Genomic DNA, 59329 nt, shown 5'->3' with positions numbered 1-59329 from the left:
TCTTTTGGTTCCACGAATATTATTTGGCCAATCACATTTTAGAAAATATTTTCCTAAAATTATTGAATCTTATATAATCTTAGAAACATATCAAAACAAATACACCAGTAAAACGATTTCATAAATATTACCATTAAACGATTTAGAATAATGAAGTAAAATAAAATGTGCACTGTTCATCATGATTTTATCGTAAAATTAAATCAATCGTGTGAATAAAAAAAATAATCCAATGTCCATTTACAGTATTTGTAATAAAATCACCTAATTACAGCGCCAAACTACGAATAAAAGAAAATACTTGCAGTTGGTATTAAATACCTAAAAAAATGTGGGGATATACCTGATTCAAAGAACAAATTTAATTCACTGATTAAAAGAAAATACCTGATATATGAATGGCCCGAATGAATCAAGAGAAAGGTTTGATAATCCTGTACAAATAAAAATAATATAAAATTATTAGGATTATGATTTCCAGAGAAAAAAAAAACGGTGTCAGCAACAACAAAAAAAAATCACGAATATGATTTCCAGAGAAAACAGAAAAATCGTTATTAGCTGCAAAAGAAAAAAAATGTGGATATCAAAATAATAGAAAAGAAAGAATGTTTGATTTAATTCAAAAGAAAAAAATATTTTCTATCAAAAATTTCAAATAAATGTGGATATCAAAATAATAGGAAAGAAAATAAATGTATATGATATCAAAATTATTAGGATATATGCATATATTAGGATATATCTCCTTATATATGTTAGGAGATATTTAATATTTCCTAATAGAAATAAATATGGATATCAAAATTCTATGATATGGATATTATTTCCATATCATAAGTTCTTTTTTTGGAGCCTAATGCTCTCTATATAAGGCCCTTGCGCATATGCCAAATTGCCACTGTTTTTTTCTTCGGTTTTAAAAAACAAGTTGATTTTTTTGGATCGTTCTCGCAGGCATTATTTTCTTCTTCCTCATTTTTTATATCCAGGCTACATCACGGTGAGAAACTCATCTCTTTTGATCCGCTATGTATAATACCGTGTTTTTTCAATGTTCAATAATAGTGATCATGTATATGTATCAAATATATGTATCACATATACAGTGATCGTATATATGTATCTAACGGAATTTGAAGATCCTTTATATTCCACGAAGTGGAAACCACTTTTGTAGCTAATAACTATTTAAAACGATTTTTTTCCTCTTTTTTTAGCAATATTGATTTTCATTTTTGGGTTCTCTGATTATCTTTTTTGTTTGCTTTGCATGTTCCTCCAGTGTGTTAGTTGGTGCGGATGGCTACGGAAATGGACGTCATGATGATTGGGACCGGTTTTTTTATAGCTTCCTGGTATGATAATATCAAATACAAGATGTGGCGATGGTAATACTCATACAAGGTGTATAATAACGATATCCCATTTTTTGATCTTTTCGGGCTTTTTCGTAGAGGTTTTGTTGGAATTTAGGGTTTAGTGAATAACTTTTAGAATATGATTTGTGGTAGTGTAATTTTTTTTTTCGGGTATCTGTAAGATTCTTCTGTGATTTGTAGGAGCTGGAGCGCAATACATAATTATGGTTATAAAATCATTTTTGTTTCTTTTTTTGCTTATGGTTTTCTTTTGCTTATGGTTATACTTTATTACATGCCTAACTAATGGTTTCTCTTTTGTTTTCCAGGTCTCAAGATATTTTCCCTTCCATATGGATGAACCATCGTTACCAACAAGTAAGAGTTTAAGCAAGTTTTTCTATGTTCAGTGTGATCGTTTGGTTCGTTTGGTGTTTGTGATTTTTTGGTATGTCCCAACAGATTCACAAGTCGGGTCAAGGGAATTCTGCATGGTAATATTGGCGATGGAGAGTTTTTATTTTTCTAACTATAACTGGAATATCTCTTTATGCGTCATATTAACATGATTTTGTTTTCCCTATGTATAACATGATGAACAGTTAAAGCAAGACGAGAAAAACAAATACATTACAAAAATTGCTCGCAGTCCTTGCTATATATCGTGACTAGCTCTACTGAGCATATAGCCAAGGACAAAATGATAGCTTTAATTAGGAAGCAATTTTTTTTTGTTTATGGGCTTGCGAATTTTAAAATCTTTGTCGAATCTTGGTTAGTATTCACTGCGTAAAAATATATGATTGGTAGTCCGGTTACTGCGTACCTACTCTAACTATAATTGAAGTGTTTCAAATGTATGTAAGAGGGGTTCTTGGTCTACATATAGTATATATCAAAGCTTTGCAGGAAAGCAGTTATCCAGTTTCAAGACCAATGAGACCACCCTGTGTAGATGAATATTATGCATTTCATCTCATATAATATTTCGTTTCATATCTAGAGATGAGGAAAGTTAAACATCTTAATCCAACTTTTACTTTGTCTTTTTTAAGGGTGTATCATTTGTGATTTGTTTCCCAATTATTACATGCATTCACATTACGATGCAAATGTTCACGAGGAAAGTTCACTCAGTTGTTTACGAAGTTCAGTATCTTAGTTATCCTACTTCGTTGTCTCATTTATGACATTCGCATCATAACATTTTGTCGATGATAATGAACTATTGGATTGTAATCGGATTGTCCCGACTGATATATAAGTCTTGCTATAGTATACATCCATGCTCTACTACGGGTCGTGAAATGTGTTGAATTCGTTATCTGGAATGATGATTCCTATCTTCCACTTAGGAATAAACATTTGAAGTAATTTCCACGGGCGTCGGTCCATTTTAAAGTTTAGAACTTAAAGACTTTTTCCGGTAAGTTTGAAAGATCCTTGAACAAACGGAGTGCAACATATCTTGAGGTCCTCCCCATTGTTAAGTACTGTACAACCTCATTTTCATTCGGTCTACTGTAGAACCGAATGAGGTGGCTACCAAAACTATTTTCTTTTACCTATACTCCGGATTCGGATCCTCTATTATGAAATTCTTATATTCCTTTATTCCACCCAATCCCTGACAGAGGCGTGTCTCCTATCATAACTACCAAGTTTACTAAACAATTGCTTCATTTTCTTTTCTTTCTTTTTTTGGATGTGTGAAAAAAATCAACATCAGACAGCAAGACTGTGGGTAGGACTAGGAAGTATGTTGATTGGTAAGGAACGAGTATTCTATATTCTATGGCTGAAGAGATAATTAAGGAAAGAATATTTATTTCCTAATTTTTCTCTCACAAAATCAGGTAAAATTGGTCAAATAATCAGGTTAACTGTGGTAGTTATAATAGGAGACACGTGGTTATCAGTGATCGGATGGAATAGAGGAACAAATAAATTTAGTAGCAGACGATCGGAGACCTATATTCTTGTTATTTTTGTTTCTTCTATTATCGCCTAAACTATCTATCCTCATATATTGGAATTGGAGCTTTAGAGCTTCTCCAATTGATTTTCCTAAATACAAGGGGAATAAAAATCCTTTCTCCAACCCATCTATCTATTAACTTCTTTCCCTAACTGGGTGTCTTCTTGTTTAAGATTTTATATGATTTGGTATTATCAGAAAATTTAATAATCTCCATTATCCTGTGCACGTCTGTTTATACACCCACAAAGTCACTATCTTTTCTGAACTCCTATTTTGTGACAGTGATCACACCAGCACCACGGATTATTTTCCGAACTCCAATTCTGTGGCAGTGATCACCAAGAACGATTTGTTTTTCCCATGGATGTATATTATGTAACCAAATGTGTGCTACAACATGAATCTACGATTGTATGGGGATCATATCATTCTTTGATATTTGTGTTAACTATGTTCGTGGAAACATTCAGAGATACTAGCTTGACTTGCGGATATGAAAAAGGCCATCACTCACCAATATATGATAAAATAATCAAAAAATTGGTGTTATTCATCAATTTGATTATTTTTTCCCCTTAGGACTTGATTTTGTTACCTGCTAATGTATAATATGAACAATTTTCAAAGCTTGATCAACAACCGTATCACTTTGCTTTTCATTTTTCCTTTGTCCAGAAATTAAATAGTTACGTGTCAAAGTTACAGATTTCGCTCTATCAATGGAGAGAAAAAAAAAAGAGAAGGAAGATACAATGGGAAGAAGAAAACAAATTATGGAAACAATGAATACTAGATTTGGTATAATTTTAATTCTGATTAGGATGGATAGACATCCTCTTCCTCAACCTCTTGAGGAAGAGGATGTCTATATAAAAACATGCCATGTCATCTATGTATTAGTTAAAGAGGTTAGGGTTGGAGACATATTTTAGGGAAAATAAAAATGTATCCTACGTGGATGAAGACTTTTTTACTCACACACATTCTATTGGAGAAGCTCTTAGAGTCGTCAATCTATATTGGTGGGTTCACATCATTGCAATTCACCATATAAGATATATTCAATCTTGTACTTTTATACAAAAGTATAGGATATGCAAATCACCAATGGGAGGGATCTTTTATACAAAGTATGGAATACAATTTACCAATTGGAGGGATTTATACCGCAACCTCGGTGTTCTCTCACAACTTTTTGGGACCCGCCACAAATAAAATACAAAATTTCTACTAACATTCAATGGTTCCAAACTTCTCTATATACGATTTGATTAGGGTAAGTTCATTTTATAAAATATCTTGATATTTTTCCAAATAACGAATTTCTAAATATTTTCTCGAAAAAATTTATGGGTATAAATAAACATAGTAATCTTCCTGAGTTTTTTATTTTTGGCAAATACAACATTACTTCAAAATTACTCGGTATAATTTCCTATTCGATTACAAAACTACTCATTTATCTCGATTCTGCATCTCTATATATAAAACATGCAATCAAAACTAAAAGTCTCATTGGTGTCGTCGGTTTTCTCTTCCAACATGATTTTTTTAGTGCACGTTTTGTTTTTGCATGCTTACATTAATCTTTTTTTTTATCCGTGGCTGTGTGATTTTGTAGATCACTTAGAAGACGTGCATAAAGCCCACGCTGCTACTTTCCATCGATAATATTTTTTGTTGATTCTAAATTTTCATGCCGAGGAAAGAGTCTTAGGATTTTTTCATGTGATAAGATAATATCAGTTTTTTTTGGGGCTTGATCCATGGTTGTTAGTTTTGAAGATATCATAGAAAGTGCATTTGGTTGATGTTGTTTCCCTCTTTGAAGACATGTCAGGTGATTTCTTTCTCTTGGTTCAAAATCTTGAGAATAATATTTTGTTGTGCAGATATGATGGATCAAAACGAGTTAGAACAACTATTGGTATCATATGTCAGTTCTCTATATCCCGAGAAACAACAAGTAATCTTCCTTTTCTCCTGGACCTCTACACAACCCTAATATCTAAGCATATTTATTTATTTGCAGTTCTAATCATTTTTTCTGCTTTCTTTTAGGCATGTCCATGGTTTTTCCTACACGTTGGTTTTGTATCTTTTGCTCTGGCTATCACTGTATGTATGAAATCTACTGCTTATGGTTCAACGTCAGTTTACATGATTCTTCAATAGGACAATAATGGCTTGGTCTAGGAATGTTTTTGAAGCCAGTCGTATGTCAATATTTTATCATAATCTTCAAGGAAAATCTTTAGAAAGTGTAAGTTGGCTTGGTGATAGTTTTGGAAGAGTTGGAGTATTCGGGTACGATTTTGCATTTTGTTGACTCCCATTACAAAAATTCTAAGCATAGAACAGTTTAGACAACAACAAAACAACTCTTTCAAGTAACTTCTGATTATGAGACCAAAAATTGACCCCTTATGTGAGGAGGTTGTTTTAGTTTTGTTTGAGAAAACTACTCATCTAAATAACATAGGTAAAATTATCTTGAACCAAAAACAGGTCCATTTAATTTTTATTATCTCATTTATGTTCGTGTATTACTGGAAAAATAGATATGGTGCGTGGTGTGAATGAAAGCACAATCATTTTCATCTTTTACTCGGTTTAATTTAAACTTGCATATCCACATCTTATAAGTATGCATCAGTTGATTGTTGTCCCACGGGTTACATGTTGACATCTCTGGCTTACACCATTCATTAGTTTAATATACAAAAACCATTTTATTAGCTTGATATATCATTGTCATGCATGCTTAAGCTTATTTTAGTCGATAAGAAAATCGATAAGAAAATCCATTGTCTGTGTCTTGAATATTCTAAGCATAAGCAATAAATTAGCAGCCATTCATATAATATAGGTGGCGTATTATCATCTCTTCTACAACAAATGAAAAGTTCAAGTTACGGTAACATTTATAAAGGTTGCTAACTTTGTTCAGAACTTTTATCGTCTAATAGCTTGTGCTTTTGCAGTGCTGAGGAGAAATCCGAAGTGGTTGATGAACACCGACAAAAAAGAGGAGTATGAGAAATCTTATCAACTTATGTCAAGTATATCTTTTAGCCCACCTTCTTGGATGGCGATAAATGGATGAGTTGACAAATTTTATCATACTTTTTATCTTTTTTTTTTTTGCCATCTTTATCTATGTGATGTTCTTTATCTATGTGTTGCTCTTGATTTTAATCCTACAGGGATAAGTCCAAGGTAGTGATGTTTTACAACTACACTCTTGATTAGTAGTTTTAAATGATATGCTCATGTGCGTATTTCTAAAATATTTACCAAATACATTTTGATAAGTGGAATTATCTACTGAGTCTGATATTAAATGTATTGAATTTCGAGTTTCGGATGATTTTATGCTTGGTTTTGTGTTTATTATATTGATGAGTTGTTTCCATTTAATAAGAATGAATTTATTGCAAGACTATGAAGAACAAAAATTTCATAATAATCCATGTCGATGCTTTTATTTCGATAAAGAAATATAGCAAGACACTATAAATTGGATTCTCATGCAATGGTGTGATATTGGCTCTTTCATCTAGAATTGTTTTCCCCACTTTTTGAAAGAGCCAATATTACACGGATTTGTTGGATATTTTTTGGATATTTTGTTGGATATTTTGTTGGATATTTCCATGCAATGATGTGATTTGGTACTCTTCTTTTAAAAATAAAAATAAAATCCTAACTCAAAGTATGAGTACAAGTTGTACAATACTGCCCATATTAATTAGGTTAGGTACACACTTCTTGGGGAAGATATAAACCTTCATTTAAGCATGTAGCAGTTCGCTTAACTCATGGATCACTACCAAAGGGACTGCACGGGCAGAGGGCCTCATACTCGGAGAGCTCATGCTACTATTCTCGATCTACACTACAAAAAGATCCCCTTATCGGAAACAATTAATTTTTGTTTGAATTTAGTCGTATATGATTTTATTGCATAGGAATTTTCAAATAGGAGAGGTCTTGCTCATTTTCAGTGACAGATCAGTCAGAAACTAAGAATGAGCAGTGCTAAAAAAACATAAATATATGAATTTTGACTAAAATAAAATACAAAATGGTTTAACTACGAAATATAAGTTAAATATAAAGGTTTTTGGATTTTTTAATGATTTTAGGGGTTAGAGCTAGGATTAGTCAACCGTTGTTTCCGCACCTATAGGTCACTCCAGAATGCCACTAACAAGGAGAGATTCATCCTATAATTCTAACATACACATGCATATATATGTATGCGCTCTATATATAATCACCTATTTGAATCCAGTATATACGAAGTATTGGATTACACTACTTAAGTGGCTCACAATTATGTCAAGGTAAGCTAGTTGCACCTGTGCAAAAGTATTGCACATGCATGGCCTGAATTTAGTAGCATAAGCAAATTCATCGAGGAAGTAGATTATATACAGAACTTTTCATTTCCTCTTTCACTCTAAACCTGTGGTGTAGTGCCTCCCTTGGAACATGTATTTGTTTTATCTTTTTTTGGTTCGTTTTGATTTTCTGCACACCAACTTAGATAGTTTGTTGATTTCGTAGCAAGAATATCATGCATATCATGCTTAATGATATGTCACTGATTTTTATAATGTTTTCGTAACAAGAACATCCAATATTCGATAAGCAAGAAATAGACATGTGCATCGCACGGGTGAGAAACTAGTATGGTTAACAATAATTTTGTTCAACAACATGATCTTACACGTGTTTGCGTTTATGTATGTAATGATGAAATTGTGTTGAGCAAGCATTCCTTAGATGTATTCATGAAATCTTTGTCTCTCAGAACCGAAATGCTTATGAAAGGGATCTTAATTCCATAAAATATAAGATGAAATCAATTAAAATAGAGGTGAGAATTCGTGTTAATTCTTAACGTTATATATCGACAATGTAGAAGCGGTGTTGCTAGAAGCGGTGTTGTACACAAAGATTTGCTAAGTTCTACAATAGAATTAAGATTTTCCGCTTGCACTAGTCCAGGAGGCTATAAATAACGATTAAGGTCTATTATAAGACATGATTTGTCACAGATTTCATCGGTTATTCGAACCGTTATCTGTATATGACGAATAAAATGTGATATTTATAAATGAAAAAATAGAAAACGTTATTAAGTATGACGAATAAAATGTGTGACTCTCTCTCTAGAGCGCTAAAAAAGGCGATTTCCGGCAGAGAGCTCAAACAGTCCCGCCACCCCTAACTTCTCATATCTAATCAGTTATGGACAGTACTTGTCTCAAATATTTATATAATCAACCTTAGACCTAAGATTAATCTTCACCTCCATCTATAAACCATAAATCAACAGTCATGGTTCACGCTGATCTAATCGGCTAATCTCGATTCACCGGCCCGACGTATTCAATTAATGATTGCTGCTTCTTCTTCTTTTGTGAGACCCAACCTTTACTTTGGTTTTTCATCATTTTGTTTGTTTTTGTTGGTAATCATTAGATCCATGTCAGCTTTGGTTTCCTTCGACTATCATATTTTGACCTAATTTACAACCGCAATAAACACCCCAGTCTGATCTTCAGGTAATTTTCATGCTCTATACAGAAATCTTTTGAATCTAGCTTGCTATCTCTTTACTCCAGGAATTCTTGTTTGAATGATATCTCTCGCTTTCATAAATCAAAAAATTAGGTTGTCCAAGTCCTTTAAACCTTGATCTGTAAAACCCCTTTGCAATCAACCTTCCATTGAGTTGCTTTCGTTGAAGTTTGTTTCCTTGCTTGTTTCTACATATGAATCTTTTGATTCTTCTTAGCCTAGGAAGAACAACATGTTTTTTATTAGTAAAGAGCTTGTTCTGTTTTGAAGGCTTTTTTATAACCACCAGTTAGCTTGCTTTCAGTTTTGTTTTGTTTTGTTTTGTTGGTGGTGTCATGTTCCTGTTTTTTGTAATGCCTCTTTCCAGTGCCTTGTGTGTCCCTGGTAAGTATTGCAGTATTTGCAATGTTTTTTGTTGATCTATCAGAAGTTTTTGTTTGGTTTGATTGCTAGTATTCATCTTTATTTCCATCTGTAGTTTTTGTTTTGTTTGATTGTTAGGATTTGTCTTTATTTTCCATCTGCAATTTTTGTTTGGTTTGATTGTTAGAATTCGTCTTTACTTTCCATCTGCAGTTTCAATTGCTAGGATTCATCTTTTTCTTGTGATCTAGTGTTAGGTCCTCTTAGGAGTTTTCACTTTTGTGGTTAAGTCCTTTAATCTTAAGATTCTTGTATTATTAAGATTCGTGTATTGTGCTTTGACATGAGCAATCAAAGTAAATAGCTTAGTAGATTTGCATTCTTTTGCACATTCAATTGTCTGCATCAAATTTGTGGTACCCAGCCAAGTTCTCTTGTACCCAAATTCAGCTGGTCCGACAGTATTTCTACAGTTTCATATTTCACCATTTTTTCATAATTTTCTAACTACCAGCCGTGGTGCTTCAGTGGTGCAGCCAAAACCAAACCATAATCATTACCTTCACACCTTGGTCCTATACTAGATCTTCAGCATCCTCTTCTGTCTTGACCAGGGTGATAGAGTTACCACAGCTAGCAACAAAAACTTCGTCTCCTCAGGTTGAAACCCATGGGTTCTAAAATCACAAGAATTTCACATGTTTAAGTTAACCCTTATCACAACAACAAGAAATATATTAATTGAGATACAGATGGGCCATTGAACTCGACACCGTTAATTCTCAAGCTCTTCAGTTTACTGCTTTTTACCTATGAAGTGAATTTCTATTCCTTTTCTAGTTTTCATTTTCGTAGTTTAAACTAGTGAAGTCTGTAATTCCTATTGTATCTTTATTTCAGTCTTTAGTAACATTTGTATTTGTAGTTCCTATTGTACCTTTATGTTAGTTTTTAGTAGCATTTGTAATAGCAGTAGTAGCACTTTTAGAACTAATCCTTCAAGGTCAGAGAATGGGATACACTACGAGATTCAATCAAAGCTAGAGACTCAAATTCAAGTGATGGACCAAGCCGAGAAACAAAGAAGCATTTTGAAATCAATCAGGAAGATCACTTGATGTGATTTTCAATTGAGTTATAGTAAAAAGTTCGTTGAGACTTGTGAAAGCAAAAGATTTTAGATTTAATGAAATTTAAAAACAAACAAAACTTAATCCAAGATTATTAGGAATAACCAAGACACTGATTCCACTATCATACATGAATAAATTATGGCAAATAATCCAAAACTCTAATTATCTTTTAAATCTCTTATTTTTTAATTCACAAATAATCAAACATATTCTCAAATATTAATTGTATTCCCCAAGCATAGACTATCAATTGATTAAACAAAGTATAATTTATCAAATTGAATCACAAGTAATTAAGAAAATTATGTAAACATTTAAAACTCTGCAAAAGCAGTGATTGAGTGAATTATAATTAAAAATTAGAGAAAATGAAATAGTTACCCATTATTCATACGTAAATAGCTTCCTCATTGCCTTGGTTGTGGGAGAATTAGCTCATCATCATGTTGGAAACACACTCAAAATTCATTTTTATTGCTCAAAGGGTGTTTACAAAGATGAAATGGAGAAAAACTATTAAACCGGGTTTTGTAACAGTTATATTTGTTACAAACTGAAAAGAACGATATAACAGTACTGTCGCTGATTCTGCATCTCTCGACCCACGCCTGTGTGTCGTTTCCACTGTTGAGAAACGACTGCTGTTGCGCGCCTTATGTTCTTGGTGTTCTTCACAGCAGCAGAAATGGTGATTCTTCTACAACTCGACTTTCACAACTCTGTAATCTCCCAAACTCTCCATCCCCTTCTATGATATCCCAACACATATTTATAACCCAGCAACAGCAAAATCTCACGTAATAACTTCATATAGTTCTCCATTATTCTTCACGGCCAGTTTAGGAAATAACTCAGATTTTTGATCTCTACACGCGTTCTGAAGCTTCCAAATTGCCATATTTAACTCTTTCAATCTCCAAATAGTTGTTAGGGTCTTCCAAACACGTGCAAACTCCTCCGCTGCTCGCGCAAATCTCGTGATTATCTCAACTTCACATGTACTCCCCTGGTTTCTTCCCAACGATTATCCAGCCCAAGTAAACTCATTTGAACACCCATACCAGCATTGTTTGGGAATATCACGTTCATCCCAATCGAAATCAGCTGTTGAATCACACTATAACCCCTCCAAATCACGAAATGAAAATCTGTTAGTGGTGTGAAAATTTTCCCGCCATTTTTCTTAATTCAAACGAAGAAGGAGGTTAGCCCTTATCCAATATCTCGGGTGCCAAATAACCAGTGGGTGTTATAGACAAATGGGTTACACATAGCCGTGGGTGCTCCTCAGCAAAAGTGGGGGTCCGTATAGCAAATGTCCTCCGGGGGTGCTCCAAGTGATTTTTCGAGCCGAATTTTCCAACAATGTTTATTTCCAAAAAACACCTACAAACACACAAAACACCATAATAAGTACGAAAACGAGTACTAACAATATGAAACATTGAGGACAAATTAGACACAAAAATGTGTCTATCAAATACCCCGAAACCTATTATTTGCTAGTCCTCGAGCAAAACTAATAAAAATAAAAGCCTAACTCACTAGGTGGCCCTAGTGACCGAGATATAGTCTTGGGAGGGTTTACCAGAGGTGTACCCACAAAACCATGACTTCTAATTGGTCACAAATATCCAAAGAGCTATGAGGACATACAAATTCTCAACCTATCTCCAAGTAACTAGAATGCCAGAGAAATTAAAGGTGCCAGCTCTAAAGCTGAACAAAGAATAGGGGAGACACATCCGCAAGACTGCTAGATAAAGAGACATCCCCTACACAGCTAGATAAACATTGTAAGATGTGTCCGCTTTATAGCTGGATAATATTAGGAGAGAGATAAAAATGAGAGGGACATCTGCTACACAGCTGGACAAATTACGTGTGATGAGTTGAACCAGTGCTAGAAAGATCTTGTGCCAGATGGAAAGCGGACTAACAAACCAACCACTATGCATTTCTCCTCGACTCTCTCATAGTGCTCAGTAGAAACAACGTCTTCTTCGGTCTTCAACATTTGATGATAAACTCTCGAACTTCGTAGAACCTTGACAATTAATTCTTTTCTTCGATTTCTTGCTTGAAACTTCCATATAGATTTCTACTTCCCTATGGCCTTATTAAACAAAATTTAAATGTACTTTTTTTTTTGGAAACAAAAATAACAAGACAACAATTTACATGGCCATTAGAGAAGGACTTTAGAACTTGGATCTTCACAACTTGTAATGTCTTGGTATCATGAACTTCAACAACGTATATCTTTTGATTTTCTTTGCTCTTGTAACTCAATCTTCAACTTTGATTTTTTGAATTATTCTTTTCTATTGTTGCTTCTAAACCTTAAACGTCTTCAACTTTCTTCATAGATTCTTATGTCGCTCCGCTTGTTGATGATGATAAGTTTCTACAGAGAGAGAGTCGTAATCCAGTAACTAAGACTACATTGTGAGGTTGCTTTGTCTTTCTGGCATTTCCTTCTGACCTACTTGCCTTTCCATCATGGATGGTTAGGTCCATCACGGTTACCTTCTAAAAGGAAGAAGTTCTCTCCTGAATGTCAAAGATCTCAATATCTTTTTCTCTAATGTCTCAGAAGAATGTTATCCCTAGCAATTCCAATTTCCATCTTTTCGGTGACAAACCATATGTAAACTTAGCTAACCGGATACTATGTGACGCTAGAAGTTTCAAAAATGCAACTAAAAAGTTCTTCCCCACCCCCAAACTTAAATCTAACATTGTCCTCAATGTTTCTAGTGAAATAGCAGTACCAAAAGTAAATAACACGAGGAGAAGTTGAAAAGATAGTACCTGGGTGAAGAGAGAAATCAAAAACTAATATACAACATACAATCGCCTCGATGGTCAATCAAGGGTAAACATGGTCCTCCAGAGGGACCTCCTCAACATCACCTGTAGGAAAGGGCTCTAAAAAGGGTTTCAATCTCTGATCGTTAACCTTCGAAGAACTACTACCATCCGATGTCTCAATCTTAACAACTCCATGAGGAAAGACAGTGCGAACAATAAAAGGACCCGTCCACCGAGAACGTAACTTCCCAGGGAAAAGATTCAAGCGGGTATCATACAGAAGAACTTTTTGACCTGGAGAAAATGGCTTTCTTAAAATATTCTTATCATGCACAAGTTTCATTTTGTTCTTATACTCCTTAGTACTATCGTATGCATCTCTACGAATTTCTTCCAACTCATTGAGCTGGAGTTTCCTATGGGATCCTGCCTTGTCTAGTGAAAAATTTAGCTGTTTAACATCCCAATATGCTCTATGTTCTAACTCAACAGGTAAGTGACATGCCTTTCCATACACAAGTCGATAAGGTGACATTCCAATGGGGGTCTTAAACGCGGTACGGTAAGCCCATAAGGCATCAGTAAGCCTAGACGACCAGTCTTTCCGATTAGGATTAACTATTTTCTCTAATATACGCTTTATATCCCTATTGTAAACCTCTACCTGACTACTAGTCTGTGGATGATATGGGGTAGCTACCTTATGTGTAATACCATATTTCTTCATTAAAAGCCTAAAAGGTCCATTACAAAAGTGCGACCGTCCATCACTAATTATAGCTCGCGGTGTACCAAAACGTGTAAGTATATTATCTTTCAAGAACTCAATCACAACCCTATGGTCATTAGTCTTACACGCAACCGCCTCAATCCACTTAGAGACATAGTCTACATCGACAAGGATGTATAAGTTACCAAAAGAATTAGGAAACAGACCCATAAAGTCAACACCCCACACATCAAAGACCTCAACAACTAAAATAGGGTTCAAGGGCATCATGTTCCTACGGGAAATGGTTCCTAACTTCTGGCAACACTCACAAGTAACACAGTGACTATGGGAGTCTTTAAACAACGAAGGCCAATAGAATCCACACTGCAATATCTTAGCAGCAGTCTTTTTAGCACTAAAGTGACCCCCACAAGCATGATCATGACAAAAGGAAATAATACTGGACTGGTCACTCTTAGGTATACATATCCTAATAATCTGGTCTGGAAAATACTTAAACAAATAAGGATCATCCCAAAAGAAGTGCTTCACCTCGGCTAAAAACCTAGAACGATCTTGTTTACCCCAATGTTGGGGCATTCGACCAGTAACAAGATAGTTCACTATATTTGCATACCAAGGTAATTGGGTAACAAAGAACAGTTGTTCATCAGGAAAGCTATCCCTTATAGGAAGGGAATCATCAGGGGAATCAACAACTAGCCTAGACAAGTGGTCTGCTACTACATTTTCAGCACCCTTTTTGTCTCTAATGTCTGGAGAAAACTCTTGCAACAAAAGGATCCACCTAATCAATCTAGGTTTCGTATCCTTCTTAGACAGAAGATGTTTCAAAGAATCATGATCATTATATATTACGATCCTAGAACCTAAGAGATAAGGTTTAAACTTGTCTAAGGCAAACATAATGGCTAATAGTTCCTTCTCCATAGTGGTATAGTTCAACTGGGAATCATTCAGAGTTTTGCTAGCATAATAAATCACATGAGGTAACTTATTTTCTCGCTGACCTAGCACAACACCAATAGCATAATCTGAAGCATCACACATGACCTCAAAGGGTAGGTTCCAGTTGGGTGCCTGGACTATGGGGGCGGTAGTGAGTAAATTCTTAAGCTTCTCAAAAGCCTCTAAACAAGCATCATCAAAGACAAACTTAACGTCTTTTGCAAGCAAATTACAAAGAGGTCTAGAAATCAAGCTAAAATCCTTAATGAATCGACGATAAAAACCTGCATGCCCTAAGAATGACCTAATATCTCTTACGGTTTTTGGGACCTGTAAAGTTTTAATAAGGTCAACTTTGGCTCTATCTACCTCTATACCCTTCGAATATACGATAAGCCCTAGAACAATTCCTGAAGGAACCATGAAGTGACTTCTCCCAATTAAGCACTAAATTCTTTTCCTTACACCTAGTCAAAACTAATGACAAATGATGCAAGCACTCATCGAAAGACGAACCAAACACTGAAAAATCATCCATAAAGACCTCTAAGAACCGTTCTACCATGTCAGAAAATATGCTCAACGTACAACATTGAAAGGTCGCAGGGGAATTAAAAACCCCGAAAGGCGTGTGTCTATAAGCAAAGGTACCAAAGGGACAGGTAAAAATGGTTTTCTCTTGGTCTTCTGGGGCAATAACAACCTGATTATAACTGCAATATCCATCTAAAAAGCAATAATGGCTACGTCCAGCTGATCCCTCTAGCATTTGGTCGATGAAGGGAAGGGGAACGTGGTCCTTCCTAGTGACCTTGTTCAATTTTCTATAGTCAATATAGACATGCCAACCCTTGGTCATACGGGTTGGGATTAACTCATTGTTATCATTCTGGACTACAGTAATACCGGATTTCTTGGGAACAACCTGAACGGGGCTGACCCCCTTACTGTCTGAAATGGGGTAGATAATGCCTGCATCTAACAGCTTAAGAACCTTGGTTCGAACTACTTATTTCATATTAGGGTTCAGTCGACGTTGCATCTCCCTAGAAGGTTTGGTGTCACTATCTAAATAGATCTGATGCATACAAACAGTGGGACTTATACCCTTAATGTCTGCTATGGTCCACCCTAAAGATTCCTTGTTGTTTTGAAGGACGGTTACTAGCCTACTTCCTGATCACTATCCAAGTCGGATGCTATAATCACAGGTAAAGTTTCAGATGGACCTAAAAACACATACTTTAAGGTATCTGGTAATGGTTTAAGGTCCAACTTAGGAGGCTCTTCTAAAGAAGGAACTAGGGTAGACTTAGAAACTGGTAGTGGTTCGAACTTAGGTTTCCATCCATTACTAGTGTCTAACAAAGGAGTTGAATCTAACAGAGCATTTACCTCATTAATCACATTATCGTCATCAAAATCAATCCCAAAGTGATCTAGACATTTTTCTAATGGATCTTCTAACGAAGTGTTTGGTAATGACTCCTCGACTAATGTTCCTATCGTGTTCACCTCTTCTATGTTCGAGTCATCTAGTTCAGAGGGTATCTTACTAATATTAAAAATGTTCAGCTCAATAGTCATATTACCAAAAGACAAATTCATAATACCGTTTCAACAGTTGATGATCGCATTGGATGTAGCTAAAAAAGGGCGACCTAAAATCACTGGTATCTGGTTCTCTGGGTCAGGGATAGGTTAAGTAACTAGGATAACAAAATCCACAGGATATATAAACTTGTCGACCTCTATAAGAACATCCTCGATCACACCACGAGGAATTTTAACAGACCCATCAGCTAACTGAAGTGTCATCTGGGTAGGTTTCATCTCACCAAGTCCTAGCTTAAGGTACACATGGTATGGAAGTAAGTTCACACTGGATCCTAAATCAAGCAAAGCTTTCTCGACACGGTATTAACCTATTGTACAAGAAATAGTAGGGGACCCTGGGTCTTTATACTTAGGAGTAGTAGTATTCTGAATAATAGAACTCACATGACTAGCTAGGAAGGCTTTCTTCTGGACACTAAGTTTTCGCTTTCGCGTACACATATCCTTAAGAAACTTGGCATAAGCGGGAATCTGCTTAATCGCATCTAATAATGGAAGGTTGATGGTTACCTGCTTAAAAACCTCCAATATATCATTAAAGTTGGACTCCCTCTTAGTTGGAACTAGCATCTGTGGGAATGGGGCTCTAGGAACAAAGTCGGGCTCAATATGACCCTCATTGGTCTCTTTAGAGACTCTATCAGTCTCCTCAGTTTCTGGTTCAGAAGGGTGAACTACAACATGTTCACTATCAGGCATGGAAACCTTGTTGTCTATCACTCTACTACTCCTAAGGGTTTTAATAGCATTTACATGTTCGGATGGTCTTTCACCTATTTCATTAATTCCTTTAGGGTTGGGTTGAGTTTGACTAGGAAACTTACCTCTTTATCTTAAAGACTCATTTATCTGACTAACCTGGGTTTTCAACTCGGAAATAGCCTGACCTATTCTCTTATTTTCCTCTAAACCTTGAGCGACAGATTGCTGAAACTGCACAGTGTTACGAGTTAACAAAGCAAGAGACTATTCTAAACTCATAATCTTCTTATCCGAAGGGTTCTGAAACTGTGACGGAGCTGAAGGATTCTTAGTATAGCCAAAACCTGGGAGAACTTGAGAGTTACTAGACTGACCTTGATTCTGGCCCTTAGACCAAGAAAGGTTGGGATGGTTTCTCCAGCCAGGGTTATAGGTTTCTGAATATGGGTCAAACTTCTGACGGTTATCGAATCTATTGTTGTTATAAAGAGCATTGGCTTGCTCCTCAACAGTATGGCCTTCCCAAGAAGGCTATATTCTACCATTATTACCACTAGAATGACCTAATTCTAAGGCTTCTAACCTTTTGGCTATGGCTGCTATTTTAGCATCTGACTCATAAGATCATTCTGCCATATTGACATTTCCTCTACTTAGAAGAATTGTTTTCTGGGGTTCCCTACTATTCTCCCATTGTTGGGTCTTATCGGAGATTTCATTCAAAAATGTCATCGCCTCATCAACAGTTTTATTCTCAAACCCACCTGTGCATAAGGACTCAACCATGGTTGTTGTTGAATAATCTAAACCTTCGTAGAGGATCTGAACTAACCTAACCATCTCTAAACCATGATGAGGACATTGAGATATTAAGTCATTGAACCTTTTTAAATACCTATATAAAGATTCTCCCTCTTGTTGAGCAAATGTACAGATTTGTGTCCTAATAGACGATGTTTTGTGCCTTGGGAAAAACTTCTTATAAAGGCAGATGTAAGTTGGTCATAGGTTTCAATTGACTCAGAAGCCAAACTATACAGCCAAGATTTGGCTTTATCTTTTAAGGAAAAGGGGACTAGCCTAAGTTTCAAAGCATCATCACTAAGATTTTTAATTTTCAGAGTACTACAAACTTCCTCAAATTCCCTAACATGAAAATAGGGGTTCTCATTCTCTTTTCCTAAAAAGATTGGGAGCATCTGTAAAGTCCCAGGTTTGAGTTCATAATTTGCCTCAGTTTCATCTAACTTGATACAAGACGGACGAGAGGTCCTAGTTGGGTTTAATAAAGATTTCAAAGTTGCCATTTCTGGCACTACCAAAGGACTAGGAGTACTTTCTTCACTAATTTTCAAGTTTTCAAAGCTGAAATTTCCAAAGACAGGGCTCTCAAAAAAAGAGTCTTCGATCTCCCCGCCTTCACAAGAAGAACTACTAGGTTTATCACTAATCAAACGACCTAGAGTGTTCTTTTTCCAAGCTCGCTCTTTAATAACCTTGGGCATACACTAGAAAAACAAAAGAAAAAGAAAGAAATCCTAAAAGGAAGGGAAGTTCTATGCAAACACAAACAAGGCTGACTCCACCACAACAAACTTACTGATTTCTAGCAAACAAAAAGTATGATGGCTCCACTTAGATTGTTTCTAGACCAGCTTCTAATCCTTCGAAAAGGAACTCGTTACAATTTAAGCAAACCCCTCTGGAATCAATCCGAGTTTAAGCAAGTTGAATCGAGACGAGGGAAGCTCAGTGGAGCTTTGATACCCAAGGCCTCACTGGCGTTACAAGGCGGCGTATTCAACTCGTAGAAACCATCATGAACTTTGAAGCATGCTTAAAAGAGTAACCAATATTTTTCGAATGACTTTCCTATTAAGCTCGTTACCCTATAGGTCTCGTTCTAGTCAAATTATAGGCTTAGGTTCGCATTTGGTTTCGTTTTCCTATGGCGGGCAAGAAGGGAACGGTGATGAAATCTGAACCTTTATCTTGTATGGCCAGTCCTTTCCCTTTACTAGGAAATTAAAGCAGCCGTTTTCAAATCCTCAGCATATATGCAAACGAAGGAATACAGTAACTCGCTGACAGGGGATTCGCGAGTGTTTCGACAAACTTACCTCCCGTACCAGACGGGGATGAACCGCTGAAGTCGACTCGGGCCACGAATCCTATGTCGTGTACGAACCCGAGGGGCCGAGACGATATCGTAATCGCCGTCCTTCTCTGCAAACAATTGATATTTAAACTACCCTTCCGTAGAGTTAAAAAAAAAAGTCCCAAAGTCCATAGCCCAAAGTCTAAAAATAAAGTGCAAAAGAAAAAGATAATCTAAAAAAAAAATCTAAAAAATTTCTCTCTCTCTCTCTTTTTTTTTAATTGATTTTTATTCTTCTTTTCTTTCGCTCCTTTCGCTTTGCTTTTACTCCAAATCTTTAAGTATTCACCAAAAACTTTGGCAAATTTTTCTTTCGCTCCAAAATCTGTAAGGAAAAGACAAAAACCCAAAAACGTAAAGAAGAACAAATAAAATAAAAATGAAAAACAAATAAAAACCTAAAAAAAATAATCTAAAAACTCTAGCCTAAAGAGAAGTCCGCGTCGGCGGCGCCAAAAATGGATGTGATTTTCAATTGAGTTGTAGTAAAAAGTTCGTTGAGACTTGTGAAAGCAAAAGATTTTAGATTTAATGAAATTTAAAAACAAACAAAACTTAATTCAAGATTATTAGGAATAACCAAGATACTGATTCCACTATCACACATGAATAAGTTATGGAAAATAATCCAAAACTCTAATTATCTTTTAAGTCTCTTATTTCTTTATTCACAAATAATCAAACATATTTTCAAATATTAATTGTATTCCCCAAGTATAGACTATCAATTGATTAAACAAAGTATAATCTATCAAATTGAATCACAAGTAATGAAGAAAATTATGTAAACATTTAAAAACTCTGCAAAAGCAGTGCTTGAGTGAATTATAATTAAAAATTAGAGAAAATGAAATAGTTACCCATTATTCATGCGTGAATAGCTTCCTCATTGCCTTGGTTGTGGGAGAATTAGCTCATCATCATGTTGGAAACACACTCAAAATTCATTTTTATTGCTCAAAGGGTGTATACAAAGATGAAATGGAGAAAAACTATTAAACCGGATTTTGTAACAGTTATATTTGTTACAAACTGAAAAGAACGATAGAACAGTAATGTCGCTGATTCTGCAGCTCTCGACCCACGCATGTGTGTCGTTTCTACTGTTGAGAAACGACTGTTGTTGCGCGCCTTATGTTCTTGGTGTTCTTTACAGCAGTAGAAATGGTGATTCTTCTACAACTCGACTTTCACACTCTGTAATCTCCCAAACTCTCCATCCCCTTCTATGATATCCCAACACCCATTTATAACCCATCAACAGCAAAATCTCACGTAATAACTTCATATAATTCTTCATTATTCTTCACGGCCAGTTTAGGAAATAACTCAGATTTTTTTATCTCTACACGCGTTCTGAAGCTTCCAAATTGCCATATTTAACTCCTTCACACTCCAAATAGTTGTTAGGGTCTTCCAAACACGTGCAAACTCCTCTGCTGCTCGCGCAAATCCTGTGATCATCTCAACTGCACACATACTCCCCTGTTTTCTTCCCAACGATTATCCAGCCCATGTAAACTCATTTGAACACCCATACCAACATTGTTTGGGAATATCACGTTCATCCCAATCGAAATCAGCTGTTGAATCACACTATAACCCCTCCAAATCACGAACTGAAAATCTGTTAGTGGTGTGAAAATTTTCCCGCCATTTTTCTTAATTCAAACGAAGAAGGAGGTTATCCCTTATCCGACATCTTGGGTGCCAAATAACCAGTGGGTGCTATAGACAAATGGGATACACATAGCCGTGGGTGCTCCTTAGCAAAAGTGGGGGTCCGTATAGCAAATGTCCTCCGGGGTGTTCCGAGTGATTTTTCGAGCCGAATTTTTCCAACAATATTTATTTCCAAAAAATACCTACAAACACACAAAACACCCTAATAAGTTCGAAAACGAGTACTAACAATACGAAACATTGAGGACAAATTAGACACAAAAATGTGTCTATCATCACTGCAGCATCAAGATATGAAGGCCTGGCTAGCAACTTCAATCAATTGCATCGAACAACTCTACCACCAACTAAGTTTTTGTGGACACTTCCGACTCCACCAAACATTCAACTTTTCTTGTGGAATGCATTGACCGAAGGCCTTTCGACCTTAGACTCCAATATTTGCCCCCGATGTAACTATGATCCGAAGACTGCTATCCTGCTCCAAACCATGTTACTGTTGACTTTTGGCTTACTATTCAAGTTGTATTTGATGAATCTTAGGATATTACATACCCCTCATGTAACAGTCTTTTAGTATTTTAATGAATTGCATGCTTCAAAACAAATGCGTGACTTAGAGTCACGTACAAAATTTATTATTAAGTATCACGATTCAAGGGAGATTGCCTGGAGGAATTAGGTTTTTTTTTATCAATCCATTTATTCTGGTTTCTTCTTTCTATCGTTATTTCCTGCCTATCCCCGCATTTCTCTTTTGGGATGCATTGATTGTTTTTCATATTAAAAAAATTTGTTTCTAAAGGACGACTATTTTTATCGTGATTAAGGTTTAGCCATGCCAAGCACGAGATCCACTCAGAGTCCTAGAGTTTCATCGCAGTTAGACACCTACTTCCAATGCCCTTTCAGAGGGTTTGATGGTTGTAAGAACGGTGTTGGGGGAGAGGTTTGGAGAGAACATCCTTGCTTCGCCATCTTAGTGATAAATATTTTCTTAATGGGAGAGAAAATGAACGTTGCAGTCAGTGGTTAGCCACAAAACACGAAGTTTGCAAAGCTTAGGAAGATACCCTCTCGCAACTTCAAATGTGGCTATGCACAGAGTGTATAGTTTTTCATGCATGGAGTCGATCATGCATATCACAGGATGGAGATATCATACTAGGACCTTTTAATGGTACAAATGTTGACTTCTTGGTTCATGGTGTTATTTGCCCTCCTCAAATCTGTGTTACTATTGTTGTGGACAATGCTGTAGTATTGCAGTCGACAATGCTGAGATTTTTCCTTATCCCAATCTTGAATTGCTTAACAAAGTGTTTTAGAATCAACTTCCAACCATCAAAACATCCCCCTAATGTGTAAACTGCAGTTGTCTAGGGTTCTAAAAATTTTACTTGACAGGGTGATAGCTGAACCTGGTGATGTTGCTGCCTGGATTCAACTTCTGTTGCTGCCAGTGAATATTTTGCACTTGTACATCCCCAAAAGTAGTTTTGAGAAAAAATCTGGCATCCGCAAGAAACTACAGATTCAATTCATTAACCAATCCATTGATCAATGGTTTGAACCTGATGGTTTCTATAGATTAATACAAAAAGTGCTCACTGAATACTCCCGTCTTGACATCAAGATAACGCAACCAGGAATCACTCAATCTGAGGGTTTGTAGGAAAAAGATCCGCAATGGGACTTCATATTTTATCCCCAATTATGATAATCAAGACCAAGAAGACCTCCTATATGTTGTTGATACAAATTTTTTTCCTTGTCAACAGTGCAACGAGTGAATAAAATCCATTTATGTGATGTATGTATACTATGTATGTATGGGAATCTATTTATGTAAGCAAAGAAAAATGCCAAGGTGGAAAGGGAAATTTAAGTTATCGCTCATTCAAGGGATTATCTGAAAAATAGGAACTCCAGAAAGGCGCCACAATCAATCGAGAACTCGCCAAATTTACCGGGGATGGTGTCCTCAACGGTAAGGGGTATATCCTTGCATCTGGTTCCAATCAAAAGGAATGGTATTCAAGGAAGGATAACTACGTAACCTTGCGGAAGTGAAACTTTATCTTGAAGACCCAAATGTTTTAGGAGAATTTATCACCATCGGGAAATTTTGTACTGCATAAAACATCACATCCGAAGAAGATGGAAAAATCCATCGATTATGCGTTCAACTTGTAAAGTATACAGTGATTTTTTATTTTTTATTTTGGTAATGAATTAAATAACAAATTATGATGTCTTTGTGTAATTACAAAAACAAATAACAACGTACCAAACATATTCTCTTCCAAAAACATTCGCCGAAAGTGTAAAAATTCAAAATAATAACTCATGTAATACTTAAAGAAATTTAAACAAAGCTTTTGGATGGTAGCCTAGAAACAAGCTGGGCTCGAACTCCTATCTGAATAGCAACGCCTACTTTATGAAAAATAAAACTACCAAAACCACTACTAGCATCATTACTGACTAGACAGTTTTTCAGACGCTTGAAAAAACACAAAGTGTTGTCACCAAGATCCCCTAAAGTAGAGAAGTCTAAAACACCCAAACCATAGCCCAAAGAAGTACACTTGTCCAAATATTTAGTGCGTTTTCTTTAAACTGCATTAGAAATAGGCTTTTCTGGGACAAATGAGCGAACACCATCACCAGTGAAGGGCGAGACCCGAGTGACATCCATACAAACATCCTGACCATTTCCCAGTTGAGAACAAGAATATATTCAGGCCTCAAGTCTTTGTCATCATCTGACTGAATACCAAGAGATACTTCCTTACGCGCAGGTACACCATCCTTGTAACAAATGTCAACTACAACGTCACGAACAAGACCGTGCCGAAACTTTCACCCAACATCTTTAACACAATGAAGCGCATGGTCTCCGAAAATGTCTATAGATCGGTTACAACTTGAGCATAAACCATCCTCAACAAACAAAGGGATACCAAATCTATAGCAGAGTACAACTCTGAACTGTCTAGGGCCGAGGCACTGATTGAGCCGATAAATAATCTTGAGCATGCTTGACACGGTTACACTGGCACAAAATGGAATCTCTTACAGATATATTAAATTGGTCTGAGATTTGCTTCTTGACTGCATCAAAATAAATGACTGCCAGGGAATGCATGGAAGGGGGGAAGTATCATCGACACAATAAGAAGGAGATAATCCATATACCTGGATAAAGATCTGAAGAGCCAGCGGATAGACAGAGCCTTCGTTGTTAATTGTATATGTGATTTTTTTTTAATCGGCAATTATAATTTTTTTATAAAAAATAGCTTATCAGAAATAAGCTTAAAAGCTACAACCCAAAGGCCGGAAGAAATTATTTAAAAAAGACACCAAATATAGACTCCAGGAGAATGCAAATAACCCAAATAGCTACACAGCTTAGTTCCATGAAACAAAGTTTCGGTACATCTCCCTAAAGAAAACCCCAATCGGCTATCCAAAAGTCATATCCATCCCTCATCCCATTAGAAGGCAACCATAATATCCTATCAATCTCTATCATACCCTATTTTCAGAAAAATCACACCACCACTTTGAAGATTGACCGCCGTCGCCGCCACCATGTACTCCATCACCAAGAACACAGGAACTGTTTTGGCCTGATAAAAGTCTCATCTTCTTCCATTTGCAGATGTTATCCCACCCACTCAAAACTTCCCATCACTAGCCACCGTTGACTATATGATTGTCTTCAAATGGATCTGTAACAATAGGAAGCCATAGTATAGGTGAGATCTTTATTTGTTAGGTTCTTAGAGAAATTCAGTTGTATGAATTGGTGAGCCTAATTAGTAATTAGAAGGAAGAACTCACACTGTCTCTTAGAAAATGTAATGAAAGAAATAGTCAATCACTTTAACTGGTTTTTAATTCATTCTCAAATATGAAATCTTACATGCCTAGCCAACCTTAGTGGTTTTAAGATAGTCTACTCTTATTCTAGATTTTTTTTTTTACTTAGCATATACGAGAGGAGAGAAACGACCAAATTTACTTACAGTATCATTAATGGTCCACTATTTTTTATAATAAATATTCTGTTAATTTGCCATCTTAAATGTCACTTTAAAACTAATAATAAAAAAATAAAAAAATATTGATAATGATATAAATATATTGTTATTAACTAATACTTAGATTGACTAACAATTATATAAGTGGATTGTAGTGGTGTTTATGGTGGTGTTAAGGCAAATGCATTATGGAGTATTAGAAGTGGTGGTGGAAGTTGTTTAAGTTACAACAGTAGTGGTGGATGATGTTGTGATGGTAGAAAACATTGGTAAACAGTGGTGGGCAGTATCAATTCTTTATTCGGTAAAAGTATATACGCCGAGTCAAATCATTCGCATCGTCTTACGTATTTCTTATTAAATGGTTAAATGTAATTTTATTAAATGATGATGGATAAAATAGCATATTATTATTAGGTTAAGCTGTCAACCATTTGACTTAGTAGCTAAATCATGGTTTCACTATTTTTATGCAACGAAATTTAAAAAATCAATGTCATAGAATGTTTGGGAGCATTTTGAAAATGGAGACACATCCTATGTGAGTAAAATGGGTTACCATCCGAAATGGTGTAACGTTTTATAATACAATGGCTTAAATAACTGAATCAATTAATTAGTTTTTTTAATTAATTAGAATTTAGTGTTGGCGAGTTTTGAACTCAGGTCATGGTATCATCGCCCAACGACTTTACCATTGTATTACAGTGACACCAGCAAATGAATTCCATATAGAAGAAAGATTGGGCGGTCCTCCTACATAATTGTTCATTGAGAGGGCTTAACGCCTTCAGGACGTCGACGATACTCGTTGTTCCCTAACTATGTAGAGAGACCGTGTATAGATTCAGGCGGCTCTCCTACATAATTGTTTGTTGAGAGGGATAAATGCCTTCAGGACGTTAACAACGCTGCACGATTGTTCCCTGACTATGCACCTTTTCAGAACGAGTATGATGCTTCAACTATCTCATATCTCGATTCTACAATAGATTAATTCTACTGTGACATTCACCACTGAATTCCTAGAAAATAATCTATTATATGTCATTACTCTGTTCCATGAATCCCCTGCTGACTCCATGGATTTGATAACCAATTCTTTAACTTTTATTTGTGTTATTGAAATAGTAAGAACATACATAGCGATATGTACTGTTGAGTACACTCTGAGTTTTATTCTTTTTATAGACTACTATTAAAAGGAGCAAAATTAACAACGATGTGAACATTGTTAATAACTACACGACTATTCTCGGGAAGAATGAGTTCGGGTAATGTAATTTTGTTATAACATACATAGTTCAATGTTTTGGTTTTGCACGAATACTAAAATAAGGAAGAAGCAAAATGTCAGTGCCATTTCAAATGATCGATAATATATCTTTGTAAGCTATAAAATATATCAAATAACGTTTTTTTGAAGAGTATGTGAAAGTTAATTCTAGTATAATTCCATGCGTAGCTTGAGGATACAATTCGACCAAGAAGAGGAACTATTTGGGAGAATGTTAAAGTGTGAATCACACTATAAAGGGATCATCTATGACTACATGAGAAAATATTCGTGAAATGAGGAGTAGAAATATCTATAGGTTTTTTCTTGATTACATGAGAAAAGATTTGTGCAATTAAGGGTAGAAATATCTATAAGTTTTTCCTTCACTTTTGTAGTGATAAAAAAGTAAACTCCGCAATTGATAAATATTAACATCAAAAAAGGCATAACCAAATAGAAGTCATAAAGACACGGGTTAAACGCTAGTAATAAGATAAAACAGAACTGACTAACTATAATATTATACAATTAATTAAATGTTCTGAAACATGGATTCATGGGTCTATTTTATCTTCATTAATTGGTTAAAACTTATGTCGTTCCAAACCCTTTTTTTAAATTTTTTATAATTTTGAAATTTTTGGAGCTCATCTTTTATATATACTCGTATCTCCCAATCATTATATGCCTTTATTTTGTTAGTAGAAGTATCATTGGAATCACGATACATCATAACTTCAGAAAAAACTCGCTCAACTGCTTTGAAATATGTTGGAATTTTTTATGACTCTAATTTGTTTTCATCTCTGCATTGCGCGTTGGTTACTTTAAAATAAATTTATGCAATGGGGTATTTTAGATTGAACAGTGAAGTGATTAGTTATATTCAATCTTCTGAAACCTTAGATGTGATCGTGGAGTTGGCATTTGTTCCAACTAAGACTTGCACCATTGGGATCAAAATGTGCGAACACACCACCAATGAGTCAATAAACCCAAAACTATTTATTTTCCCCCCACACTTATTAATGCAAACTACACTTCAAACCCGATGATCAATTCACTATTCCCGTTGCAAAGACGAAGACAAATAAAGCAAAAAAAAAACTCGTGAAAGTACTTAGCGGGACTTGATAAGTAAAAAATATTATGATAATGAATTTAAGGTGATTGTTATTATCATTGGCATGATGAATTTTCCAGTGAATAAGCAAATAGTTGGGAGAGTACACTTCCCAGGTAAAGCTAAGGATAAAATAAGTGAGAGACAACATGTTTATCATTAGGACCATGTCATAACAAACAAACTTTTCTCACATATTTTTAATTGTCTGATCTAGATAGTTTCTTGTTCTATTTATTTTTTATAACTTAATCCAGAATTATTCGACAAAAAAATATACGAAAAAATTGACACATGTTATTTTTAGTTATAAATTTGAGAATCTGGACATGATAAGTACTTAATATTCATGGATTCAAGCACCCAGTTATATTTACACTTGAAGAACTATATTTTTCAAGGATTTCCTTATTCGAGAAGACTTGGGGGCTAAGTATTGAAGGCTATATAAGAAGACATCTAAGGCTCAAGCAAAATATTTTTACACCAAGTACGTATCTTTACATTTAAATCCAATCAACGAGAAAAAAAGTGTAACGTGTTAAACAAATTGAAGTGTTTGATAGGTCAGGTTTCTTGAAGGTTTACGGTTGATTATTTGTTAACAAACACGAGGGAATCCTTCTAGTAGTCTAATCTTCAAAAAGCTTATGAAAGTCTCCATCTAACGACTCCATAATGTGTCATTCACTAAAATAATTTACTTTGGTTGTGCTGTCAGTTTATCTGGCTACTAAGGAAAATAACAGAAGCACAACAAACATAATAGATAAGAGAAGCTAACAAAACTATAAGCAATGATGTCTAATGTTTTGTGTTCTTCTTTGGGTAACTTAACAAATATAGGTTTTTCAGAGTTCCAAGTGTTGTACTCAGGCCGAGATTATCGAAGTGAAGGGGCTTTAGGTTCTAAATTGAAGGAAATAACAATGAGATCAAGTATAGAATTGCTTTTTCAACAACACAATTCTACTAAAGTTCGCGAGTTCAAACTTTCTTCGATCATTTATATGTCACTTCAATAGGAAATAATGACAATGAAGAACAAATAAGATGGCCCGAACAAAGAGGATTCCGTCCTATCACCTTGAGATTTCACACTTCTGAATCTTTTTTGGTGCTAATTATCTATTGTTGTCAGATTATGCTTCTTTTCGTAATCTTATTTCGATTATTAACGCAATGTTCATTCTCCCTTTGTTGCTGATAATTCAGAGGCTTCAATATTAATCAGCTGACACTATCATTGTTGATACCATGATCCGCCGCCATCCTTATCATGTATATTAACCCGAATAATGAATTTGAAACGATTACTCAATTATTATTAGAGCAGTTGATGTTTGCACCTAAAGTGATGGCGGGGCTGTGAACTATAAATTGAACAATGTAGTTTTATCCCGACAATATGATGTAACCAGTTTCATTTGTGTTTATGGATTATACTCGACTTCCATTGCTTTTACAACTTATGCCATTTTTTTTTTTTAGATTTTTCTTTTATTCACGACTGTCGTTGAATTCTGATGAATTAGAAACAAAAAATCATGAAAACATAAGAAAACCAACATATGAGGAAACATAAAGGACTAAATCATAAATTAGGTACCGCATAAACCCCCATTTGCAGTTCGAATACAAGTTTCAAAAGTTTTAGATGTCACAACCAAAGGAAAAAAATCATGGAATGCAGATAAACAAACTTTCAGGCTCAGGTAGTGATTCACAATTCTAGCAGAAGAACCATGGAAAAGGTACTAAATGAAAATCATTACTCAAAACATAAACTGGGAATCTAAACCATAAATATACTTGTGTAATCCATAGAACTCTGTAAACTTACTTAAACTTGCAGAGAGCAATACTACTCAGAAAAGACTTCTCTGCTCAAAATATAAATTGTCTAACTGGTAATATAAGTCGCAATTTCATCACACTGATGAAGAAGGAGGAACAACACCCTTGTTGTCAGACTTTTCCCCCCTTTTTTGAATCTTCTGTATGGCCGGGGCTTGCCACCAAAAACATCAAGAAAGGATCTCACTTTTGCAAGATCCACTTGGGAAGCTTTGTTGTCTTCCTGGTACTTAGTTTTTTTTAATATCGGTAAAGAATTTGGTGTTTGCGAGTTTCAAACTCAGGTCATGGTATCATAACACAGCGACTTTACCATTGTACTACAATGACACCAGAAAATGAATTAACTTTTTTTTTTGTGTTATTGAAATAGTAAGAACATACAGTGCGATATGTACTATTGAGTACATTCTGAGTTTTAGACTACTATTAAAAGGAACAAAATTAACAAGGATATGGATACTATTAATAACTACACGACTATTCTCGGGACGAATGAGTTTGGGTGATGTAACTTTGTTATAACATACATAGTTCAATGTTTTTGTTTTGCATGATTACTAAAATAAAGAAGATGCAGAATGGCAGTGCCATTTAAAATGATCGATAAGATATATTTGTAAGCTATAAAACATATCAAATAATTTTTTTTTGAAGAGTATGCGAAAGCTAATTATGGTATAAATCTATGCGTGGTTTGAGGATACAATTCGGCCAGGAAGAGGAATTATCTGGGAGCATGTCAAAGTGTGAAACATACTATAAAGGGATCATTTATGACTACATGAGAAAAGATTCGTGAAATGAAGGGTAGAAATATCCATAGATTTTTTCTTCGCTTTTGTAACGATAAAAAGGTAAACTCCACAATTGATAAATACTAATATCAAAAACGGCATAACCAAATAAAAGTCATAAACTTTTGTAATGATAAAAAGGTAAACTCCACAATTGATAAATATTAACATTAAAAGGGCATAACCAAATAAAAGTCATAAAGACACGGGTTAATCGCTAGTAATAAGATTAAACATAACTGATTAACTATAATATTATTCAAAAATTAATTAAATGTTCCAAAACATCAATTCATGAGTCTATTTTAGCTTCATTAATTGGTTAAAACTTATGTTGTTCCAAACCTTTGGAGCTTTTTTTTATATACTCGTATCTCTTTTGGTCCATCCAATCGTTATATTCCTTTATTTTGTTAGTAGAAGTATCATCGGAATCGCGATACATCATAACTTGAGAAAAAACTCGCTCAATCACTTTGGAATATGTTGGAATTTTTTATGTTTCTAATTTATTTTCATCTCTGCATTGCGCATTGGTTGATTTAAATTAAATTTATGCAATTGGGTATCTTAGATTGAATGATGAAGTAATTGGTTATATTTAATCTTCTGAAACCTTAGATATGATCGTGGAGTTGGCATTTGTTCCAACTAAGACTTGCACCACTGGGAACAAAATGTGCTGACACACCACCAATGAGTCAATAAACCCAAAACTGTTCATTTCTCCACCACTTTTCAATGCAAAGTGCACTCCAAACCCGATGGTCAATTCACTATTTCATCAACATCATGTTCGAGTAGTTTGTTTACTTTCTAATATCGCATACGGGTTATCTAGGAAAAATTTATCGTTTTCCATCTTCGCCATTCCTCTCGAGTTCGTAAGATAACTTCAGTATTGGTTTCACTCCTAAGTCGATATCGGTCGACGACCCGAACTAAAGCAATAAATTCTTCATCTTGTTTTCTTATAGTTTGATATCGGCAAAACAGTGCAACTGCATTACGATTATCTGGGTTAGTGGTATCCGTGTAGAAGTTACCCCAATAACTCAGACTCACTAAAATATTTTGTCGTGGTCCGCACTCTAGGCGGGTAACATACTACAAAGTTTTTATAGAGATATAAATCTTTATCTACGATAAACTCTACATGATTAATATACAGTTGAGCCGCTCCTCAGAAAGTATGGGTGTAAAAGGTGGAGAAGGTGTGATTAGGAAGTGAAAATGTTTGAATTTATAGAAGATAAGATTCGAGTCATTCGATGGAACTAGCCATTATCGTCTCAAACAAGGATCATCGCCTCAACATGAGATGAGCGTCGTCTCAACCAGAGTTGAGAATTGGATTTATCTAGGCCGTTCGAATCAACTTGAGAAAGGATGGGCAACCTCTCATATTTGAGCCTTTGTCCATCTAATTTAACCATTTATCTATCCCACTATGGGACGAAAATGGATAAATTTGCGCATTTTTACATTTCAATGGAGTTGTTCTAAAGATGGAGTTTTAGATTTTCGTCGTTTCATTAGATAGTCGGATATCAAATTCCAAGATTGAGTTTTTACGAATAATGCTTATAAATACCGAAAATATAATATAGGGTAAAACAGAAAAAAAAATTAGATTTTTATTTTTTAGATTTTATATATTTTCGCTATATCTTACTAATATAAAGAAAAGAGGGGTTTTTTGGACCATGGCCACCCTCTTTTACGTAACTACCCTCGCCGATTCCTACCGTCTAAATTGTGCACCAGAGGTTACAATCGTAACATTAGTTCACAATAGAAAAACAGTTTCTTTTGTCCGTCTTCTTTCTCGGACTATTCTCTTTTCTTCTGAAACACCTCCTTCTCACCATGAAAGAAGAACAAAGGCTACGGAAATCAGAGGTTTAAAATAATTTTTGAATCCAAGTAAGTCTTTTTTGTTCTCTAATTTTGAAAATATATCAATCGTCGATTTCAACCTATGATTTTGACCTGAATTTCGAATTTTGCTTTCTCAATTTCAGGAACCATTGCAATTGCTGCCCATTTCTCATTCTACAGAAAGGTTAGTCAAATTCCTAACTATAACCTAATTATTTTTAGTTAGGGTATTCCAGTCACCGATTTTTGGGTACCGAAATTGAAATTCTGATTCTGTGAATTTTACTTCTAAATTTGGGGTTTTATTTAGGTGGGTTCATCTTTAGGAATGAGTAATGAATTAATGGGTTTGTTGTAGTTGTGAAATTATGATTTTTGAACGGAGTAAATGGGTTAGCTAACTAGTTTGCTTAAATTGGTACATCTTTGATTGAAATCGGTAGAAACTCAAGTTGAATGAGCTGTATAGATTGAACTGAAGTTTAAATGAATGTTCACTGAAGTTGCGTATGTTAGTCCATTTCAGATAGTTATAGGAGATGTAACGAAGATGTGTAATACAAGGCAAACAAGTCCTGGACAATTGTGAATGTCGAATCCCCCTAGCTCAGTTGTTTGTTCATTCTGTTTGTAAACCTCATTTGTTTGTTTGACAATTGTTCAGTATCTCTTTTGATTTTTGGTTCAGCCTATACATGTTTGTGCCACACAGAACATGAGCAACATAAGTTTTATTTTTTGATTTTTGATCCAGGCAGTACATCTTTGTAGTAATGGAAGGAAAACAAGTCTTTGTTCCCCGTCGTAGCCCTAGAATCATAGAGCAAACTCGAATCAAGAGTTGATAGAAATATCTACAGAGCACAACACTGTACCAGAACTCTGTAGAAGTCTTCGAATTGCAGAGCACGCGGGAGAAAATGGATATGATAAGTGAAAGGAAAAGGCAACTTCGCCATGGCTTGGACCCACATGAAAGAGCTCATGATCTACATCAACGCCGAATTCTTGAGAGAGACAAACAAAGCTCAATCTTAAAAATGCACTTTGTTCTTGCTTTCCGGCCATCTCTAACTGAAAATCCATAGCTCTATAGAAGGCTCCCAAGTAATAAACTCATCGTGTACGTCAATTAGACATCATATATAAACTGTTAACAAAATAATTGCTTTTATTCATGTAGCTGCTCGGAGAGGTATGGGAATTTACTGATGGCGGTGGCTGTTCATCTTTGCTTACAGAACAGGATTTGATGCTTTAGCAGTTGCAGTTGCGAGATACTATTAAGGTGAGTTAGCGATGTTGGGATGCCAACAAATTCTCCACTATTATCATTCTTAAGTCATAAGAATGGTTCATGCAGTGACTTATTCTGGAACTTCATTATTGTTCTTCTATTTGATGTCACTGCTTAGAGTTTATCAAAGGCTGCAGAAACTCACCACTTAGCATCAGTCAATTATGCAATAGTGAATCATGGGTTTTGCTTTCTTGGAGAGGCTATGAAGAAAGGTTGTTGTCCAAATTTATACGATCACTTTCATTTCACTGATTTAAGTATTGAGTATCAAGGAGGAGATAAACCAGCTTAAGTGTTGGATAAAATGACTCGATAAAGTGGGTCATGCTCTTCAGCTAAGTCTCAGACATCTTCTGCATTTAGTTTCAGGTGTTTAGGCTATGTAAATGAATCGTGAAGAATTTTATGTTTACTTTGTACAATTGGACATGTTACGTTATTTAATTGGTGTTTATCGGATTGCAGGACAGAGTTTTTGATTCTTTACTGAAAGTAGTCTCAGGATAATCAATGTGGATAATGAAGGACATAGCTAATGATGTCCATAATGATTTGGTCAAAGCAGACACCCCTGTTGATTTTGGAGTACAGAAACAAAAGTACCTTTAGATGGAGGTTAGTTGGTGGTCTTTTAGTGCATAGGCACCTACGTTGTGCTGCTTTCGAAGGCAGATTCTTTCCCAAAAATATTGTAATGTTTTATAGCTTTTGTAACGTAAGGGCAGGTTGGCAGGCGCATCACGCGTGCGTGTTATACTAATATATATGGTACGGAGAGAGTAATATCATCGTGCTATAGCCATGAAGGATGATGCTTAAGGGGGTGTTGCACAACATACAACGGAATGCTGCCCAAACCATCCTTTAAAAGCGTCGTGAACTCGTGATCATTGGGCTGTTTTCCATCGCGATGGTCCCTTGGTGTGTGGTTTTGCCAGTTTGTCATCAGCCCTTGGTGAGATCCGTAATCGGTCCATAAAATACCGGTCTCATAATTTCTCGAGGGCTTTACTGATATAATTGGAAATTGACGATTTCTAAACAAAAGGTGCTGTGGTGTAGTCGGTTATCACGTCAGTCTTACACACTGAAGGTCCCCAGTTCGAGCCTGGGCAGTACCATTGATTTATTTTATTTATTGACTCATTTAATTTTTATTTGATTAAAATTTTCGTTATCGGCTTCGAAATTTAACACACCTAACTTCACGACCACAGCTGAGATGACGATGTCTGTCGATGTTCATAAACTCAATTCTTAATCTTATCCTGACAAATTATAAAAAAACGAGAAGAAGAGGAAAGACCCTCTTTTAAGTTGGTGGAATGAAGTGGAATGCTAATCTCCCTTGCATCACAGCCGACTTCCATTTTTAGGGTCCTCCACTAAAAGAAAGTATAGTGTAACACACGTATGATTTAAATTAGAAAGTATTTTTTGACTTGTTATTCATTATACATTCTTGTTCTGGATAACGTCCACTGACTCAACCCTACTACTCAAGAGGAATGTTTCGACAACGTGTCACCAGCTGTTATTACACGTCTGTTGTCGTTCTGAATAGTACATGTGTTTGGTTACGAGTTTATCTCAACCACTAAGCTTTTATTTAATAATCCAGTTACTCATAACAGTGATGCACTGCTTGTCGACTGGAATAGTGCCTGTTTTGGCATGTCCGGCTAATAATTAACTTAAAAAAGTCGTCTGGACTTGATCCATGAATCTGCCCGTACAACTGTAAGTCACCTCTAGAGGTCACTCAAGTGTCACAAATATGCGGTTCTTTCGAGCAAACACTATGGCGCAAGGCTTGTTGGAGATATCTCTGGAATGCAGCGAAATGCAACCGCTATGGTGTCAGCTATGTTTCACACTACCATGAGCTTATATGTAAAAGTTATTTTGTCTTATATGTAAACTTGGAAATTTCTCATGCAACATATTACATATGGCGGGAATTACTTTCTTCTTAAAAGGTATTTGATTCTTGTGAAAACATATTGGTGCCACTAATTGGCGGAATACTAAGAAACTGACCAAATACTGAGACGCGTCTTAATGCTATGCTTTTCACACTCTACATATTAGGTTGCAAGAGAAATTTTTACATTGACTATAGGTTGCAAGTGAGATAAGCATTGACTTCCACTGACAATAACAAGTTGCAAATTCACAATACAGAGCAATTTGTTGCGATGATATTCATCTCAACGTAACAAAACTCAACTTTAATTCCAGTAAAGTGGTAGTTGGAGATTCTATCATATCAGAGCCCACCATAGTTAAAGTTGTTATCCTTCTGACACCAAAGTAACAATCTTTTGAAGAAGAAGAATAAGAACCAAAATATCTTAAAACCGACCAGAATCATATTTAGTTCATGGGAACCCACCTCTGTTCTAGTTGATTTGCTAGAGCTAGAACCACAAGTAAACCGACTATTTCACATCTCTATCAGATGTTCCTGTGACTCATCAGCACTATGTTTGTTTATGTCTTTGTAACAAGAAAAAGTTGATTAAATAATGACATTTCTTTTGGTCAAAATCGGATATATTGTACACGTGTAACTTAAACAGGTTTCATTTCTAGCTATAAAAGAAGAAAACGTGTTCAGCTAAAACTTCAAAGAAAACCTTCCAACCAAACACCTCTCATCTTCATCTTCTTCTTCCTTATTCCCCTTACCCGCCAAAACAAGAAATTTTTTTGAACAGATTCAGCAACTTAGATGTTTCAAGAAGATTTTATGATGATGGGTTCTAATTATCTTCCATCAGCGATGCAGCAGTCGTCGCAATTTTATTCGTCTCGAACACCATGGCCTCGTTCTTTAGATAAGTTGTTTGAGCAAGCTGTTGCAATTTTCCCTGAAGGAACACCGGATAGATGGAGAAAAATTGCTGCTCATGTTCCAGGGAAAACACCATGGGAAATTCGAGAACACTATGAAGCTTTGATCCATGATGTGACAGAAATTGATTCAGGAAGAGTTGAATTGCCTCGTTATGAGGATGATTATGCTGGCAACAACGTTTCGTTTTCAAAGACTTGGGGTTCTGATAGTGGGAGAAGGTCGAATCAAATTTCTTTTGCATCAAAGTCGAAAAATAATACAGAGGAGAGAAAAAAGGGGATTCCCTGGACTGAAGAAGAACACAAGTAAGTACTTTCCTCTTTACTCTCTAAAGGAATCTAGAAATAGATACTTTGTAGCAAATGATTCCTGACTAGGTGAACAACTTGACCAGACTGATATTAGTCTGAACACTGACAAGCTACTAATTTTTGTGTGACAGGCTTTTTCTAATTGGATTGAAGAGATATGGGAAGGGTGACTGGAGAAGTATATCAAGAAATGCTGTAATGTCAAGAACACCTACTCAAGTTGCTAGTCATGCTCAGAAGTATTATCTTCGCCTGAACTCAATGAAGAAAGAAAAGAAAAGATCAAGCATCCATGACATAACCACTGTCGAGACCCGCACTGTTCCTCCACCACAAAATGATCAATCTAAGGTTGGGTCAGCATCTGACAGTTCAATGAAAATGGGCATGTCAATCGACCTGCCAAGATCGTTTTTTGATCAAGGATATTCTTCATCAGGGTATCAACAATTGGGCTATCCTATGTAAAGATTACTACAGTTTAGATGAAGTTCTTGTAAAATGGGTAATATTAACCAACTTAGGTTTTTTCTGTTTCTTCTAATTTTCTAGTAAGGATTGGCAGTATACTAGCTTGCTTTGAATCATTCCATGAACAGGAAATTTCTGTGAGATTGTGAATGTAAACCTAAGTTCAAGAACTTACTTCAATTGCTCGTTTCATCCAAGTGACAATCCTTTTGCATCAAAAGATTCTTAAACTATGAATAACTTGCAAGTAATAATTGGTGTCCATCCTCATCTATCAGCAATTATAATCCAAGATATAAAGGTAGTGTACTAAGTGTAGCAATCAAATCTAGCATTATGGTATGTTGGAGAATATAAACTCAAAGGTCAATACAGGTGTGCAGTTTTACAAGAAAGTATATAATAGCCACTTCTAACTAAGAAAAATGGTGTTCGAAAGCCACTGCAACTATTTAGAGAAACAACAGAAGGGTCTGGGAAAAAACTCCATGTTGCCAAAGATGTTGTGAGCTTCCATCCAGCAAGTCAGCAATTCACACCTTTAGAGCATCAATCTTTAACTGAGGTCCTCAGTATCTTGACATCATGAATGGGTCTGGAAATCAGATGGCACTTCAATGTCAACATCAATCAATAAAAAGTGAAGGAAACGACAGAGAAAAATAAGCTGTTTGACTTAAAGATCAGTCCTAGGCTAAAAGTATTTTGTTACTAGAATTGCAAAAGCAAGAAGTATCTTGATCTTACTACAAAAGATAAAGGTTAGTACTCCTATGTAATTAGTGTAGAGTTCTTTTTCTTTTGAATAAGATTTCACCTCTTAAAATAAGGGAACGGGAATTGCTCACCCCCCTACCCAATTGCCCAATCAAAAATGGATATACATGCCAGGAGAAATACAGGTATCTAAAGCATTTTACAGTACAGATACAGATGGCTGGTCCACTCATGCAACAGATTTTATCCAACATAAAGAGTCTTCGGAATGAAGTTATTACATTTGGATTCCAGGAAAATCTAGACAATCACTAATTGTACACAATCACTTCTAACCTAAGAGCTCCCATGATGGTCCATGCTCAGGAAGATGCATTTCATATTATTATAGTCAAAAGAACTCAAAAGAAAAGGCATAGCCCACAGAAGCATACCTGTCATTATTATTAGTTTGAACACTGCCAAGTCTTTTGACGATTTCCATCCCTTTACAAATTCTCCCGAAAATTGTATGTTTACCTGGAAAAGTGAGAAATAGTAAGGAAATTTAACTTTTAAGTTTGAAGCAGTAGCAATATAACTCCTACAGAGGTTTCACTCGGTTAAAGTGAGAAGATCTGGGAACCCTACAAATCTAATCAATTGTGAGATATATACTTTAGGAAATGGGATGACATGATAGAAATACGTATGGCCATTTGAAGCTTGGTAGGAGATGGAGTAAGACCTACCGCCAATGTCAATTCAGCGTGACACAAATCGTACTATTTGAAAGCAATTACAGCAATCTGATGATAATTCCAATTAAGAAGCAATTTAAATGGAAGAGAAGAAAAAGGTTAATTACCATCCAGTGATGGAGTGGGTGCCAGGGTAATGAAGAACTGACTTCCATTCGTATTCGGACCAGCATTTGCCATGGATAGAATACCAGCTCCAGTATGCTTCAACTGTGTTGTTATCTCATCTTCAAACTTTGAACTGCATAAAATTATAAAAATTGAGTCAAAGACTAATAAAGAGAAAATAGGCTATATAAGCACACCTTCAAATCAAAAGAACCCACATACTTTGCACTAACAGGTAGTTCATGCTAGAGATTGATAGTATCAAATTACACTCAAATTCGAAGTTTTCGAATTCGCCAGGGAGCACAACTTTCTCGCTATCTTAGCAGCCAACATAGGAGGTCCTTTTGTGGTGACCAAAAGTAATTCCTATCAGTGTCTCGCAAGCAAAAAGTAACTACAGTTCGTTCCAATTTCTTCCACTGCCTTGACACTAGGAATTAGGTTAAAACTTACATCTGCACCTACCGTGGAAGCAGCTACTAGTTAACCTCAAAAAACCCTCACTTCCTTGGTCTCTCTTCACTACAAAAAAATTCCATGCCCTAATTTCATCATACGCAACAAACATCTAAAAACTAAGTTTGAGTAACCTAACCATACCCAAATCACAAAAAGCAACAGAAACCCTAGAAATTGAAAGAAGAAGAAAGAAGATGAATACCCATATATTGATTCTCCTCCTCTGCCAGTCCCAGTAGGATCTCCTCCTTGTACAATAAAATCCTAATTCATACACACAAACACACAAAATCAGCCAAACAAAAAATCATCTACTGAAAAAAAGAATAAGCAAAAAATATCGACAACAAGTGAGTAGTACCTTAATAATTCGATGAAGTTTAACGTTGTCATAGTAACCCCTTCTAGATAGCTCCAAGAAGTTTCTGCAAGTTCTTGGTGCATGCTTATAGTAAAGCTTTATAACACAGAAAAAAAGAAAAACCCAAAACAAAACCCATCAATATTTATCAAAAACCTAGACCTACAGAGAGAAAATAGAGCTGAAATTGAGAGAGAAAACAGACCTCAATTGTAAAAGAACCCATGGATGTTTCCACAGTAACTTCAGGAGCTTCTCCTTCTGCGTTTCCCCACATCTTTACTCTTGAAGGATTGCAGCAACTCTAGTGATTGTTCTTTTCTTTTTTGTGTGAGCTATGGCGCTAAATCGAAGGTTATATAAAAGAACACCACAATCACTAGGGCACCCGGATGTTGTTAGAGGCGGACAGTTGTCGAGTTGAGTTACTGAGTCAACTCAGTGAGTTGAATAACAACAACGAGGATTCCAAGGGATCATGTGCAGGTGCACGTGGAATAAGTGTATGTGTGGGACCACTTTGGACTTCTTGTTGAGAGAAGAGAGAACGGCTCTTCTCCTCAACTAATTTCTCTCTCTCTCTCTCCTCAGTTTTGAGTTTTTGGGGAGAATTTAGGTTGTTTGTTTGATTTGATGAAACAGAAAACCTAATTTTAATTTTTGAGAATTGATTGAAAGGGATGGCGATAGTATATGCTGTAGTAGCGAGAGGAAGTGTAGTATTAGCAGAATTTAGTGCTGTATCTGGGAATACAGGTGCTGTTTGTAGAAGGATCTTAGAGAAATTACCATCTGAAGCTGAAACTAGGCTTTGTTTTTCACAAGATCGGTATATTTTTCATATTTTGAAAATCGATGGGATTACTTTCCTTTGCATGGCCAATGACACCTTCGGAAGTAAGTAGTTTTTCCTAAATTAATTTCCTGTGTTCTTGATGTTAAATTGTGTAATCATTATATTTCGATTGAGATGATTTCCTCAACCTGTTAAGTCATTGATAATATTGGGTTGGTTTTGAGATTTTAATTTAGGGTTCTGGTTGGTGATTGTAAGAGCCCAATTTGGGAGAAATTAGAGTTTTTTCAGTACTTGATTAGTTCATTCTATTCTATATAAAAACAAAAAAGTTTGAGGTGTCTTTTTTTTGGAGTGTTGATTGAAGTGCAAGACGTTGAGGTTGCACAGTCGTGTCTAGAGCTCACATTTTTGCAATTTTGCTTGTTGATAAGAGTTTTTCACCAATAATTATGATTATGCTCTTCTTTCTAGTATCATATAAAAGCATAATGTGTAACTTGATTGATGTCTTGAGACATGTTCTATGCAGTATGTAATTTGGTGTAACTGTGGATGAATTGTTTTTGGTGTAAAGCCTTAGGGACATTAATGCTTCATGTAGCATGATTATTTTCCTTATCCGCTGATATTACACAACTGACATGATGGAATCTGCTATTTTCATGTTTGAAACCTTGATAATTTCTACTTCTTTATCTTTAAATCTATTCCTTTCATCATATTCATATAATTAACCTTCTCATTAAGTATGCCCGAATCATGGTATTTGATATGCCAGTATGAGACCTGTTATGTTGTTTAAACGTTATACGCATATGATATGTTTATGGTATTTGATCTGCCAGTATAAGACCTGTTATGTTGTTTGAACGTTATACACATGGTATGTTAATGATGACTATACTGAGTCTACTCAAGGTTCCTGTAGTACTACAATTTAATCCCTATGGTATGTCAGTTATTCCTTGAAGCTTTACTTGGTATAGTGCATATCTAGTTGTAGCACATGATGCCGTCTGAGATACGTATCTACGTTTTGTATGTCATTGAACAAATTTCTGTCGATCTGATGATATGTTTATCTATTTGGCTTAGGGAGAATTCCTTTCTCATACTTGGAGGACATTCATATGCGATTTATGAAAAACTACGGCAGAGTAGCTCACACTGCGCCTGCTTATGCAATGAACGATGACTTTTCAAGAGTCCTACATCAGGAGATGGAATTTTTCTCTAGTAATCCCAGTGCAGATGCTCTTGACCATGTAAGAGGCGAAGTTGAAGAGGCAAGTATCCTTTTTGTGATAGAATCTTTTCTTAATTTTTACTTTTCAGAAATAAATAAAATACTTTGATGTTTGTTGTTGTAATAGTAAATTGAGAGGTCTATACCCCTTACTTTATCGTTGTATTGGTTCCTAGTTCCTGGTTGCACTCTACAAGAGTGGATAGTTACTTCATTTCTTCCTTTCTAGCTTGCTCAAATAAAACATGGAAAATAATCACCATTTTCCGATTGTTGATTTACTTGAAAAGTTATGTTCGAGTTATTTTCATTATTGAAACACTCTTTGGGCCCTTATTCCTCTTTACTTTGCTTGGTATGTGGTATAAATTCATCTTACTGGCTCTTTTTTTTTATGCTGATCATGTTACGGTTTGGTTTTCAGGTACGTACCATCATGGTCGACAATATTGATAAAATACTTGACAGAGGTGATAGAGTAGAACTTCTGGTTGATAAAACTGCCACAATGCAAGATAGTACCTTTCATTTTAGGAAACAGTCTAGGCGTCTTCGCCGAGCTCTTTGGATGAAAAATGTGAAGCTGTTGTGAGTAACTCCCTCTCGTCTTTTTTTCTGATGTTAATAGGGTGAAAAGGATTACTTCCACACGGAAATATCATTGGAACTTGTCACCTTTATCATTATCATGGCACCTAAGTCTATGAATTGCATAGTTGACTCTCTTTTTTTCACTTTGCAGGGCCATGTTAACAGGTGTGATTATTTTTGTGCTGTACTTGATTATCGCTGCTTGTTGTGGAGGCATCACTCTTCCTTCATGTCGTTCTTGAACTAAAACCTGGTATTGATCGTCTGCAAGGGTTTGCAGTATCTAAAATTCAGAATTGTTGCTTGCCTCTATTATCTCAAGATTCAGATTTCTCAAGTGTGATTGCATCCCAAGAGCCTCATGAAAATCACAGAACTGAAGTTCTATTTGCTCAAGTTCTTTATCACAGGTCCACTGCATATTTTTGCTGGTTGGTTACTACTTGCAAATTTATCTTCATTTCCTGTAAAATATTGTTGGACTTCTGTATAGTTTTCATGATAAATTGTCAAAGTTCAGCTTGTGCTTTCCATGTTGATTTATGTCTAAAGCTCGTGCATATGCTTCGCTCCCTTCTATAAGCTTGCAGCTTTTAATATTCAGATTGTCTAATTCTTTTGTTGATCTACATGATCCTGATACACGTTTCTTTTATTTATATAACTTAGTTCAGTGTGACCAGCAAGCTTGCCGATTCATCTCATTCCAAAATCAAACTGTGGAACTTTTACATTAACAGCAGTCCAAGGGTATGTTCAATACCCATAAACCTTTTCTTCCTGTTTGAAGCCCATTTCGTCAAAACTGATGATGGTAGTTTATCTTTTTTAACTCATCTTTGCCGATGGCATTAGGATGCATCAAGAATTCATCAAGATGATTAAAGTTTTGAAGAAAGAAAAGTTATGGTTCAATTTCTCACTGGTAATAGTGCAATGTCCACTCGTTTTCCACTACACGTTGACATGATGAATGTTGGCTACTTTTTATCCCCTTGAGGTATGCCACCTGAATTTCATTTAGAGGGATTTAGGAGGTGCATCATGTATGGATGAATGAGCTCATAGTTTTCTAAGTATATTTTATGTAGTTAGTTGCATCTGTGAGAGAGTGAGAGAAATAGAGCATAATTTGCTTTGACAGTCCTTGGGATGCCTTTTTGTCTGTATACCAAAGTTCATCTCGTTAGAACATCGATAGAAAAAACTTGGCAGGAAGAATTCTAATTTCTCAAAATCTTCACATCTCCACTGAATCCTATTTTTAGATTTCTCTGATGGCAACTTTTCTCAGGTGTCCAATGTTTTCTCCTTTCAAAGCACCCATCATCAAAGCACCTCCAAACCTCTATCCTCTGACTGAGACAAATTCAAGAAAACAAACCAAACCCAGAACTCGGATCACATCAACGCTAAAATCATTCCTAGATTTAAAGCCTGAATCAAAGCCGGAGTTCTCAACTTTCGACTTACCTTTTCATGACAAATCCGAGCGCGTAAAATACGACGTAATCATCATCGGTGCAGGTCCGGCTGGTCTTCGTTTAGCTGAAAGAGTCTCTGGGTATGGAATTCGAGTTTGTTGCATCGATTCTTCACCTCTTTCCATGTGGCCTAATAACTATGGAGTTTGGGTTGATGAGTTTCAGAGTTTAGGTCTTGAAGACTGTTTGGACAAGACATGGCCGATGACTACTATCTTTCTTGGTGATCAGAGAACTAAGTACCTGGATCGTCCTTATGGACGCGTTAATCGTAAGGATCTGAAAACAAAGTTGCTAGAAAAATCGGTATTAAACGGTGTCAAGTTCTTCGAATCCAAAGTGTGGAATATTGAGCACCAGGAATTCGAGTCCATGGTAATATGCGAGGATGGGGTGGAACTGAAAGGGAGCTTGGTTGTTGATGCAAGTGGATTTCGTAGTCCTTTCGTGCAATTCAATGAATCAAGAAACTATGGATATCAAATTGCTCATGGAATCTTGTCTGAAGTTGATGAACATCCATTTGATCTAGACAAAATGGTTTTAATGGATTGGAGAGATGATCATTTAGGAAATGAGCCAGTTTTACGAGGTAATAACAATAAGCACCCGACGTTCTTATACGCAATGCCGTTCAGTTCAAATTTGATCTTTCTTGAGGAGACTTCATTAGTAAGTAGACCAGCTTTATCTTACACTGAAGTGAAGAACAGAATGGTTGCCAGGCTAAGACATTTAGGGATCAAAGTAAAGAGAGTGATAGAAGACGAAAAATGTTTGATTCCCATGGGAGGACCTCTTCCTATCATACCTCAAAGTATACTGTGCCATGGTGCAACATCTGGTTTAGTACACCCATCGACTGGTTACATGGTGGCTCAAACTTTAGCTCGATCAACACTACTGGCAGACGTGATTGCTGAATGTCTAGGATCAACAAGAATGATTAGGGGGTCTCAAATGCATCAAAGAGTTTGGAATGGTTTATGGCCTATGGATAAAAGATGCAGTAGAGAGTATTACCGTTTTGGAATGGAAACTCTTTTAAAACTCGACTTGAAAGGAACCAGAAAGTTTTTTCATGCTTTCTTTGATTTGGATCCTTATTATTGGCAAGGTTTTTTATCTTCTAGATTAAACATTATGGAGCTTGGGATGTTGAGTTTGTCTTTGTTTAGTTATGCTTCAAATAGTACTAGGATTGACATTGTTACCAAGTGTCCTTTGCCTTTGGCTAGAATGATTCGTAAACTAGTCAACAGTGCAATCTAATCTGTACAAGAGCAATGAGCAATGATATACTTGTCTTCCTCCAGAGAAAAAAAAATATAAATGTGTGTTCTGTTTTGCCTGAATAACACCACTTTTTTGGAATATCTAAATGGATATATTAATTAAATACCCCTAATCTTGACACCCAATAAATATACCCTTACACAACAATACATATACCTCTATCATTTAAAAATCTTATCCATATAAAAATAGATTACACTAATACCCTCACTTATATATTATATTTTTTCATTTCAAAAATACAATTTTTTCTTCTCTATCAACTTCACCGCCATTATTCCACCGCCACCATTTCACTACCACCATTCCACCACCAGCAGCACCGCCACCACCACTCCGCCACCGCCACCATTCCGCCGCCGCCACCACTCCACCACTCCGCCACCGTCGTCACCGCCACCACTCCGCCGCCACCGCCACCACTCCGCCACTCCATCGCCACCACCACTCCGCCACCGCCGCCGCCACCACCGCCAAATTTTGGTGTCAACAACTAAAGTTGATCCAAAATTATCAAAAATAACTTTACTAGTACATATTCAAGTTTTTGTGTATCAACAAAGGAATTTGATCCCAATGAATGGAGTCAACAACCAAAGTTGATCCCAAAAATCTGGTATCAACAACCAAAGTTGATCAACTTTCTTTGTTAAAAAATAACAGAAAAATACTCCCAATTTTTTTGGGTCAACAATGGAAGTTGATCCCACTGAATGGGATCAACAACCAAAGTTGACTCCAGAATCTGGTGTCAACAACAAAAGTTGATCAATTTCCTTTGTTGACACGATAAGTGAAAAAATACTCCAACTTTTTTGTGTCAACAATGGAAGTGATCCCAGTGAATGGGGTCAACAACTAAAGTTGATCCCAAAATATGGTGTCAACAACTATAGTTGATCCCAAAAATTGATGTATTAAAATTATGAACCTGACGTGAATCGAACACGCATTCTCTGACGTGGAGTCAGGTGTGTTACCATTACACCACAAGTTCGTCAAAAAATAACTACCTCAAAGTTTTTGCAATTTAACTCACACTATTCAATCAAATGAAATTGTTAAATCATACATGTAGTTATGGTTTGAAACTAAAACTTGGAATCAACAAATCATAGAGATATGGAGGCACGCACTTTTGGGATATCCCATACATCTTTTCTCCAACCCATTCATACATTCCATGCTCAACTGCAAAAACACCAACAACATCAATCTTTATTCAAACTCCTGCTGCTAACTCAATTTCATTATCTCAGCACCACCAATTTACAACTTCAACTCCATTTCCTGCAATGCCAGACCACTAGTACCAGTTGCATTATAAAACTTAGCAACAATAACTACCCTAACCATTTCAATTTCACGGTAACATCCTTCAATATGTTTTGTAGCTTCTTGACCCCAACAATATGTTCTGTAGCAGCAATTCATAGACAATTGCAATCAGCTACCAGCTACAACTGCGTCAGCATATCCAACATCTTCTCAGCATATTCAGACTACCATCACCAATTCCTTACATGCAACAGTCTTTCTCACTCTACTTGAATTCCAAAAACCTCCATGCTCAACTCATCTGAAATCAACCAACACCACTCCTTCTGTTTCAGACATCAACAAATAATACCTCATTCTTCCAAAACCACCAACTCCTTCAGTCAAACTCAGAGCAGATTCAGAACCATGGTAATATCACATCCATCAGTTCACAGCTGAATCTCAACACCATAACATCAAATTCAGCTCACCTGCAATACCAACAGTAGCATCAATTTCTTTGCTTTGTAACTGCAATCAGAAAATTTGAGTATAACCCTAATAATAATCAATTCATCAAACATTAAACAATAGAAGTCAGTAATTGATCTCATAAAAAATGTTGTCAACAACAGGAGTTGAACCCATAAATGGGATCAACAATGGTAGTTGATCCGCTGAAAAAAGCATCAACACATTAGTTGATACACAACCAGTGTTGTGACAATTCAAAATAGATTCAGTCATTAACTTCAACAGTTGATGAAGTAGTATACACCAACTTATCGTTCCAACCTCACCACCATCACCACCACCACCACCAGCAGCACACGGAATCTCCACCAACACCACAACAACCAGAACCACCACTATCTTCATGACTGATTTTAATTTATCATTCGAACCAGAACCAACACAATCTTCATCATCAATTTCATCGCTCTAACCTGTTTACATCTACATACCACCACCACCAACATAAACTCAAACTAGAGAAAAGAAGATAATCAATTGATAGATTGAAATACATACCTCCTTCATCGCTGCCGCCACCACCATCATTGTAGATATGGTATCTTCCTCCACCACCACCATCACCACCATCATCTTCTTCTATTAAAACATAGATTTGATATCCTCCTTCACCACCGCCACGACCTTCACCTCTATTATTCGAAACTAGGGTTGCTGATGGATCTTAAATTCGAGCTTGTTACTCTATCGATTGAGAAGAAGTACTTGCAATTGAAAAGCTAAACCCATTGAATCTATAAAAAACATCAAAAGAAGAGGAATATTAACAGTTAATAATGATTATCAAGCTTGATTTCTGGATCTGAATCAGGTGAAAATCGATTTAATTCAGGTGGTGATGCTGCTGCTTGTGATGGATTTGCTGGAAGCATAAGAGGTGCTGCCGGAAATGATGACGAGATCGGTGGAGGTGGTGGCGGAGGTGACTGTTAAGATGTAGTGGCGGAGATAATGAAGAAGAAGAAGTATATAATAGATTAGGGGTATTAAAGGAAGTATCTTGTAATTGAATTTACTTGTTTTTAGATTAGGGGTATTAATATAGTGGACAAGGGTATTTTTGAAGTCCATGAGAAGGAGGGGAATTTATATAATTCCCACTATCTAAATCGTATCTATGAATATGGAATACATAATCCACGGCAGGTTGCTTAGGAAATTTTTTTTACCATGCCGCATCTAATCTGAGTTGGTGTAACCCTTGCTCTCTAAGGAGAGTTCACGAAAAGAAAGCACTATGGTGAGTCAGTGACCATAGTTTGTCAAATTTCTCTACAATCCAGCAATGTACAACCACTATGACAGCAAAAATTGCTAAATTGTAGATGTTAGTTAAGAGCAACTTCAATTCCCGCTATTGTCTGATCAAAAAAAAAAAAGAACTTCAATGGGCACCATCAAAGTTTCTAGTTTTCCAGGCCAGGTGGATGGACAAACTTAATTTTTCACGGGGGAGAGGTTTTTCGAAGCGAAAATAGGCCGGATCAGTTAGTTGAGCCAAGGCTTGGCCCAATGTGGTCCGGTCATCCCTAATTGATTAGGCAACGGTCGGATTCCCAACGACTATTTTTCCCCTATAAATATTTAATCCATTAAAACATTCAACTCACACCAAAATTTAATTTTCTCTTGAATTTTTTCCACTATAAGATCTTTCTATTGAAATATCCATAAGGCAATTTCATTTTTCTGTGAAGTCACTTGAGACAGTTGTACATAAGATATGTGGTAATTTTAAAAAAAAATTGAAAATGGTAAAAAGGAAAGAGTTTTGCAGGTTTTAGAAGTTAATCCAGGAAAATGTGGTGTTAAAAGGCAAAGAAAAGCTTTAGTCTTGAAAGTTAACAATCGAAGTTTCAAAAACAAAGGAGAAACAGTTCACGAGCGCGTTAAATGGAAGTTATATCAAATGAAAAAATAAAGGAGGCCAAAGAAGTGGAAATAATATTAATTGATGAAAATTTTTAGACCTTAAATTATACTACCATTTTATATCAAGCGCTACTTGTTACATTTAGACATACATATATGGTAACTTGATTTAAAAATGCTTAAACTCTCTTCCGTTTTGTTCAATGAAATGGGCTTGATCCATGGTTTTCTGAAACACAGATAAACAACAAGTTAGTTAATATGATTTTAATTAAACTATGATGCAGTTGCTCAATGAGGACAAAGGTATTAAGATACTTACCAGTTCTTCGTTGGACAGTCCAGAATTATCATAGTGAACCATCTATAAATTTTTTGTATAACGTTAGTCATGCTTACCGAAGAATGCAAATCTTAGTTCTAGGCTCGTGTTGTTTCTTAAATATTAATTTCGCAACGCTACAAGCCTTTGCAACACTCTTTCCCAGAAATAGTGACGGGTCATATTTCTCGATACAATATGTATCCAACATCGAACAAGAGTAACATATTCTTTAATAGTGAAAAGACGAAGGTACCCAAATATACCTCAATCTAAAACTTTTCCACCAATAAGTCCTTTCTCCGAAAGTGATTGTCTATGGACTAAGTCAAGACAATACAACTAACCGGTTCACACTTCGTGTGATTGTCTATGGATACGAGATCGAGACAATACGACAACAAGATAACTTGTGTGATTGACTATGGATTCAAGATCGAGACAATACAACAACGAAGTATGATTACTTGATAATAGGTTCGGAGTTAACCAAACACAATAGGATTGCTATCAAGTAATTAGGAATTAACGTTTGTGTATTTTACTTCTAATTATAATAAAAAACAATTATAATTGCGGAAATAGAAAAGTAAAAGACACAATAAGATTTTGTTAACGAGGAAACCGCAAATGCAGAAAAACCCCGGGACCTTGTCTAGAACTGAATACTCTCAAGATTAAGCCGCTATACAAAATATAAACCAACTTCGTATAGCTGAGACCAAGCAACTAAATTTATAGTTCACCTAGTTCCGTATGTATCCCTGCGCCTCCAACTTGTAATAAGTCACGCACTTGGAACAATTCCTTTAGTTCGTATTTCAAACAGTAAAGGAACAACAAATTTGTTCCGTAACAACTCTTTTCAAACAACGTGATATGAGTTTGACAAAAGGCTCTTCCGTTTATCCCAATACACTCCTTTGTCAGGTTCTTAGATCTATCTATTTATCAACTACCAAAGTAATTGTCTAGATTTTGCAATCAATACTTCTTAGTCACAAAGACAATATATTGATGTCGATCTACTCAACTAATTAATCCAATCTATCACAAAGATAAACTGATTATAGTTGGATCCCAAGCCGATCAAGTTTTGTGCATACCAAAGATTATGAACTCAAACAAACAATCTTCTTTGTCTTCAAATCTTCTTAGATCTTCAGTAAACACCTGCACACAATCAACTTGAATCTCTTTTGATTAATCGCACACAAAACGGAGTATGTTAATAATGGATTATCACGTCTTTAGATCTACAAACAGTCTAAAGATCTCTGTCGAAACTTCGATCTAGTTTGAGTGAATCTTATATCAGAAGAGAAGATTCTCAAGCATAAACAAACTAGGTGCAATCAAAGCTCAACAACCGTTAGTCAATCAAATAAATCAAAAACTAATAATAAACTACAATTATCTAGTTTCCCACCAACGATAATCGTAGAGCTTCCCAATCCCAAAGAAGTCTTTAAAACGAGTGGTCGTAAGAGATTTCGCCTAATTAGGGTACTTTCCTCTCCGAGTAGACGGCTCCACCAGTAACAACACAACTAGGTAGTTTTGCTAGCTCAGAGGATTAGTTTGCTCGAAATGTAAACTTCAATATTTATAGACCAAGGAAGTTTGGACACCAAGGAATTTCCAAAACCAAAAATACTCTCAAGATATGCAATATATTTCCAAATTCGGTTTTCAAAATTCCTGAAAATGCTCTGTCCAAATATTGACCGAAATCTTAGTAGAAAATCTCCAATTAGTAATGCACACTACCAATTTTATTTTCTAAAGATATGCATTTCAATTGCTGGAAATTAAAAGAATATAAAATTAAAAACCTTAATTAAAAGATTCTCAATTTATTTCGATCCGGGATTCTCCTTTAGTTATTAAGGAATATCTTTGAACAATAAAAGATAACAGTTACTGCACATGTTCAAAGTATGTCGACATCTTTACTTTGTAAATCTTTTTTCATATTTACAATCTTGGAACTGATTTGCCACACTTCCAAACAAGTTTAGAATTGGTTCATCTGATTTCCAAGAACTACGTGATTGATCAAAAACATTCAATCACCATTCATGGGTTTAACGGTTCTACTAAAACAAGTTTCGGTTCTACCTCCAAGTGGCTACTAGGATCGGTCACATTAGTTTCCAAAACATTGTTAACTAAGTACCAGGATCGGTTACCACTTGTGATCGGTTGCACAAGTTATAGGATCGGTCACGCCAATTACTAAAACTTGTTAACCTACTATAAGTATCGATTACACATCTTGTGATTAGTCCCAACCAAGTTCTAGGATCGGTCACCCAATGACCAGGAATGGTCACACTAATTAAAAATATCGATCATACCATCCCAGGTGATTACTTAAGATCGGTTTTACTAATAAAAGTCATACCAGTACAAAAATCAGGCATTTGTAAATAGTTTTACCAAGATACATAAACAAGTTATGAGCGGTTATACTAAACACACATATTGGTAATCCAAATATTTTCAATGAATAACAATACCAATAAGCCTAGCGATTTCCCTTGCGATTCATAAAACAAGTTTATGAATTGTACTTCCTTTAAACGAATGTAAAACATTGTTTCCTAGAACGAAATCTTCACCCATACCCATACACATAATCACAATAACATTCATACGATTATGTCGATGTCTTATATACGAAGTTCAAAAGATAAACATTATACTTCGTATTGTAATTCCTTAATGCTATGTCTTACTAGAGTATAATCATTCACAGCTTCGCAGTTATGTTTTCAATATGCACGACTTGAAATATACGTTGGGAATGAAACAGTTCAAGTAAAATATTACTAAGCTCAAGTGGAAGGATGATGTCATCGTTGTAGCTCTTTACTTCTTCACATTCTTCAAGTCTTCACGTAATACTTGTAAGTCTCATATCCTAGTAACTTTCTAGCTAACCTATACGAAGTTGGCTCTAGTAAATAATCAAGCAACTCTTTAAATGAGTTTTGGTTCACTAAAATATGACAACCAAACTTGACATACCAACGCTTGGTGGGTTCAACCGAACAATGCTCTAACAATCTCCTCCTTTGTAAATTTTAGTGACAAAACTCTTACATCATATGGATAAACAAATTACAAGAATTCATTACACATACGCTTGATTCCAAGTTTCAACAGTACAATAACCTGTATACATTCAATCCATAAATGTCGTTGTTGACATTATAATAACAAAGCTAATACTCCCCCTAAAGGTAAGATATGTAGATTTTCAATCCACACGTCTTTGTTGTTCCCTTTGTAGTCCATATAACTAGAAGTATTAATATGATATGTTACTCCCCCTTAGTCTATGCTTTACTTTTTCGAGCACAATTGTCCTTTCCTTAGTGATACCAAAACACTTGTTTACTCCATATATTTCTCCCCCTTTTTGTCACAAAATGATAAATGTACGAGCAAATAAAAGACAAACCGAAAGGATCTTATAAATCTCAAAAGGCTTGCAACCTATAAGAGTTAATCACGAGGGTTCCACATACCATTTTAGATAACCAATATCAAAACCGAAACTACAAAGTAATTTTGTTTTGATAAGTTACCAAGGAAACAATTTCCTAAAGCAATTTTCCCTAATAGTTTAGCAAATCAAAAATTGACTAAGCACCTTAGTTCTTTTGCTAAACCGATTGTACAAATACAATCGCGTGTTCGATAAGACCAAAATAAAGATCAGAATTAACTCTATTTTTCTCATCGGGTTCTAATTATTCAAATAATAACTTAGACCTTTCACTTTTAAACAAGACAAGTACTAGGTTAGTTAACCAACATTTCTTGTTAAGGCATTCGATTAGACTTGAATAACCGAAACCTCCACTTTGATAAGTCTAACTAAGATCATAAATAAATTAGTTTCTCTTATCCGGAATCAAATTGGACTAAACAATTCATCCCAAAAACCTTTTTCTTAAGCCATAAACAATTCATATAAACCAAATAAATCAACTTGCATAATTATTTACCTCAACCGGAAGCAATTGAAACAAACATAGACATTAAAGTACCGCAACTGCACCATAATTTTGTAAGCCTAAACAATTGATACCAAAAAATAAAGCAAGGTAGCAATAGTTTTTCTTAACCTAAAACAATTGAATCACACACACATCCATACACAAATAATGGAATAAATATCAATTGTACCGAAATTTTGTTAAGCAAAAGCAATAAATATATGCAATAAAATCAGGCTTTTCTTAAACAGGAAAAATATTAACTAACAAATTTGTTACCTCAAGTTCCGCATCCTCTTCACCCCAGAAAGATATGTCATTAAGCGCAAGTTCACATTAGAACTCTCCCCCGTTGTGTTGTCATCCTCTCGCCAAAACAAAAGAACAACAACAAGGACCGACCTTTACCAAAGAAAGGTTGAAAGATGGTTTTAACTAATGCAGTGCAAAAGTTGAACCCCGAAACTCATATGCTTTTATACTAAACCAAAACGATTCAACATATTGTGACATTTTCACATATTAGTTTCAATCGTAACTCCTTATGATCCTTTGATAAAGCCTACCAACATGGGATAGAACTTAATCCTGCTAAACCAAAAAGTCACCCAACCATAAGGGTTCACACCATATGAGATCGAATATCAAGGTTATGAAAACCGAAATCAATCATCCCATAAACATACATAGCAATAATATAAAGAATTCAAGCACAGGCTATGTAATCGAAAAACTATCACAAGAAAAATTATAAACTAATAATTTTATTCATAAATAATAGATACGTTTATTCATTATATACCTTATACAATTATTGAAAGAAATAAAAAACTGATGTCTATTTTCCTGGATTAATCCTTCATCTCAATGCTAGAGGAAGGTAGATTATTACTTTTAGTTCAACTTGTGAAATTCTTCAAGTAGATAACCTTGTTGTTTGACCAGAATTTCTTGCAGTTGAGAAATTTTCGTGAAGGATTTTTGCAAGAACATGTAATTTTGTCTTTGACTGAACACAAAAGTGTGTCAATGCTTCAATACACTGATTTTTCTTCAGCATATTCTCTATTTCCTTCTTGCTAATCCAATCTCTCTTTTTGATTTTGCTCTTTGATTTCTTTATATCAAGAGAAGGTGCAGACTTATTCTTAAAGTGATCTTTGTGATCTAACATCTTATCAAGAGAAGACATTGGATCCAAACTCATAGTTCGGACAAGGAATGACCAAAGAATGAGAAGGATCTTTTTAAAATTTGCATACTTCCGAAAATATAATATTCCTATAAATACGAATATCTCAAATATTTTCAACTACTAGATTTTATTCCCATAATCTACACATAAGTGCCTTGATTTTTCTTCTTCCTCACTAAATTTGGCACACGAGGTGAGGAAAGAATGCTGATACCAATCAGGTGGTATTAGTATGAGATTTTCTCTCATTATGAAATTTTGAACAACCAGAGTGTTCTTGATCTAGTATCATATGAGAAATTCTCTTTTTGTTACCTCGAACTAGCGAAGTATCTTGATATTGACTTGGGTTGCCTATGCAACTTTTAGTAATTCTGTTTTTGAGACATTTTTTGCACCTTGTCTTATTTTTTCCTTTACCATTAGATGATTTAATAACATCGGAAGACATGTCCATTTTTAAAATGGGTAAATCACTAATGGAGGAGGAAGGAATAAGATTGAATACTAATGCAATATTAGCTATTTCCTATTCTTCAGAATCATATGAATCAGAGGTCTCATCTAGAGTTACATCCAGAGCCTTGCTTCCAGTGTATTTTTTAAGATTGGGACAGTCTTTAGCAATATGACCAAGCCCTTTACACTTAAAGCATTGAGGCTGATATTCATCATCTTCTTCTTGATCCTTTTTTTCCAGGAACTCGATCATGTGGACGCGAAGATTGATGGGTATCCTTTATGAATCTATTTACTTCTTTTCTTTAAGAGATCTCGAAACTGTCTGGTATTCAATGATAATGATTGTTCGATTTCATCATCAGAATTTTCTGCAATCTGTTCATATGGATCACCCATCTGTCTATTTCTCTCAATTAGAGCTTTCGGAATTTTTGCAGCTTTAAAAGCGGTTCCTTTAGTTTAAATAAACTGTGATTCATGATCAAAGATCTCTAACTTTCCAACGAGTATGCTTCGTGAGAGTGTTGAAAGATCATTTGCTTCTATGATTGCATGCTTCTTAGAATCGTATCTAGATGGCAACGATCTGAGAATTTTGCACATTATATCTTTCAGAAATAGTCTTTCCAAGAGAGAAAGAAGCATTTACCATCTCAGGGAGTTTGATATAAAACTCTTCAAAAGTGTCGTTGTCATCCATTCGAAGGTTTTACCAATCGGACGTAAGAGTTTGAAGTCTAGCTTATTTCTCTGATGTGTTTCCTTCAAATACGATCTGAAGATTATCTAAAACTTCTTTCGAAGTTTGACATGTTGATACATGATGTTGTAGATCACGACTTACAGCATGTATAATAGCATTCAAACCATCTAAATTCTGCTTAGCAAAAGCCTTTTCTTCATTTGAAAAATTTACTAAGCGTTTAAACTCAGTTTCCGAATTTTCTACTTTTTGGCGATTATTACCATCGACGACTAATAACAATGTATTAAAGTCTCGTGATTGAAGAAAATATCTCATAGCAGATTTCCACCATAGATAGTTTGTTCGGTCAAATCTTGGCGGTATGTTAATTGAAGTCGATTCATGAGAACTCGAGTTCATTTCTTATAGGTTGGATCGCACCAAACACAGATTGTTAGATCTTTTCGTGTTTGCCTGCTCTGATACCAATTGAAAATACGAGGGTGCCCAAATATACCTCAATCTAAAACTTTTCTGCCTATAAGTCCTTTCTCCGAAAGTGATTGTCTATGGACTAACCCGAGACAATGCAACTAATCGGTTCACACTTTGTGTGATCGTCTATGGACACGAGATCGAGACAATACGACAACAAGATAACTTGTGTGATTGACTATAGATTCAAGATCGATACAATACAACAACGAAGTATGATTACTTGATAATATATTCGGACTTAACCAACACACAATAGGATTGCTATCAAGTAATTAGGAATTCACGTTTGTGTATTTTACTTATAATTATAATAAAAAAAATTATAATTGCGGAAATAGAAAAGTAAAAGATACATCAAGATTTTGTTAACAAGGAAACCGCAAATGCAGAAAAACCCCGGGACCTTGTCCAGAATAAAATACTCTCAGGATTAAGCCGATATACGAAATCTAAACCAACTTCGTATAGTTGAGACCAAGCAACTAAACCTATAGTTCACATAGTTCTGTTTGTATCCCTGCGCCTCCAACTAGTAATACGTCACGCACTTGGAACAATTCCTTTGGTTCGTATTTCAAACAGTAAAGGAACAACAAATTTGTTCTATAACAACTCTTTTCAAACAACGTGATATGAGTTTGAAAAAAGGCTCTTCCGTTTATCCCAATACACTCCTTTGTCAGGTTCTTAGATCTATCTATTTAACAACTACCAAAGTAATTGTCTAGATTTTGCAATCAACACTTCTTAGTCATAAAGACAATATATTGATGCCGATCTACTCAACAAATCAATCCAATCTTTCACAAAGATAAACTGATCATAGTTGGATCCCCAGCCGATCAAGTTTTGTGCACACCAAAGATTGTGAACTCAAACAAGCAATCTTCTTTGTCTTCAAATCTTCTTAGATCTTCAATAAACACCTGCACACAATCAACTTGAATATCTTGTGATGAATCACACGCAAAACGGAGTCTGTTAACAATGAATTATCACGTCTTTAGATCTATAAACAGTCTAAAGATCCTCGTCGAAACTTCGATCTAGTTTGAGTGAATCTTATATCAGAAGAGAAGATTCTCAAGCATAAACAAACTAGGTGCAATCAAAGCTCAACAACCGTTAGTCAATCAAATCAATCAAAAACTAATAATAAACTACAATTATCTAGTTTCCTACCAACGGTTCTCGTAGAGCTTCCCAATCCCAAAGAAGTCTTTAAAACGAGCGGTTGTAAGAGATTTCGCCTAATTAGGGTACTTTCCTCTCTGAATAGATGGATCCACCAGTAACAACACAACTAGGTAGTTTTGCTGGCTCTGCGGATTAGTTTGCTCGAAATGTAAACTTCAATATTTATAGATCAAGGAAGTTTGGACACCAAGGAATTTCCAAAACCGGAAATATTCTCAAGATATGCAATATATTTCCAAATTCGGTTTTCCTAATTCCTGGAAATGCTCTGTCCAAATAATGATCGAAATCTCAGTAGAAAATCTCCAATTAGTAAATGTACGTTACCAATTTTATTTTCTAAAGATATGTATTTTAGTTGCTGGAAATTAAAAGCATATAAAACTAAAAACCTTAATTAAAAGATTCTCAATTTATTTTGATCTGGGATTCTCCTTTAGTTATTAAGGAATATCTTTGAACAATAAAAGATAAGAGTTACTGCACATGTTCAAAGTATGTCGACATCTTTACTTTGTAAATCGTTTTTCATATTTACAATCTTGGAACCGATTTGTCACACTTCCAAACAAGTTTAGAATTGGTTCATCTGATTTCCAAGAACTATGTGATTGATCAAAAACATTCAATCACCATTCATGGGTTTAACGGTTCTACCAAAACAAATTTCGGTTCTACCTCCAAGTGGCTACTAGGATCGGTCACATTGGTTTCTAGAACATTGTTAACTAAGTACCAGGATCAATTACCACTTATTTATGGTACTTACTTGTGATCGGTTGCACAAGTTATAGGATCGATCACACCAATTACTAAAACTTGTTAACCTACTATAAGGATCGATCACACATCTTGTGATTAGTCCCAACCAAGTTCTAGGATCGGTCACCCTATGACTAGGAATGGTCATACTAATTACAAATATCGATCATACCATCCCAGGTGATTACTTAAGATCGGTTTCACTGTTAAAGTCATACCAATACAAAAGTCAGACATTTATGAATAGTTTTACCAAGATACATAAACAAGTTATGAGCAGTTATACTAAACATACATTTTGGTAATCCAAAGATTTGCAATGAATAATAATACCAATAAGCCTAGCGATTTCCCTTTCGATTCATAAAACAAGTTTATGAATTGTACTTCCTTTAAACGAATATAAAACATTGTTTCCTAGGACGAAATCTTCACCCATTCCCATACACATAATCAAAATAGCATTCATACGATTATGTCGATGTCTTATGTACGAAGTTCAAAAGATATACCTTAATAATATGTCTAACTAGAGTATAATCATTCACAGCTTCGCAATTATGTTTTCAATATGCACGACTTGAAAGATACGTTAGAAATGAAACAGTTCAAGTCAAATATTACTAACCTCAAGTGAAGGATGATGTCGTTGTTGTATCTCTTTACTTCTTCAAGTCTTCACTTAATACTTGTAAGTCTCATATCCTGATAACTTTCTATCTAACCTATACGAAGTTGACTCTAGTAAATAATCAAGCGACTCTTTAAATGAGTTTTGGTTCATTAAAATATGACAACCAAACTTGACATACCAACGCTTGGTGGGTTCGACCGAGCAATGCTCTAACACATAGTAAAGATAATGAGAGCCCTTCGGGTGCACTAAAGATGTTATTGAGATGGACCAAATCTAAGGATGTTGAAACAATAGCTTCGTAAGAAAAGGTTTGCAATGAGTTTTTGTCATTCATCCAGAGCTATTTAGATCACTTCAACTTCAGTTACACCGTTAATTTTTCTTGATCAATTTCCCTTGCTCGGTCAAGGAATCGCGTGACCTCGCGATTAATTGATTGAAAACGATCATACAAACCACCGACATCTCAGTTTCCGGGGTTCCTCGTTTCTGAAACGAACATTGTTAAAATGTTGTGCTAAAAAGATGTTCTGACATGTCTTGATCGCGCATAACATTTTGTACCTTATGAAAAACGTGGGATTTGCATATAGTTAAATCCTCTTCTTTATTAAATTTAGGACCACGAATTCTAGCATACATTTTTTTAAGAATTTTCGGTACAAAAGTTTGAGAATGAAAGATAAAATAGAGAAGGTGTGGTTTTAGACTTGAAATTGTTTGAATTAATTCATAGGGAATGGAATAAGAGTCGTTGGATGAGACTAGTCGTTGCCGGCTCAACCAAGGCCGATAGGCTCAATATGAGACGAGATAACGACTTTATTATAACGGTCATATTTTTCTTATATGAATAATACATTATAACCAATATTTTCCAAACACAACCAAAAACATTCTCAACAGAAAACCTTCTCAACCAACAACACCATATTTTCTAAAAGCAATGGAAAACAAATATTATGTATGGACGCAAAATAGGTTTGTCCATTATATTTCTGTACTGTTCTAAGAATAAGTAACGGAAAACGGAACGGAAACTTGCTGTAATTGTAACTCTGCCGGAGCAGCCTTC

At 35.5% G+C, this 59329-nt stretch overlaps 5 protein-coding genes, 1 long non-coding RNA gene and 1 other non-coding gene across 10 annotated transcripts; 5 read left to right on the top strand and 2 right to left on the bottom strand.

Moving 5' to 3' along the window:
• The first annotated feature begins 31989 nt into the window (after positions 1-31989).
• On the top strand, positions 31990-34525 carry LOC113339022. 2 transcript variants are annotated; one of them, XR_003354918.1, is made up of 5 exons: positions 31990-32119; positions 32218-32258; positions 32829-33181; positions 33258-33989; positions 34100-34525. It is a non-coding gene; the product is annotated as an uncharacterized LOC113339022 (long non-coding RNA). The 2 variants fall into 2 exon arrangements; XR_003354917.1 differs by lacking the exon at positions 34100-34525 and having other exon boundaries at positions 33258-33362; positions 33490-33843.
• Positions 34422-34495, top strand: TRNAV-UAC. The gene has a single exon. It is a non-coding gene; the product is annotated as a tRNA-Val (tRNA).
• Positions 34526-35997: 1472 nt separating the features above from the next.
• Positions 35998-37220, top strand: LOC113338909 (transcription factor SRM1-like). Its single transcript, XM_026584304.1, has 2 exons — positions 35998-36539; positions 36677-37220. The coding sequence occupies exons 1-2, from the start codon at positions 36109-36111 to the stop codon at positions 37011-37013; spliced, it is 768 nt and encodes a 255-aa protein (XP_026440089.1). The 5' UTR covers positions 35998-36108; the 3' UTR covers positions 37014-37220.
• A 72-nt stretch (positions 37221-37292) lies between these two features.
• On the bottom strand, positions 37293-39751 carry LOC113338910 (peptidyl-prolyl cis-trans isomerase CYP18-2-like). The gene is made up of 6 exons (XM_026584305.1): positions 39610-39751; positions 39405-39500; positions 39246-39307; positions 38581-38714; positions 38168-38252; positions 37293-37611 (listed from the first exon to the last, which is right to left on the bottom strand). The coding sequence occupies exons 1-6, from the start codon at positions 39679-39681 to the stop codon at positions 37566-37568; spliced, it is 495 nt and encodes a 164-aa protein (XP_026440090.1). The 5' UTR covers positions 39682-39751; the 3' UTR covers positions 37293-37565.
• Positions 39752-39951: 200 nt separating this feature from the next.
• On the top strand, positions 39952-42671 carry LOC113338829 (vesicle-associated membrane protein 714-like). The gene is made up of 4 exons (XM_026584222.1): positions 39952-40301; positions 41299-41489; positions 41874-42037; positions 42192-42671. The coding sequence occupies exons 1-4, from the start codon at positions 40085-40087 to the stop codon at positions 42280-42282; spliced, it is 663 nt and encodes a 220-aa protein (XP_026440007.1). The 5' UTR covers positions 39952-40084; the 3' UTR covers positions 42283-42671.
• LOC113338828 (capsanthin/capsorubin synthase, chromoplastic-like) lies at positions 42358-44869 on the top strand. Of its 3 annotated transcripts, none has more exons than XM_026584221.1 (3): positions 42358-42471; positions 42710-42965; positions 43335-44869. In XM_026584221.1, the coding sequence occupies exon 3, from the start codon at positions 43342-43344 to the stop codon at positions 44794-44796; it is 1455 nt and encodes a 484-aa protein (XP_026440006.1). In that variant the 5' UTR covers positions 42358-42471; positions 42710-42965; positions 43335-43341; the 3' UTR covers positions 44797-44869. The 3 variants fall into 3 exon arrangements, with proteins under 3 accessions (XP_026440006.1, XP_026440005.1, XP_026440003.1); XM_026584220.1 differs by having other exon boundaries at positions 42710-43040; XM_026584218.1 differs by lacking the exons at positions 42358-42471; positions 42710-42965 and having other exon boundaries at positions 43076-44869.
• A 1220-nt stretch (positions 44870-46089) lies between these two features.
• LOC113338475 lies at positions 46090-48850 on the bottom strand. Its single transcript, XM_026583890.1, has 7 exons — positions 48809-48850; positions 48672-48715; positions 47113-47246; positions 46876-47000; positions 46572-46611; positions 46451-46475; positions 46090-46237 (listed from the first exon to the last, which is right to left on the bottom strand). The coding sequence occupies exons 1-7, from the start codon at positions 48848-48850 to the stop codon at positions 46090-46092; spliced, it is 558 nt and encodes a 185-aa protein (XP_026439675.1).
• Between the last annotated feature and the right edge of the window lie 10479 nt (positions 48851-59329).

Source organism: Papaver somniferum, unplaced genomic scaffold (genome assembly GCF_003573695.1).
Source record: "Papaver somniferum cultivar HN1 unplaced genomic scaffold, ASM357369v1 unplaced-scaffold_19, whole genome shotgun sequence".
Classification (NCBI taxonomy): Eukaryota; Viridiplantae; Streptophyta; class Magnoliopsida; order Ranunculales; family Papaveraceae; genus Papaver; species Papaver somniferum.
The sequence above is the reverse complement of the archived record's forward strand: the minus strand, read 5'-3'. Positions and strand labels throughout refer to the sequence as shown.

Coding starts and splice junctions, on each gene's coding strand:
- LOC113338829 (XM_026584222.1), top strand. CDS start 40,085: ATGGCGATAGTATATGCTGTAGTAGCGAGAGGAAGTGTAGTATTAGCA. Junction 40,302..41,298: donor GGCCAATGACACCTTCGGAA/GTAAGTAGTTTT, acceptor TATTTGGCTTAG/GGAGAATTCCTTTCTCATAC. Junction 41,490..41,873: donor TAAGAGGCGAAGTTGAAGAG/GCAAGTATCCTT, acceptor TTTGGTTTTCAG/GTACGTACCATCATGGTCGA.
- LOC113338909 (XM_026584304.1), top strand. CDS start 36,109: ATGTTTCAAGAAGATTTTATGATGATGGGTTCTAATTATCTTCCATCA. Junction 36,540..36,676: donor TGGACTGAAGAAGAACACAA/GTAAGTACTTTC, acceptor TTTGTGTGACAG/GCTTTTTCTAATTGGATTGA.
- LOC113338828 (XM_026584218.1), top strand. CDS start 43,318: ATGGCAACTTTTCTCAGGTGTCCAATGTTTTCTCCTTTCAAAGCACCC.
- LOC113338910 (XM_026584305.1), bottom strand. CDS start 39,681: ATGTGGGGAAACGCAGAAGGAGAAGCTCCTGAAGTTACTGTGGAAACA. Junction 39,308..39,404: donor AACTTCATCGAATTATTAAG/GTACTACTCACT, acceptor TGTATGAATTAG/GATTTTATTGTACAAGGAGG. Junction 38,253..38,580: donor ACCCACTCCATCACTGGATG/GTAATTAACCTT, acceptor TCACTTTTCCAG/GTAAACATACAATTTTCGGG.
- LOC113338475 (XM_026583890.1), bottom strand. CDS start 48,850: ATGGTTCACTATGATAATTCTGGACTGTCCAACGAAGAACTG. Junction 48,716..48,808: donor GACTGTCCAACGAAGAACTG/GTAAGTATCTTA, acceptor TCTGTGTTTCAG/AAAACCATGGATCAAGCCCA. Junction 46,476..46,571: donor TGCTACTGTTGGTATTGCAG/GTGAGCTGAATT, acceptor GTTTGACTGAAG/GAGTTGGTGGTTTTGGAAGA.